Here is a 56944-nt window from a genome sequence, read left to right as displayed (position 1 = left end):
ATATAAGAGCTTAACTACACATTTCAAATCTGTGTGGCTGCTCTGTTATATGCCCTTGCTGCCTTGGAATATGATGTCCCAAATGTTTGCTGTTAATTGTAAGAAATGGCCTGACTGTGAGGCTCTAATTTGCCATGACTGTTTTTTCTCCTTTTAATAGAGTGAGACTTTCATTTTGACTTTCCCCATTATGCCAGTTGCCTTTGAGGCTTTCTGTAGCTTGCACTGAGACCCTCCACATAGCAGGGAAGACTTTTTCTGTAATCCTGCAGTGATGCTGGATTTGCAGTCTGTTGCCACTTGTCATGAGTTGGTGGCACAGCTTATGAATGTGGTGTTCATACTGTATGAATACTTGCATCCTGTTGCTGGATGTTATAACAGTACCTCAGTGAAAAAAGCCATAAAGAAATGCCTGTTGACTTTGATCTGCTGTGTGTATGTTTATATAGAAAGTATTTTTACTGCAAATAATTGTCCTTTGTAAAGCTGAATATTATTTGACTGTCAAATCTATTTTGAACCCTTAAATTCTAGAATACCCCAAGAATGGATGCAAGTCATAGAATCAATTCCACTGAGAGGGAGGACATTGAATATTTTCTCTATTCTCATACCAGTTTAGAGATTCATGCTGGAAAACTTAGCTGGTGGAGAAACCATTGCTTAAATTGGATCATCTCAGTGCAGTCGGGGATATTAAACTGTGTTACTGGTCAATGACTTCACACTGAATTGTATTAATATTTATAGCAACAACATCAGCAGACCTCTAAAAATAATTTTTGATTTGTTAACTATATTGATGGGGAAAAGGGGAGAGCTTAATGCAACTATGCCAAACTGAAGCTTCCCAACTCTTGATTGCCTTAAGTCTTAGTAGTGCGATGACAATACTTGAGTTTGTAGCGTTTTTTTAATACATTAGTACTTACGCTTTCTTCAGTGATACATATGATCTTTCAGCTAGAACTTGCTAGAATGGACTGTTCAGCACATGTCCTTCAGACTGTATTATGGTAGTTTGTGATTCATGTATGCAATAATACTTCGCATGTTGAATGAACAATGCATTTTTATGGCAAAGAAATAACGATCATTCTAAGGTCATTTGGGTTCAAGAGTGTTTTTTTTTTAAACGCTGCCATTAGAAAAAATATTAAATGGGTTTTTCTATACTTTTGATCAAACTGTTGTAATGTTTCAGTCATGGAGATTACATATTTATATTAAAGAACAGATGTTGGACATCTTATTTGTACATAAGTTATCAGAAGTTTATATAGAAGAGAAACATATATGTGGAATTGAACATGGGAACACTTCTAATGTAAATACCATTGTTACTGATTTTCTGCACTGTGGGATTGGAAATGCACTTAATATTTTTACTCCAGGCTTCTGTTTATACCTCCCAAGTTTTTACACTGAATGCAACCTAGAAGCTTTACAGTTTTGTTTTTTTTCATACTGTCATTTCTCTCTAGTGGGCTGTTTGGAGAGTATTAATAAAATATACTTTGATGTATTTGTCCTGAAATTATAATGTATGTTTAAGGTCATATTTAGCAAATGATGCTTTAAATCATAGCAAACTTGACAATCTGCAGTCACAAGGCTTTTCTTGTCATATGTTGGGTTTTTACAGACTCTTAGAGGGAGGAAGCTGTGCAGCTTTGACCTGGTTGTACTTACTTGGAGAGGTGCTGTCAGCTCAGGAAATAGGAAAGTTCAGTGCAGTAGGATGACTACAAAAAGTTACTAAGGTGGTCTAGAAAGTGTCTGCTGAATGTCAGTATTAGGGGGTTTATTAAACACTTGTGTATTTCAGTCATAGGGAAAGACAAGTATATTGCTATTTCAAGAGGGAACATTGTTCTTACAATGTTAAACTAACTGACTTCTATGAAATTGCTACAGCGGGGTATTTCTCAAACCAAATGTGTACTGAGCATGGATTGGGGGGTGGTCACAGTGAGCCGAGGAGTAAAAATTCAAAACTTAAGACTTTTTCCAGAGATTACAAATTGCTAGCTTCTGTATGTTGGCTGTTTCCTAATGAGAATGCAACAAGCCTGAGACAGACTTGTTCTTGAAGTCGCATACAGTAATAGCTTATGCAGCAGCTGTGATGTGCCGGGTCACATTGTAACACAAGGTGTGCCTCTGCCTCACCCACATCTTCTAAATATCAGTACGTGCACTTCAACCGCTTGGCTTTGATTTAAGGCTGCGTTCACTAGTGAAAATGCTCGGCTGTTGATGCACATCATACTGGAATGCAAACATGTACTTCATAAAGGTATTTAAGCCAACTTGGCCTCCTCATCTCATGCTCCAATTAAAGCTTTTTCCATTCATGCTTAAAGCATGGCAGAATAACTTCTTCAGGAGGTAGTAGAATACTTTCTGCTGTAGATGTCTTACAGTGGATTAGTTTTGTCACACCAGAGGTTACCTTCATTCTAATCTTTAGCTGGAAACTTCAGTATTTACTGCCTGGTGCACTCTCGGAGATAGATTTTGCATAAAACTTTACTTAGAAATCATGTGGGATGTACTTCGTTTTCTGGGACAGGTAGGAGATTAATGAACTCTTTCAAGTCTAAAAAGGGCATTCTACATACAGAATGACATATGCTCTTCCAGGGTTAATTCAGTGGTTGCGGGGGTTGGAGGAGCAAAAACCTTCTCATGGTCTCAGGGCCTTTATCTTGGTTTATAGTAAAGTTAGCTTGTGACAAATGCTTTTTGTCAGCCTTTGCAAGATGACAGGACTCTTACGTAGTGGGATAGTAGAGTTACCTTGGAAAGGAGTGGACACAGAAGGTAAGGATAGCTGGTACTTGAGCTGGAGAAACAATTTAGTGGAGCGGGCACCTCCACATTGAATACAGATAGAGTAGAAATGGGGTTTTTCAGTCTGTGTTAGAAGAACAGGGCAGAGACTGCAGACAGTTCTCAGGCCTGGAGAGGCCTGCTTTGGAGGTAAGTTTGACTGTCAAGAGTATCAGCTTCAAACATTGTGGGGGCTGAGAAGAGGTTAACAGAGGACTGCTAACATCTTTGACAGTGTTTCTATGGGTGAGGGATTTGCCCTGTTTTGGACTGCTGTGAAGCCTTGTCCTCATGTGGAAACCCTATGGAACAGTAAATGCCATTGCTCGATTGCAGCATGTTACTTCCAGCAAGCGTTGGGTTTCTCAGTTTTTTTATTTCAGCAATCCAGAAATGAGTACTTCCCTTAATGTTATGCCTGGATGCTTAAAGCAGGCAGGTAAGATTTGCCTGGGAAGTGCATTTGTTGATTTATTTTGTGAATGGCAGAACTATGAAGACCAATTTCCTGTGACGTTGTCTGGCCATACTACCAGTTCCTTCAACTTTGTCCTTCTGGCATTTCCTACCCTTGCTCATACCATAGCACCTTCGGTCATCCCTCCATCCATCTCCTCTTCTTATGTCACATGCTGTGTCAGCAGTTAATAGGTTTGTCATAGCTACTAACTTGCTAGGCAAGCCAAATGCAGTATGTTTATGCATGAATGTGATAACAAGGAAATTTTATGCAGAGGGCGGAAGTGCTCATTGCATCATGTTTTGGTGATGATGCAAGAAGATACTTCAACTTTCACTATGACGTCCATTCATAAATCAAAACAGGATGCTCCTTACCAAGCTGCTTAAGTTCCCTGCACGGATTAACCTAGTTCGTTTCGTACAAGCCACTTTGCATTTACCAGTTTCTTATCCCATACTCTCTACTATAGGTTCACTCCTTAAAAAAACCTTTCTTCACATGCTTTTCTGATGGCTGTTTGTTGAAGTTTGGAAAAGATTAGTTTTATACCTGCCATCTATACTTAGTTTGTCCTGTTGCATTCTCCTGAGGTGGTGGGAATACCTGAAAGCCAGACATGAAGTACTATGGCTGACTTCACCAGTCTTTTCAAATTGCAATGTCCCGCATTTCCCTGCCAATACAGAGCATGGCAGCTCTGGAAGTTGTCCTGTACTAATAATACATAATTATTTAGAATAATAAATAATTATTATTAAATTATAATTTAATAATTTATTATATATATTTATATATAATTTTTATATATAATTTAAATTCTGCTCCTGCAGAGCATTTTTCACAAACAAAAACTGCATCAAAGAAGAAGCAGGGTGATAATGCCAAGCCAAGTGTTTTCTTAATGCAGTGTATCTCCTGTAACTTTGAGTATTTTGCTGTACTGATGCCTGCAGTGGAGAGTCACAAGCAACCAGGGAATGATGCTTCCTCTGCAGGGAACCGTGTTCTCCCAGCAGGGTTTGGGTTACACCCAATGTGGGGCAGCCGCAGATGGCTGCCAAAGGGGGTCCTGCTGTGCACTGCCCAGTGACGCACTCCAACCACCTTTGCTTTCATGTAGCTGATTTTTATTGGAAATGCATATTTTGCTTTTGTGGATTAGTTTTCTATTAGATCAGCTTGTTGATCCAAACCACCCCATGGGCATGCAAGGGGAAACAACAGGAGTGGAATGTTTGCAGATGCCCTTTTCAATAGGCAACCCCCAGTTAGAGCAAACAAGGTGAAAGGTGGAACCACAAGTGCAGTAAATCTAGCTCTTGAGCTGCCATGTTGTTGAAAAAGAGATAAATCCTGGGAACCACATCTAATGTGCGGCTAGCTGAAACGTTGTAAATAACATGCACAGCTAATTCCAGCTACTTAACACTTCTGAGAAGGGAAAAAAAAAAAGGCTAAAAAACCACAACGCAAAACAGCTTAGGCTTGAGGTTGCCTGTAGGAGCCTTACAGGGTGATTTGAAGAATAGTTGCATTGGATCTGACCCATTTGCTACAGTAAAAAGGTAAGGTAAACAAAAACAGTTAATTCAATCCCTGGCCATCAAACATACTTTGCTCTTCAGGCCTGTAGTTCCTTAGGGTGTGCTTTGGTTTGGCGCAGCAGAGGTTTTAAATAATCATTGTGCTGCCCAGGCTGTGATTAAGCAGTGATGGAGTGCAGCTGTTGAAAAGCAAAAATCATGTTCTGACTTGTAATCTGAAAACAACCATCACTTGGGAAGTGATTTTGGATTCCTGATGCATTCCTTCTTTTCTAAGTTTCAGCCATGCCTAGCTAAGCTCATTGGTTACTTCCCCCTCCCCTTTTTTCACCATGTTTTACTTATTTACTTACTGTTTTTATTTAGATTTAATGTGGGTGATGTGATTTGTCCATATGCAGCCCATTATCTGTCTCAGGTGGAGGATGGAGCTCTTGCCACTCTGAGAGACCCTAATTTTCCGAGGAAGTTTATCCACCTAGTGTAGTTTCTAGGGCAGTGGCCCTTCTTATAATTCAAATTGCTGCTGAATATCTATCTGGCAGAGATAATGATAAAAAGGGCCAGTTAATGAAATGAAAAATACAGTAATAGTAAAACCATTACTTAATGTCTTGGTATTAAGTAGAGGCTGCATGAATATGCAAAGCTTCTGGAGTTCTGCAGGTAATAACGGATGCTGGAAACAGCTGAAATACAATTACCAGAGACCCAGACTCACTTAGGCAGCAGGAAACATTGAACATAAATGTTTCTTCAAAATCTCTGGATTTTATTAAAGTAATAATAGCCCTACTGGTGCTGGCTGCTGACAAGAATATTCTGCCTAAGCTGATAGGTATCTTTTCCCTTCTTGAACATTTTCCCTCTGGTTATTAATATACAACCTGCTCCCTACCAGCTCACCCTAACGAGGCAAATGTCTCCCCAGCTGCAATGCAGACGCAGAGGGAAAAGTTGACTTGCTATCTTTGCGTTTGTCAGATGAGCACTGTACGTGGCTGTTCCCCCGCCAAGGAATTTCTTTTGAAAAGTTACATTTAGTTAGTTAAATAACATTTGAGTGTACCTAGCTGGAGTTGAAAAGGTAAATTTAATTACAGGACTGAAAAGGAATTCTTTAATACACCTGAACTCTTTTAAGTGAGGAAAAGAGGATCAACTTCCCATGGATATGTGGAGGGAAAGAAACGCTGTATTGGGTCAGGCAGATTGTCTGCCTGCAGCCATGGAGCTCCACAGGGGAGCAGATCTCCACCCGCACCCGGGGAGGACCCCACCTCAGAGCAGGGGGATGCCCGAAGGAGGCCGTGACCCCGTGGGCAGCCCGTGCTGGGGCCGGCTCCGTGGGGAGAGAGAGGAGCCTTGGCTGGAGCAGGTTTGCTGGCAGGACCTGGGACCCCGCGGGGACCCAGGATGGAGCAGTTTCTGAAGAACTGCAGCCTGTGGGAAAAACTCACATTGGAGAAGTTTGTGGGGGACTGTCTCCCATGGGAGGGACCCCACACTGGAGCAGGGGAAGAGTGTGAGGAGTCCTCCCCCTGAGGAGGAAGGGGCGACAGAGACAATGTGTGATCAACTGACCACGGCCTCCATTCCCTGTCCCCCTGCACTGGTCAGGGTGAGGAGGCAGAGAAAATTGGGAGTGAAGTTGAGCCTGGGGAAGAAGGGAGGAGTGAGGGGAAGGTGTTCTAAGATTTGTTCTTTTTTCTCATTAACCTACTCTGATGTTAATTGACGAGAAATTAATTTCTCTAAGACGAGTCTGTTTTGCCTGTGATGGTAACTGGTGAGTGATCTCCCTGTCCTTATCTTGACCCACAAGCCTTTCATCATATTTTTCCCCCTGCTCTGTTGAGGAAGGGAGTGATGGAGTGGCTTGGTGGGCACCTGGCAACCAGCCAAGGTCAACCCACCACAAATATGAACAGGTGCACCCTTTAACAGCATCTGTTTGGTTGTGTGCATTTTTTGAAAAGCTTTGATGGTGGGATGTTCACTCCCTTTAGGTATGGGCTGCATCCAAAGCAGCGTGGCCAGCAGGTCAAGGCAGGGGATTCTGCCCCTCTACTCCACGTTGCTGAGCCCCCACCTGGAGTCCTGCATCCAGCTCCGGAGCCCTCAGCACAGCAAAGACATGGACCTGTTGGAGCGGGTCCAGAGGAGGCCACAGCAATTATCAGAGGGTTGGAACAGCTCTGCTGTGGGGACAGGCTGAGAGAGTTGGGGTTGTTCAGCCTGGGGAAGAGAAGGCTCCAAGGAGACCTTACTGCATCCTTAAAGGGAGCTTAGAAGAAAGATGGGGACAGACTTTTTAGCAGGTCCTCTTGCAATAGGACAAGGGGTAATGGTTTTAAACTAGAAGAGGGCAGATTTAGACTGGATATAAAGAAGCAATTTTTGATGATGAGAGTGGTGAAACCCTGGCCCAGGTTGCCCAGAGAGGTGGTAGGTGCCCCATCCCTGGAAACATTCAGGTTGGACGGGGCTCTGAGCGACCTGATCTGGTTGAAGCTGTCCCTGCTCAGTGCAGGGGTGTTGGACTAGATGACCTTTAAAGCTCCCTTCCAACCCAAACTGTTCTATGACTCTATGGCTGAGTTTTAGAGGTGTAGAAAATTTATTTCATGCATCTATATTAGCTTTTGTTCAATTCATTTAACTATTGGTTTGCCAGTAGGTACCACTCAGATAGCTACACTTGAATGAAGATCTTGGCCAGTTAAAATCACCCACTGATTCGAATTTCCTGTGTCTCCTGAACACGTCCCTGGGCCTGCTGTGAGAAGGTGTGTGTTGCATTAGTAGGCGAGTAGTCTTGGTCCAGCTATCACTACATCCTCACTGCTGAGCGATGGAAGTCTAAGCAGTCTGTCCCATGTTAGGGCAGGCAATAGCTGTGTAACCACGCATCAGTAACTTTGGTGTGTCAGATCAGATTTTTGAGATGTATTCTGTAGTGTTGAGGAGCATGAAATATATTGCCCTATGGAGAATGGGTAGGAGAAGCCTTGTAAACATCTCCTGGTGCTGCTGAGGTCAGGTGAAAGGTGGAACCAGCCAGGTGCTGGCTGAAAGAGCTATGTTTAAAGACATTGTCTCCAGCTGTTTGATATATACTGTGCTCAAAGAATCAGGGCTGTATATTTTTGTAAAAAAACCAAATTGCATCAAAGATGTTTACTTTCTAACTGGAGTAACCTATCAGACTCTGAGCTGGCCAACTGCCCAGATCAAGAAAGTTCTCTTCCTGCAGAAGGCAAACAAAAGAAAAGATGGAGCAGAATTAGGAATCTTGGTAATTTTTTTATTTTTGTGAGCTGTGCTAAAGAGACAAAGTAAAAAGTCTGCTTTGAAGTAGACTTCGAGCTATGGAATGTCATCTATCTGGAGTTCTGTAAGGCCTTTGACACGGTCTGCCACAACATCCTTCTCTCTAAATTGGGAGAGAGATGGATTCGATGGAGGGACTGTTGAGTGAATGAGGAATTGGTTGGATGGTCGCATCCAGAGGGTAGTGATCAACGACTCAATGTGCAGATGGAGATCGGTGAGGAGCAGTGTCCCTCAGGGGTCCATATTGGGACCAGTACTCTTTAGTATCTTCATCCAGGACATAGACAGTGGGATCGAGTGCAGCCTCAGCAAGTTTGCAGATGATGCCAAGCTGAATGGTGCAGTTGACATGCCTGAGGGATGGGATGCCATCCAGAGGGACCTGGGCAAGCTCGAGGAATGGGCCTGTGTGAACCTCATGAGGTTCAACAAGGGCAAGTGCAGGGTCCTGCACCCAGGTTGGGGCAACTCCCAGTATCAATCCAGGCTGGAGGATGAAGGGATGGAGAGCAGCTCTGCCAAGAAGGACTTGGGGGTACTGGTGGACGAAAAGCTGGACATGAGCTGGCAATGTGTGCTCACAGCCCAGAAGGTCAACCATATCCTGGGGAGACCTTATTGCAGCCTTCCAGTACTTAAATAGGGATTAGAAGAAAGATGGGGACAGACATTTTAGCAGGGCCTGTTGTGATAGGACAAAGGTAATGGTTTTAAGCTAAAAGAGGGTAGATTCAGACTAGCTATAAAGAAAACTTGTTGACAGTGAGGGTGGTGTAACCCTGGCCCAGGTTGCCCAGAGAGGAGGTAAGATGTCCCACCCCTGCAAACATTCCAGGTCAGGGTGGACGGGGCTCTGAGCAACCTGGTCTAGTTGAAGATGTCTCTGCTTATTGCAGGGGGTTGGACTAGATGACCTTTAAAGGTCCCTTCCAACCTAAACTATACTATGATTCTAAATAGTTTCATCTATCTATGTATTTTCAAATCTCAGACTTACTTTTGTGCAACAGTATCTTTCCAATATGATCTTGCCAATGGAAAGTGGTAAAAATGGCATCTTCTTCCTTAAACAGTTTTGGTCCTCCAATATATTCTATGCTGGATTTCCTGATGCTAATCGCAATGAAGTCCCTACTAAGTCAGCTTGGATTACATCTTCATAAATATTATGTGTTGAAGGTTTTAATTCCATTGCAATTGTATACCTAAGAGCAATGTGGCCTTGTGAAGCACCAGAAACAGCTCCTCTCATAAACCAGGATGTTAGAAACACTTAACACCTTGTATTAACCTTACATTAACAATGACTAGTGAACACATATTCAAACACGACATTCATATCTGAGGCCAGTTTTTTACAATCCTGGTGTCGTGCAGGTGTAAGTGATAGTTTGCGTTTGGCTGCAGGATGTTTATGACTGATGGTGAAGTGCCAAGTTGGTTCTCCAGTTCCAAGCTGAGTTTGCAGCTAGGAAAACAGAGCCCGTTGAATTCAAAGAAAAGGGAAAGTCCTAAATTTGTTTTTTACAGAGCTGTGTTTCAGAGCAGGACCATGATTCCAGGATAGGGAGTGCTTTCTTTGCTTTGGCATAGTGCCTGGTCTTGCTCTCCTGCTGCCAGCAGTGAGAGGTCACCTCGCTGGATTTCAGCCACAGGTGCGTTTTGACGCTTAAGGCCAGTAAAATCTTAAGTGTCTTCTGCTTGTATATTTGTTCTGCAGAAAAAAAAGAGTTGCATTTGCTGCTCCATAACTTAGGCTATAAACAATGACACTAGTTTTAGTTTTGGGTCATTTTTTAGGATTTTTTTTTTTTTTTCTCTTTGAAGGACTTAACTGTGTAGTAAATAACTGTTAAGTAAAATCGTTGTTTTATCCTTTGCAAAGAGAATTAAGCTGGTGCCTACATAAACATGAGGGAAAACATTTAGTGAGAAAAGACCATACATACCAAAGTAGGACACCTTGATACAGATGGCTGACTCATCAGTGTGACATATTCTGTGTTAAATATGGAAAGCTCAGATGTCATTTGTTGTATCTCAGCAAGAGCAGAAAGAGATTTATTTTTTCTTCCAAAGATGACTTATAAACCGACAGAGATCTTGACTTACTGTCTATGCAGGTGAAAATACTGATACGCTGTGCAGCCTCTCTCATTCCCCGCTGCAGCCAAGGGCCTCCCTTGCAGATGCATCCTTGTGGTTTGGAAGTTCCTGGACCATGCCAGGGCCACCTTCTTGGGCTGCCTGGTGCATTTCTATTACCAGTCACCAGCTGGGTTCCTCCACTAAGTCTTTTTTCTAACTTCCATCTTATTTTGTGACTGCTGATAATTTAGCTGCTAACCCTTTTTTTTCTTTCCCCCCTGGGAAAGTCATTGGAGTCCTAAAGGTCTAACCCTGGCTTCAGTGACATAGCTTGCTGCTGTGAGCATCAGACCACCTCTGGTATCTGTGGAAGGCAGATTTTTGGGAGGTGCAAAAGGTAGGCTATGTATTGTAGCAGGTCCTGCAACTGCCTGGCATCAGCGCGGGAAAGTGATCCAATGGTCACGTGCCACAAGTTGCTGTTAGTCTAAGTGTGAGGTTTTGAGGCAGGCAGGTATCAATGTCCTAGCTTGAAGTTATAATTTAACACTAAATGGATTCAAGAGAAAAGGAAAGCTTCTGCCCTGTTGAAAGATAACTTTTGCAACAACTTAGTGACTTTAAAAAAAAAAAGAAAAAAGATGATAATGCAAAAGTAAGAGACCACTAGCAAGACGAGGGTTCATGTAACTGAACAAGAGATACAAGCACTTTTTTTACACTTTAATTCCTTTTCCTCCCAGGTATAGAAAAGTATTTTGGGGAACTCTTCTCATGCCAAGTTTTTTGATGCTATTTTCGTCAGGCGCACTGGCTCTCTTCTAGTGCTGTTGCATGTCTAGGCATGCAGAGAAATGTACTCCGCTGGTGGTTCCCTCTGGAGTCAGTGAGGCATTTGTCTAGTGAGTCCCCCTTCCCCATTCCAGGATCCCTGGGAAAAAAGTCATATAAGCTTTGCAGCTAAACTGTGTATTTCTGGTGCTGTTTTAGCTCTTTTTGACTTCAACAGTGAAGCCCCAAATCCCCTGTCTTCTTCCTCAATCTAGTCTTCAGGGAGAAAAAAATCCACTAAAAGGCAGAAACATGAGCATGCTATAGATGTACAAGGCTGATTGTAAACTTACTGCTTTATCATGAGTTTTCTGATAGTTCCTGACTACTAGTTCTTTCTCTGCTCTGTTTGAATCCACTGTGATTGCTACAAATCCTAGGATCAAAAAACCTGAAAACATTCAAGAATCACACTGCTCTGTGTCTCATGGTTAGGTACTGTACATGTACATGACCTTAGTCATGCGCAGGTAGTCGTGTTTGGTGCTACATGACTACCTAGCAGGAGCTCTTACATACTTACAGATCATTAGTGAAATCCTAAATGCAATCAGTACTTATGAAAATGTACTTATTAACTGGACAGTAACAAGTTTTTAAATAACTGGCTAACCACAGAGACAATGTTGTGTTAAATGCTTGTCGATTATACTATAGAGGTAATGTCCTACATGGCTTTTGCCCCAACCATTCAAATTATTATTTTAATTTGAACTAAGAATGATTTTAATTTGAACTAAGAATGTGGTCTGCAGTGTAGAATTAAATAAAAAATTCCTTGTGTATCCCCTATGAAGAGATTTCAAAGATAGATGTTGTTACACAGATAAAATACAGTGCAGAATTAACCTCCAAAAAATCAGTCCATATTTGGCTTGTTTTAACCCTATGGGAAAATATTCACAGGATGATATTCTCAAGCTTTCTGCCTTGCAGTCAATGGAGGTGCCTGGAATACAGGTCAAAACAGATAAATGGAAGTGTCGGTAGTGTGCTCTGCTGCTGAGTGAGCAGTCTCATTTTTGAACTCTCCCAGTTAAGAGCAAGTGCATCGCTTCCAAAAAACATCTTCTGGAATTTTCTCCCCATCATAATCAAATCCATGTTTGGCGTCTAGCAGGTTGTGACGGCAAAAACTGTGTAAAGAAGTTCACAGCAAGTCAGGGAGACATAGTGCTCTCTAAGACTTGACTTGCAGAAGAATTTATTTTTCTGTGTTTTCAAAGCCAACTTTAAATATAACAAACTAATTAGATATGCTTCCATCCTGGCTTGACTCTTGAATGAATCGGGGAGAAGTGTAACCCAGAGATGTCTGCATATTTAATCTACAAAGTTTATCAATGTTTTTTGCTCACTGGGTATTATGGTACTATATGGCCAAACTTAAAAACCTTCTGGCGTTGACTTTGATCACAGCCTCCTGGCTGCCATCAGAAGACAAACCATCCAGCACAAGCAGGGTATGCAACCTCTGCCAGGAGCAGAAGAGGCATTGCAATGCATTTGGCTTATTTCTCAGGAACAAGGTAACTTGAAAATGCAGCTTTATCTCCTTTACAACAGTCTTTATAGAGGCTCAGAGATGTCTGCTGCCAAATATTTCTAGATTTTTCTTCCATTTCCCCTGTCCCAGCTGCTCACACACCTTTGCTGAGTCGATACGACCACTAGTTCCTCAAATCCTTGTTCTTCTCCCTGACTGACCCTATGGCTCTGTTTGCCTCATGTTTACTGTTCTAAAATCACCACTCGTTATTTGATTCTCTTTGCATGGGTCTTCAGTCATAACGAGAGGGTGTAAACCTACCACAAGTAATCCACATTTATACTACACATACTTCTGAATGAATACAAGTACTCTTTAATTAGACAACAAGAATACTGTTCTAATCACTATTTATCTTGTAAATTACAACTCCATGGGAACACTGTCTTTGCACCATCTGGCTTTACTTAAGTTTTTAATGAGTTGATGAGTATTTATACACTTTACAAGAAACAGCTAGTAAAGCATTTGTTACATTAGGAAATGAAATAACGATTTTTCAAAACTTAATTTGTATAAAATTCACTTTTTAAATTAAATTTTTTAAATTTTGCCAAAATACCAATGACAGTTTTGGTGGAGGCTTCATGGGATTCATTTTACTCCGTGAACATATAAAGAAAGCTGCACATTTCTCCTAGTGATGCTGGTTGAACTCACCCTGCGTAGAAATGAAAGCACATCTTCATTACAAACAGCACCTTGACATACTTTCGACCTTATGATTCCAGTACTGTAATTGTAATATTAAAATAACCAGTACAGATTCTTGCTACTGAACAATATCACTCACACACAAAGAGCAAGATGCTATTACAATACAAAGGTTTCAGGAACTAGCAATCAGTTGAACCCTGCGGGAGACGAGAAAATGAGAGGATCTGAAAGTACTTGAAATAAAGAAAACCTTTTTGAAATGAGCAAATGTGAATAACACGTTGCATGCCTGCCTTTGGTCTTCTTAAAATGCCTATCACTCTATCTCTAAAAGAACACAATTTATTGTTTCTCTACATACAAAAATTAAAAGCAGCACTAAATTTTTAACTCAAAGCCCCTTGAAGTTAAATCTTATTACTAACTCACTGGCTGCATCTGACTTTATATCATCTAGGTGTTAACAGCTGGACCTATGCCACTGAAAGTAGGAATTCTTCATATTTTTGGGAAGCGTAAAACATCATCCTTAAATCATCCCAAGGGAGAACCTTAAAAAGAGGCTTGCTGGAAAAGATATATTGGCAACTTTTGATTTTGTCAACTGATAGTTTAAGCAATGTCTAACTATTGGGCATTAAAAACTGTCAAAGCAAGGGTTTCTTTGTATGGACAGAAAATGCCATATCAGTAAGTGCTTTTTACTTAGACAAATTTGCTGCTGGTGTTGGAAAGTTCATTCCTAAAACCAATGAGAAAATCCCAGCTGGTCTGCAATGGCTAATGAAGAATTTATTTAGTAAGTGGAACAACAGTATGAGTAAAACAGGTGCAGATGAAACCAGAAGAATGAATGTTGCACGACCACTGTGTACTAGACATGATTTCTATGGCCAGTTGGTCACTGACTCTAATTTCTTCCCACTTACAGTATCACACATTAGTCCACTCAGTTCTCCTACACCTGTGAGCTCCTCCTTCTCTCTTCACTCTTTACCTTTCAGCATCTGGATTCTTACTGGAAGTGAAAATCCTGTTCTTGGAGATCACATGGGTAGTATTGGATGGAACAAATCTCAAGATAGTTTGTTCCTTCCAGTTGCTTTCTGGCATTAATATCTACTCTAGCACTCAAGCAGCGTGTTTGTAATCAGCACGGTTTTAAAGATGGTTTGGCCTTAAGAAATTCTTGTTACCCTGTGGTCCTGGCCATTGGTTTTCCATATTTTCTACTCCAGCTCAGTGCCCCTTCAGTAATAATACGATGCCTATTTGTGAGACTGCCCTGTCAATAGATCCCTGAAATGATACAGGTAAACATGACCTTCTTAAGTCAGATCCTTACAGGGATTCAGGCCACAGCTCCACCTGATGCTTGTTTTCAGTGGCATAATTGGGAGTGGCAAACTTTCACTGGGAGGGAAAGGAAGACACAGGCAGGAATGTAAACAAGCTTGACTGCTGAAACCACTTCATGGTGAAACCGTACCAGACCCAGCAGCCACCTTCTAGAAAACAACTCTTGTATTCTTGCTGTCAACTCCAAAACATGCATGTGCTATTAATCTAGTGATCCTTCAAGAGAAAAATCTGCCCAGCAGCAGCTTGTTATGATGCTGAGAGAGTAGCACTAGGATTCGCTCACTACACATTAAGTTTCCGAGCCTGGCACATCTGTCAGGTTGAAACTTCAACAACTTCTTGCTTTAACCAGCTGTATGTCATGCTTGTGACGTTCAAGTTACACTTGTTAATACCATGCAACCTCCTGCTTCAGGTGTTAAATAAAGTTACTCTTTGCTTGACCTGCTGTTCCAACAGACATTTGCACTTGATTTGTCAATCACTTTTTCTGCTGCATCATGGAGGTAAGCCCTGCTCCCGTGGTGAAGTAACTCACCGCAGCTGCAACTAGAACAACACAAGAGTCTAAGATTCATGCCCTTGCTATTTCCCTTTTATTTCAACTTCCCAATGGGCTAGCAGCAGTTCAGAAAACCTAGCTACTTTTGAAGTAATCTGCATTTAGTGAGATAACTTAGACTCATCAGCAACTGTTAATAGAATATCTGCCATATACAGGCTTGAGAATAAACAAGAATGCATTACAAGGTCAATTTACTGCAAGCCAAACAAAATTAATTATAGACTACAGCCTGTGCTTTTGCATTATTACTTCTTAACAGGACGTTTCAAAGATTTAGGGCCTCAGGCTGGAGGCCACTGGCATTGGGGTGGGGGGAGGAAGGAGAGCCTGTACCCAGTGAGATGCCCAGTGACAACCCAAATGACATGAACCACATGTTGCACGAGCCAGTACCAAACACGGTGTCAGCCTTCTAGACTCCTGATAAAGCTACATATGACTCAGAAGTATTTTTCAAATGCAGTTTGGTACTATAAAATAAATTGCAGGTAAGAAGGTCATGACGTGGTACATTAGGATCTCCTAGGTGGAAATCCAATAAGCCGAGCAACCTCCCCTAACAGCTCTCAGTCATGTAAAAGGGATCAACACCAACGAACGCACATGCTGGAATGTGTCTTGTTTGCTATCCTCTTCATGCAAATTTTGGCTTTGTCTATCAGCATTGCATGAGTATAAAAAAAAGAATTGGCTCAAAATTCAATTATATGCATTCACACTGAGCTTATTAGTTTATGTTCATTAGATAAAGTATCAGAACTGAATTTAGTAATGAAAAAATATATTTGTTTGAAATTACACCATTCAATTTGTGCAAATACCTGAGTTTCTAAGTCAGAAAAGTGACTGTCAGATATAAGGAACTTCACAGTATACCTCATCCTAATAAAAATGAAATCGATCAACAAAATTAAAAATTCATATTAACCTACAAGTGATCCTAATCTGATCACTTCTGTAATAAAAAACAGAAAAGTGGGCAAATCAATAATATAATTAGCCACTACTTTTAAAAAGTGATTTTCACAAAACTGAATATAACGATGTGTCCTTTGAGATCCTTGAGGAAAGGAAGCAAACAAAAAAAAATTTGAACATTTAATCAGTTAATTCAATCATTTTAATCAACCCTTAAAATGCAATCAGGGCAAGCCCCAAATGTAGTTAAAATGCCTCACTAATGTAATGGGAAAGTGAAAATAATAGTAACAGGCCAACCAGTGCATTCCTTTGATAAGAAAGGAGAAGATAGCATTGCTTTGTTAACTAAATCCCAGAATTAAAGAAAACGTAAGTGATGTTGAGAAAAGTTTTACCAACAGAAAGAAAGAGGGAACTGAATGTAAGTACAAGGCAAATTCTAACAATGATATTGGTAAAGAGAAAAATAAGAATTGTTAACAGTGCTTTAAAAAATGTGTACAATAAATAGCTTTGTTTTCTGGGGAAATAGGTAAATGTTACCATACAGGACAAAGATGAAATACTTTCCACTAACAGTATACTTCAAGAAAAATTTAAACAGAAATAGCAAAGCTAGGTAATTTGTATCAGTAAGCCAGGATAATTTGCATACAGGTTTTTAAAAGAGCTTTTTGGAACGTCTTTTTGATGTCTAATTATGATTCTCAATAAATCTTGGGAGTTCAAAAGAACAGGAAGAAAGCGTATATAGTAACTATGTTAAAAGAAGGTAAAAGGGATGACACAGGTTAATTACATGCCTGTCATCTTGATTGTAATCCTCAGCAAAATATCCAAGTGGCTCACATAGGACTAAATTAATAAATATTTGAGTATAATTACTACGCAGGAAAGACATTGCCAGAATGCAGATCTTGTAATCCTATTGTGGTATCTCTTCTTTATGCAAATGTTTATTTGATAAAAGTAACAGTGATGTTTTATCCTTAAGCTTTGGTTTGATCTGGTACAGCAAAACATTTTAATTAAAAAAACCAGGAAGATAAAAAAATTAGAATGTCATGGAGTAGGTGGACCGTGAATAATTAGCAGGCCTCAAAACACAGAAAAGGAAAGACCAGCAAACAGTTGTGTGAGCGATTCAGGTCCTCTGGGGATCAGTTTTGTCCGTCTGCTATTCTTTTATATCAGTGGTCTTTAAAAAGCTATACTGAATTATTACCAAGTCACAATTGCAGGTGATTGGAGAATTGGAAACAAAGGAGGCTAAAATCACTTACAAAGTGACTCGGGGCTCTTGGTAAACGGGGTGCACCTAAAAAATAACTGTAAAAAATAATTGTGTATTTGCATACATATTTTATTTCTATTTAAGCTATAAATTTCATGTATGTTTGTATCTATGTATCTCAGTATGGCCAAATGCAATATCCTAATTGTGGACTAAAAAGTATGGGCCATTCTTGCATCATAAGCACCTTTATTCTGCAATAAAATTTGCTACCTGGAAACACATATGGGATTTATCCTTGATAAGTGCTTTTTTGAGTTTTCGGTGTGGCATGTTTAGAAGGGGTAAAGGTTTGAAAAAGGCGCTCATTGACAGCATAGCTGAGGGACTCAATCTCCTCAGTTTGAAGTGACTGGTCACAGCTCACCTGAGCTCAGTTATGAGTATATATATGTGTGCATATGTATCTATTATCTAGTTATATATATACACATATGTATATATATACACGGAGACATAGTCCTGAGAGGCTGCACTAGCAATTGGACATGATCTTGTGGCTAAATATGAAATCAAGTAGACTTAAGGTTGTAAATAAGGCACTTTTTAAAGAAAAAAAAAAACACATTAAGTTAAGACAGTGCAATACCCCGCCTCTGGATTATGGCATGGCGGGCACCGGCCACCTCCTCTCCCGGAGCGTTGGGATAACCGTTCTCCACAGCCCCGGGTAACGGCCACCAACGGCCGGTGCCTCCCGCGCTCCCCGTGTCGGAGGGGCGGTGCCCTCAGGCACCTCGTCTCCGCCCTCCGCCCCGCGGGGGCCCCTCCCGCCCGCGGCCATTTCCGGTGCCCCCACTCCCGGCGCTGCCACATCCTCCGCTGACATCAGTCCGCGCCGCCATATTGGAGGAGAAGCTGCATCCGCCAGCTCGGCTGCCGCAGGGGGGAGGGGGGGACGCCGGCCCCCACTGCCTCCGCCTACCCCGCCGTGGCCAAGCCCCGCTCCTCATGACTCCCCCCGGACGGCCGCTGCCCCGGTGCGGATAGGGCGCTTGGCTGAGAGGCTCCCGTCCCTTCTCCTCCCCCCTTCCCGAGCTGTCGCCGAGCCCCTCTCACCGCGGCGGGCCTCTGCCCTCCCGCCTCCTCCAGCCATGACTTCCCTAACCCAGCGCAGCTCCGGCCTGGTGCAGCGCCGGACCGAGGCCTCCCGCAGCGCCGCCGCCGATAAGGAGCGGGGGGCGGGGGGCGGCCCGGAAGATGAAGGCCGCCGGGACGAGTCCGGCGACGACGAGAAGGGCGACTCCAAGGAAACGCGGCTCACTCTCATGGAGGAGGTGCTGCTCCTGGGCCTTAAGGACCGTGAGGTGCGGCCGGGGCCGTGGCGGCGGGGCTGGGGCGGGACGAGGTGAGGGGCGCTGGGCAGGGGCTGGCTGAGGAGGCCTAGTGGCGCTGGGGGTGGGGGGCGCTGGGGAAGGGATGCCTGAGGGAACAGCGGTTATTCGGGGGCTTATGGAGGCTGTTGATGGGAAAGGGGAGCCTAAGTGGTGCTAAGGTGTGGGTGGGATGGGGGCAAGGACGCTGCTGGGTGAGTGTTGCTGCGGGTTTGGGGCGTTGGTGGGGTCGAGGACAGTGATGTTTCTGGGGGTAGGGGTGTGCCTACTGGAACAGGCCTGGTGTTTTGGAGGAGGTGGGGAAGGTGCTTGGATGTTGGGTGAGAGGGAGCCTGGCAGAGTTTGGATTGCTCTTTGCATGCGGGGTTCACAGAGGGCCTTTAATATTTATAGCGTCTCAAGGAAGGAACTGTAGGGATTGAGGCAGGATGAGGCCTGGAGATAAGGGCCAGGTGGTTGACTTGGAGGCCTGGGGAGACCTGTGATACTCATACTCCTTCTACAACTTACTTGTAGCTCTAATGTGGAAGACTTGTCTACTCCTGTGTATTTTGTCAGACACAATTCTGTGGTACTTAACAGGCTTCTCCAGTGCTTTAGGATGCTTAGCAGCCCTTTCTACTAAGACTTTCTAGACTAATGCATATCAAAAATGTCTTAAAATTGTGACAGAATGGGCCTTGAGTAATGAGAAGTGTGTCAAAATGAGGAAATTGCATTATTATATAAGTCTGTGTTTTTACTAAATTTATAGCTTAATTGTTTGTCATGATACTGTGAATAATAGTCATTGAGGAAGGTATACTTCTATCAACGTGTCAGATTTTTGTTTCATTTGAAAGAGGTAATCAATATAAAAAGCATGCATGCTGCAGAAAGTCAGTGTGAAACCGGGGAAACAGTTTAGTTTGATGTGGTGTATGGTGAAGTGCAGTACACCTTTATTTTAGATATGAGTTATAATATGAATTTAATTAGGCAACCTGCTTGGGTTTTTTTAGTAGTAAGTAAATTGATTAAGACAGCTCATTGATTTGGGTGGAAGTCTCTTAAAACTGTGCGTGTTCATGAGGACAGACTAATAGGGGAGGGAAGCTGATAAATTTATGTTCGTTGGCAGTGTGTTGCATCTAAAATAAATTAGCCGGTTGATAATGAGTAGGTTAAAGAGTAGTTTTCCTGGTTAACACTCTTTTAATGCTTGTGGGTATATCTGTATATATGCCTGATACAATAACATTTTATTTTTCTTAGACTGTGTATTTTAGGCCATATTCTTGTAATCCCATTTTTTCAGGTGGACCTTGCCACAGTGTCCTGATAAACTCAGTAGATATTCACAGTGATGTGTGCTTTCACCTGTTGAATTGAAGACTTGTACATATGCGCATTTCTCTTTCCACACACCGGAATAGTTGCAGGAAAGTCAGTTAGGTGTGACAAGACAGATAATCTGGCAGGATTGCCTAGGAGGTGGGATAAACTGGGTGATCTTTCAGCTCTTTTTTTTCCCGCCCCTCCCCCAGGGTCGTGTGCTAAATCTACTGAATTTGTGGGCCTTAGGCTGTAAAGATTTCAAGGTAGTGAGCCTTGAAAGTCTGCCTAGAAAGAATATATGTTCCAAGTCTTTCTAATATATCAAAAGTTAATAGTTAACATTGGGCCTAAAAATCCAGTTTTGCACCAGTGTGTATCAGAACTATAAATCTAACTTTGCTAACTGCCACAGTGGCACACACTGCAGATAATCTAATATTCCTTGGTATGGAAAAAGGAAGTGAGTGATTACAGTGGCATGGATATCCATAACTCCCTTGTGATTTTGCAGTTGAGACGTCAGACAAAAAGAATGGTAATGTCATTGCTAGGGTAGGGGGCTTATGTGCAGAAACTGTAGCATACACAGTTTCTGAGCTTTGTTAGACATGAATCACTAGGGTTCGTATTTTGGTTTTGGGTCTGCTTATATCCTTGTGTACAAGCTACACTATGTAAACCACTTCGTCACTTTTTTCTCTTTTAAAACTGGAAATAAAACTACAGACTAATTTTCAAATTTTTTTTTGTTCTTTATTGTTCTAATAAGTAAGCAAAATTTATTTTATGCATCTGGAAGTGCTTTTTGTAAAGGTTTTTATGTCTAATAGAATTGATTTCCCATGACATTTGTGTGAGACTTTCATGACAGCAAGCAGAGAAAAGCAATATAGGGTCTGTAAAGTATAGTTGTGAAACTACACAAAGTATAAGGGAAAGGCAGAGGCAGACGTGTGAGCTATAAGCTTAGTTGAAAGCCTGTAAATTTCAAGCTGAGAACATCCTTCCTGGTTATTCCAACAGGATAAAATAACTTAATGTTGAGTTTAAAATGAGTTTTAAAAAAGGAGTTTGAATTGGCCAAGCAACATGTTTCCCTAAAAATAGCTTCTATCTCAGAAAAGTCACTGATAACTGCATTGATAAATTTGCTTTCAGTTTTTTTTGGTTTTTTTTTTCCCTAATGTTAAACACTGGCAAATATGGCTTAACACCATGTGAATTATATACAAAATGCCTTGCATGTATGGACCTACCATTTATAATTTGTAGGTGTAGGTGCCACAGTCTTTACTTTTAGGAGAGAGTTTTTCAGGAGGACCCAGGCAGTGATGGATCGATGAGTTCAATGTTTCTAGGAGATTGTTAGATATTTATGTGAATCCTGCCTCCAGTACAGTGTGATAGTAACAACCACAGCAAAACTTCTGTGTTGCTGCCTGGTTGTTGCTGCAGTATGGATTTAGTGATGGGAATGTCTGGCTGCTCTAAAACAAACATAGGATGCCTAGATACCATTCTTAATGCTTGAACACAATTAACTGCATTCAGACATGCTTCCTGGACATGGCCTTTGAATTTTTTTCCCCATTTGGCCTAATTGAATTGTACTCAATGTATGTGTACTGGTTGCTTTTTTCCAGCAATGGTTCCTCTTCTGTTTGTATATTCTGTGTATACATAACTATTTCTGTATTCCAAGGTCAACATAGATTATAAGGGATGTGTGCTGAATATGTGCATGCTTGCATACCATGACAGATGTGGTGTTCTTGGGGGAGCAGGTAATATACTGGGATAAAATACATTACTAGAAGTCTTTGGGGAGCATCACAAGAACACTTATATTTGTTTGGAAACCTTTCAGAAACATGACTGGGAAAGGGAGTTGTGTTCATCCATTTAGAGTAGAGCAATAGCCTGTTGCTATAGGAATGAAAAATACTCACTGAGATAAAATACTTTGCTGTATTAGGTTAAAAATAGTATTGTGGTAGGATAGGTCAAAGCCACAGAAAACGGGAGGATATTGTGTAGAACTGCTGAAATATCTGAGGTCATCTCTCCCAAAAGAAGGGAGCGATAAACGTGAAAAGTTAGCTTATGTAAAAATGACAGCTGAGATATGAGTACAGGCCAGTTTGTTCATTATGGCTGTTCTAGACATCTTGCAACTCAGTCTCATAGAAAACTGAGAGGTTTCTAGGTGGCTGTGCTCTAGTGTTGCTCCATTTGAGCTCATTTAAGTTTTTTTGAACATGTAGGGGAGTTTTTTCATTTTTTTTCTTTTCCTTTTTGGAGTTATGTCTCAGTACTTGTTGGGAATCTATTCAAACACACCAATGCACACAGCTGCTCCTATCCTCTATACGATGTGCTACAATGAACCAAATCGCAACAGCTATAGACACATGGCACTGACTAAGATAAAATATTTATTTGATATGTAACTAATTCCTTATTTGCTGAAAGAATACTTCTGTAAAGTATGCTGCAATAATTGTAATGTATGTGCAAGAATAATTATTTGTGGGTTTGTTTACCCTTTCTTTGGTCAAGACTAAAATGTCATTTGTGAGAGTGAAATAATGTTAAATCACTTTGTTAGGAACAGAAATTAGCTCATGTTTAGCCTTCAGAAACTTCATTGCTGAAGATTTAGTTTTGTGGCATAGCTTTTTGTCCAGATAGTTCATGTGAAGGCTTCCAGCTTATATTTTTTGTTGTATTGAAATGAGTTATTAGGGAGCTAGTTTGCCTGCTTCAGATGAGCTGTTTTGTGTCATTTCCCTACCCCCACCCTCCAGTTAAAAAAGTTTCAGCAACAGCCTCAATGTCAGCTCAAAAGCTCACAAGTTTTGCTGTAAAATTTGTGAGACAAATGAGTGAAACATGAAGAGGTGTCTACTGGGAATTCGCATTTCAGTTGAAGAATGATGGTATTGAAACCTTGACAAAGATGTGCTTTTTATCAAATGGTCATGGCCTAATAACAACAAAGGTTGTAATGTCTGTGATGAAAAATTCTTTCTTTCATAGTTGCCTACCTTTTTAGTCCTTTTTTAATGTCATGTCCATACATAAATTACAGGCTAGGAATAGATAGGAGGTGTGGGAGGAGTATCCAAACTCTGTGTGCTACAAGATGCAGTGAAGTGCCTCCTTACTGCACTGCTGAGTAAATCCTGCTTTGGGGCTCTTTGGAGGATATGCTAATTTGGTAGCAGCATTTTGGCTACAAATTGACTTTATGGGTTGAAACGGTGTTTATATTTTGCAGCTAGTGTGGTTATCCCTACTCTTATAGCAGAGCTAATCTGTGATCTATATTATAGATTATGTAGGGATAACTTTGTAGTGTAGTCCTTTCATGTCAAGCTGTCTAGAGTTAGGACAAAGAAAAAAAACATTGTCAAAGCCTTTCTAATGATGCTTCTCAGTTTTTTTAAGTGCTCTTAAAAAAACAAAGCTGCACGTCTTCTTCCTCTCCCTGTAGCAAGCTGTTTTTATTAAAAAATTTGCATGAAGTATGTATGAGAAAGTGTTGCTGTTAATTGCTATAACGGAAGTGATTATGGAACTGGAAAATAACATTTTATGTTAAAGTGATATTATTTCAGGTGTTCTTTGATCCTAAAGTAGTTCAAGTACTGCAGCGTTTATCTCAATTAGTTAAGCTACATGTAACGGGCCTTCTTTGCAAGGCTAAATTGACCAGTCTCAGTGTTGCAGACAGTATATTAAAGAATGACTTTCTTACTCACAGAGCAAATAATTAGTACAGCACATACTTCTGTGTTGCATTACTGGGAGAAAGGGACGCTAGTCTGGAGTAAATGCGTGGCTCTGTTTTCCATGTGTAGACAACATTCTCAATCCGTTTTCTCATAACTTTTATTAAAGAAAGAAAAAATAATATCAACTTAATCATGTGCCACTTTTAACTGGTTTTTCCTCAGCTTGCAAACAGGTCTTAAATAAATGTCAGTGATTTATTTTCTTTCGGAAGTATTCATAAAAGGTTACTTCAAAATGATTTCACGTCCACTTCTCAGACTTCAAAATTACAAGGTTACACATAAAGTAGTACACAACTGTTCTCTTCCTCTAAGTGCACTGTGTGTAAGCCTGGATGAGTAGGAGCGCATAGGTGTATGGTACAATGACTAAGCTGTTAGTCTGAGTGCAAACCAGTCTTAAGTACGCCAAGCCTTTCCCACCTTCCCTTACTGCATTTCAACCCCCTTTTTTTTCCCTGTTTGTGATGGACTATTAAGATTATAAAAATAGTATGCCTTGTAAGCTAGATCTTTGTAATTGGAGAGATGTTACATGTATAGTTCTCTTACTTTTTGTGGATTTATTCATCACTGTGTGAAATTAGTCTGTCAAGCTTTTTGCATAGCTTTCTGTAGCTGATACTCTTTTAAGCACTTGTAAGCTGCTCATTGCTATACACTCTATAGTTATCTGCCTTTATGGTCTTACTAGACAGCATCATGTGATTGTATTATTTACAGAGTCCTTAACTGCCAAACTAGGTGTCTTTTGTATATGGGCTGTACCATGAGGTTTCTATTTAGCCAATCATTATTGTACAGCACAGCACATTGCACTTCCATTTTTTTTCTTCAGTAGTCACTTGATTTTACTTTGGCACTTCCACATTCAACAGTCTCTACCAGAAGAGAAGCATTCCATGCGTATTATGTTGCCATTTTAGTATGTCTTCTGCATCGCACAGTGGAGGAGGCAGGTATAACATGTATTGGTCAGGTTGAGGTAAATGCCAGACGGATGTTCAGTCTATACTGATCACTTAGGAAGCACTAATTACAACTACGTTGCCTGTGCTGGGTATTTAAATGGGACTTCTGCTTTAGCAGCATCTGCAGTCTGTGGCTGAGACAGTCGGTTTACAGTTAGTACATGTTAAGTATTGAATGGAAGAACTTGTTCCTTTTAATGCAAGAGCAGTGTGATGAGTGGAATTTTTTTAACCCATAATGAAAATGTTGACATAGCAGCATTATGAGAGAGTCTGTTGCTTGAAAATTGTTTGCATCTGGATAAGTGAAACAAGTAAGAGTCCTGTTCTGAAGAGAGCGAACTGAAAGGAAACTAGGGGAAGTTTAGACAAAGAAGAGAGGAATCCATATACTTTATGTAGACTTTTTTTTTTTAAACACCGAAAACATGACTCTAGAAATTCATCCACATTAATAACCGGGTGCAAATCCCTCAAAATGAAACATTGTACAGCTCCTGAGTTTGAAATAACACAGTGCTTTACATAGTATTTCAAATTGTGACCACTGTAGCTGTTGTATTTGGTGACAGATACAGTATATTTATAAGCCTCAAGGAGAGAATTGTAGTTTTAGTGTGGCCTAGTTAGTCAAAGTTAGTGAAACTTCCACCTATTATTTAGTTAGCCAGTATTAGACCTGCTTTGTCTGTGTTAGAAAGACATACCAGATTTAGGTTTTTCCTGCTCTTTTTAAGTGAAGCATACTCCACCTGGCTGGGATAGAGTTAATTTTCTTCATTGCAGCCAATATGGTGGTATGTTTTCGCTTTTTGATCAAAACAGTGTTGGTAACACACCCACGTTTTATCTCTTGCAGAACAGTAATTCGCACAGCATCAAGGCTGCCTTTGTTTCTCACTCTGCCCACTTCTCAGTGAGTAGGTTGGGGTGGCTGGGAGGGGCAACAGCCAGGACAGCTGACCCCAGCTGACCAGAGGGTTATCTCATGCTGTATAGTGTCATGGTCAGGAATAAAAAGGGGGGGGAGGTAGGTGGCCATTGCTCGGGGACTGGCTGGGCATCAGTCTGCTTGTGGGAGGTGGTGAGTGAGTGTTTTGCATCACTTTGTTTTGGTTTGATTTTTTTTTAACTTTTGTCCTTCTTTATTCTCTCCCACATCCTGCTGTAGGGGATTGGGAGAGTGGTTATGTGGGACTTAGCTGCCAGCTGGGGTCAACCCACCCCTAGGAGACACTAAATGAGCACGTTTTGTGTTCTAAGCTTTTGGTTGTTATATCTAGGCAGCACGCAAGCTATTTTTCTGATCCTGCTATATTTGCTTGCTGCCGTGAGAAGACTCTTTTTTTTCAAGTGAAATATCTGATGTGGAGGATTTAAGCTCCAGTTCTAATTAAACATTTATTTCAAATGAATGTCAGATTTTATGCTCATTGACAATAGCTGGTAGTGTAGAAATCAGTTTGTAGGTTATGGAACAAATTAATTACGTTTTTATTTTGCACAAAGTATGGAAAATAGAGATTGGACCCTGATGGAAGGTGGCTTTGCGAGAGCCATGCAAATATTTGAAGTCATTATCTGCATGTGTATACACTTAATCATGATGAAAGTTAGACTTCTAAGTTTGCCCTTTCATTCCTAAAGGAATAGTCAGACTCTTTAAGTGTTGCTTTATTCAGGGGCTCTTAAAAGGTTCAGTAGTGTGCATGTGTTAGTTGCCTCCTCTTTGGCAAAGTTATGTTTTCTGTATTATTTTCATCTTAGTGAAGAGGTGTGTTTATGTAATGTATTCATGTCTAAGTGCTTGAAAAGCTGGGCAATAGCATTTGGCTTTACTGCTTTCAATAGTCAACAGCAGTTGCTGTTTGTTGTTTATTCCTAAATGCAGTGGCAGGTTAATCAAATACCTGACAAGTTTCTTGTCAACAATACTGTGCTTTGTAGAATGTGTATGCTTGCTTTCCTAAAGTATTTCTAGTGTTTGGCTTTCAGAACATTTCAGAGATTCTCCTCACTACCTTACCTTCTGTTTACAACTAGGGTACAACTTACGTTCCAGTAAAATGGCTAATTTAATTTTCATCAAAAGAGGAAATCAAGAGGTAACACAGTGAGACATCAAAGTCCCCACATTGTAGTATTCCAATAATAAACACTTCTGCACTTTGGCTTGCTTTCATTTCTTAAACAGAAACTATTTTCAAAAGTTCTGTAGGTCAGGATGTATCATTAGATCTTCTTGCAACCTTCTAGATTAATCTTACCTTCTAGGTAATATTTGCAGCAAAGAGCTAGCTAGGTATAGGTTGGCATAGACCCTTAATCTAGTGTGAAGAGGATGAAGAGGAATCCAGCTCATTGTAATAGCAAGTGGCTTGAAGTTTGACTAGTTTACCTTTCACACATGAGAAAATCCAGAGTATTCCTCTAGCAGGTGTCTTAATTGAATATTTTGAATATTCACAAGTTCTGAGGATGTTATTTTTATCTTGTTATTTTTGAGGTATGACTGGCAAGAGGGGTGAATGTCTCCTAAAATTTATTGTTCTGTCTTCAGAAATGCATTTTTATTTTTTCCAGCTGTGTAGATAGATACAACTGTATTTCTTTTATTGGATATGAAATTCCTTTATACCCATTTAAGAGCTACCTGAAGAATGAATCTCTCAGTTTTTGTTATTACATACATTATTTGTCTATATAATGTGTACAAAGTAGCTTTCTCTGAATGCATTCCTGTCAGGTGAAGCTGGGTCATGTCTTTAACCACACATGTTTTAAAACAAATTGGTGTAGAGAAGCAGTGCAAATCAAAATCTGTCAGACAGTAGATGTGAAAACAATTCTGTAAGAGAACTGGAGGGTTTGTCTTTTTTCTAATTTTCTAGATAATCATAAATTTTATTGAATCTTACTGCTGTCAAAAGCAAAAATCAATTTTGCATTTCAGGGTTGCTTGTCTTGGAACCTGAACATAAGAAAAAAATTTTGAGCATGTTCTCAGCTTACCGTCATTCTTGTATTCCAGAATTGTGAGGGCTTTTCTTCTCTCTTGTCTTACAGGTCCATAGAGGAGGGAAGAGATTGAAACTATTAATAAGAGTTATTTAAGCAAGTTCCTAACCCTGTACATTGTATTTTCAACTGAGTATCAGTAGGCTGGGGTAGAACCACACAATTCCTTGCCAGAGGAGATTGATTTGGGTCTTGCCAGAGAATGCTGCCACAGAAGCTGAATTTGGTTTTGTGTGTTAATCTGTCTGGCATTGCACAGTACTGTAGTGTCGTGGAATATAAGATTTTCTTAGAGGTAACAAGTCAATAGCTATTAGACTTAATAGATTAGTATATGCGTATTGAGTAAATATTAGAAAGTAACAGAGCACATGCATAATTTGACCATGTCAGCTTTTCTTGTTTGAGATTTACTCACTGTCAGCTGCAGCTCCTGTGCTGCTCATCTTCAAGTAGATGACATTACAAATAACCTGTACTGGAAAGAAAATAATAGATCTTTTTGATCCTCTGAAGGATGAATCCTGAAAATGGATCAATTCACGTAATAAGATGCCTGTGGTGAGAGCAGCCTGATTACACCTTGAGGGTTCAAATAATCTTGGACATTCCAACCTGTGTTCGATGAATGTTGCCCTGAAGCTTTTCCTTTTTCTCTTCTTCCATCATTATTTTCTATTGCTTGCTTTCTCCCCCAGCTTCTTACATGTATGTTTAGTTATGCTGGTGAAAAGACTTAATTGGTTCTCACTGTGCTTTATATGTTTACAGACTGCCTAAGTAAGGTTACTTGAATAACTGAATCAGAGCTTTATAGAAATCTGTATATACAAAGGACCTAGCTGAAGAGAAACAAATGCTGGTTGGCTACGCACGAAGATGTAAGGGCTTCAAATCATCAGAATAAATATACAGTTAGCTCCCCTACTATTGACCAGCTTTCTGTTTGTCATTGAGAACTCAGAAAAGTTTGTGTTCATTTTTACAAGACCTATTTGCTTATTTTTATGTTGAGAAGTGTCTTGCAGCAGTGTGCTGGAAGAAAAAAACTTAGATAAACTGTTTTTAAAGTGTGCCTTGTATCTAATATAAGAATTTCCTTTTCTGAAAAAGGATGTGGTTGAAGTTTTTAGGTTTGACTGAAAAGGTCAGGTATCAGATTTGTTGGACAAATACTTTTATAAAATAGGCTGAATTTAGTATTAAGCATAATGCATCAATCTTGCTGACTTCCTCCTCCTTCAGGAGACTCAGAAATTGTATTAGTTCTTCGTTATAGAATGATGATGTTCCTAAATAGAATACTTTAAAGAGTTTTTTATATCTAAAGAATCCGTAAACTTGTAACAGTAACTTGGTTATTGTCTCAGGTATTGACTTTGATCTTCCTAAGATTTCTGCTTAGTTACGTTATCACAAAGAAGAGTTTTACTTCCCTGCAACAATAACAGGCATTTTTTCTTTCTTTCTAATCAGCAATTTTACTTTCAGCTAAAAGGATAGGAATGACAGAATCATGTAAGGGTGACTTACATGATTTGATGTTCACTTATTCTTCTTTGCCCTCTCCTATTGCTGTCTCTCGTTATCTCCATTTAATTGTATAACTTTACATGAGTGTCCAAGAGGGCGTAGTGTTTCTGTTGTAGAAAAATATTGATGATAGATGCATTTGGAATTCATTAAATGAAGCTTTTGGGTCAACAGAAAGGATTGAAATTCTATGCTAAACCATAATTTATAATAAACCAGGTACTCTCATTATCCTTTCTAGATAATGATTGGAAGTCAATACGTTCTGCAGAAGTGTACTTTTAATACTTCTGCAACAGCTCTTATTCTGTAATACTTAGTACCGAGTGCTTCAACAAAATATCTAAATAGCCATCAAATTTAGAATACTATGGTGTTTTCAAAGCTAGTATGTACATGTTTTCTCTGTGTGTATAGTTGGCCCATTTAGCTATGGCTTTGTTACAGCATAAACAGATGATCCTGTTAGGTTTTTCACAGCTGAGCTTATAACGTTTGAACTGCAGAACAATATTTTTTCTTTGTCTATGGAGGAGTTCTTATAATTCCTAGCAATCCTTATAAATGCTTTCTTGCATTTAGGACCCTGTTCCACTTCAAGTATAGCTTTGTGAAGCTTCAGAGTCAGAGATCTTGTCAGCAAACTGGGAAAAGATGATGTTAGGGAATGATGTACGTTAAAATTTTAAGGGACACTGGTAGGATATTTCTACTCAGGGTCTCTTCTCTGTCTCTTCCTTCTCTGTGGGATATGCATATGAACCCTGCCTTCTGTTGCGCTTTGCATGCCAGGATCGGTAGACACTGGGTCCTAGTATATGTTTACGCTGTTTCGCATGCAGATCTGAGCTGGGGTATTCCTTCATTAAGTAGGAAGAAGCTGCAAGAGCTATTGATACAGTTTACTTGTTTGTACATCTGCTAATATAATCATGTGGCTTCGTGCCCCTCTCAGAACAGAGACGGGAATAAGATGGCTGCTCAGCATATATAGTGTAAATACTTTGCTATCTTTTCTGCAACATCTCTGTGAACATATCTAAGGAAATCCATGAGTGTCACAGAAATTCAGATCTTTATAAACCTGCAAGTGATCTGTTAGTGTATTACATGTCACAGTAAGATGAGGTGGCGAAGAGGGCCACTGTAGAAGAGAGGGTGTCAAGACTTCAGTGATGGGGAAGTGCAGCTAAACAGGCAAGGTAAAAGCAGGGAGTTGAAGATAAGGTAGGTTGGGTAGCACAAGACCGTCACTAGGAGATGGACTATTTAATAAACGAGAGTTTCCGATGATGACTAAACAGGAAGACCTGTGTGTGAGCTGGAAATTGGGCAAGGGGCATGGGAAGAGGAGAAAGCGAACAAATGCTGCAGGATGAATAAATGCTGCAGGAGGTGGTTGGAAAGAAATGTTGTAATGAACATGGATTTTGCATAACTTACTCTTTAATCAGAAAGTGGATCTTAGTCTTAGCTCTGTGCTTTACCATACCTGGGTGGAAAGTGTGAACTTCCAGAGTTCATATGGTATGAAGTTTCTGTTATAAACTACTTTCAATTCCCTTTATGCTTGTCTAGCAAAACTAGTTTGAACCTGAAAATTTGTATGTCAGCTGTGAAGAAAAATGCTTTTGTGCTGTGTTTATATAAATAAACATGACAGTTGTAAACATTCTTTTGATCTTTGAATCAGTGTAGATTTAAAATTTTGTCTTGAGCTATTCATAGCTTGAAGTGCTATTCTAGTGTGATTGCTGTCAGAAAAAAGAATTCCCTACTTTGTAAGACCTTTTTTCACTCTGCTTAGCAACTTTAATGAAATAAATATTTCATTGAGTTGTGTTGTTTATAAAATTATAAAAGACTTGTAGGAAGACAGATAAAGTAAAAATATTTGGCGTTGTATTTGAGAAAACTAGCGCTGTTCAAGAGCATTGGAATGACTTGTGCCTGTAAATAGTAGTCTTTGGTCTTCCATCTAAAGTGTTTTGAGACTGTTAGGTATTTGGAATAACAGTGAGAACAGTGTTAAAAGGTCAGATCAAATCCCTTTCTTGTTTCATAGCCTGTAACAAGCAATGGCCAGGCCATGTTGAGGGAATGAGTATGTGCACAATCATGATAACTCCTCCAGTATACACTGACTTAAACTGGGTGGGAGCTTCCCAGGCCATGTGTGGTTTACAGATCCATTGCTGTCTGTCAAACTTAATGATTCTATGATTCTATTCTAAGGTTGCAAAAGACCTCTAAGATCATGAAGTCCAGCCGTCAATCCAACACCATCATGCCTACTAAATCACATCCCAAAGAACTTTGTTATCAATCTTCTTTGAATTTAACTGATTTTTTAAAAAACTTTTGCCTTCCTGTAAAAGCAGTTGAATTGAAATACAGAAAAGTATTTGACTTTCTAACCTGTGAGCTAGCTTCATTTACCACCTTTTAGTCCTTGTCTGTGGAAAAAAAAAAGTTTTCTGTGCAAATAGTACATTATTCTATATTGCTATTCTTCCTCTCTGTATATTATTGTCTACCCTTTCACTCCCTTTTCTTCACTGTCCATCTATAGCCTTTTGAACAGGCAGTAGTTCTGTAATGCTGAGCATTATTGTTTCTTTTTTTGCACCTTTTCTAGATATGGCTATGCCATTTAAAGTGGCTGTTAAGAAGTTTTTTGCAGTGTAGAAGATAAATGTCTGCTTCTACTCATTTTCAGTTACACTGGGAGGTTTGAGTTAATTTAAAGGATGATTTAGTAAGACACTTGTGTGCTAAACTGGCCTTCTGTGAAGGTTCCTTCAATTGTCTGAGGTCTTTGCAGTAAGTGCCAAAAACAATCAGTCCATCTGCCTGAACTATCTGGAAAGATCAGTTTAATGGATTGAAAAATGTGCTGGATGACACTGACTGTTCTAAAATATCTCTTTCCTCACTGTGTTAATAGCATTATAACCTCTGTATATCGAAATACGATGTTCCGTCTCTAGTGGATCACTTGCAAACTCTGAGCCTGGCAGGGAGTGAAGAAAGAGAGAAAAGGTGGTGGTGCTGTATATGTTCTAATGACTAATGTCCTCAAACCCACTAGAGCAAGCAGTTCCATTTATGAAGAATATAATCTTTTTGAGCTGCCTTTCAGGATCACTTGATTAAAAACTGCCGGATCACAGGTTCATAGAATAGTTTGGTTTGGAAGGGACCTTTAAAGGTCATCTAGTCCAACTCCCCTGCAATGAGCAGGGACAGCTTCAATTAGATCAGGTTGCTCAGAGCCTCATCCAGCCTCACCTTGAACACTTCAAGAGATGGGGCATCTACCTCTGGGCAACCTGGGCCAGAGTTTCACCACCCTCAGTGTGAAACATTTCTTCCTTACATCTAGTCTAAATCTACTGTCTTCTAGTTTAAAACCATTACCCCTGGTCCTGTCGCAACAGGCCTTGCTAAAAAGTCTGTCCCCATCTTTCTTATAGGCCCCCTTTCAGTACTGGAAGGCTGCTATAAGGTTTCCTCATAGCCTTCTCGAGGCTGAACAACACCAACTGTCTCAGCCCGTCTGCATAGCAGAGGTGTTTCATCCCTCTGATCATTGTTGTGGCCTTCGTCTGGACCCGCTCCAAGAGGTCCATGTTTCTCCTGTGCTGAGGGCTCCAGGGCTGGATGCAGGACACCAGGTGGGGTCTCCAGGTGGGGTCTCAGCAGAGCAGAGGGGCAGAATCCCTCCCTCGAGCTGCTGGCCACGCTGCTTTGAATGCAGCCCAGAACACGCTTGCAAGCACCCATTGCTGGCTGATGTCCAGCTTTTTGTCCACCAGTACCCCCAAGTCCTTCTCGGCAGGACTGCTCTCCATCCCTTCATCCCCCAGCATGTACTGGTGGCAGGGGTTGCCCCAGCCCGGGGCAGGACCCTGCACTTGACCTTGTTGAGCCTCATGGGCCCATTCCTCAACCTTGTCCAGGTCCCTCTGGATGGCACCACTCACGTGTGTCAACCGCACCACTCAGCTTGGCATCCTCTGCAAACTTGCTGAGGGTGCACTTGATCCCACTGTCTACCTCACTGATGAAGATATTAAACAGTAGTGGTCCCAGTACGAACCTCTGAGGGACGCTGCTCCTCACTGATCTCCATCTGGACATTGAGCTGTTGACCACTACCCTCTGGATGTGACCATCCAACCAATTCCTCATCCACTCAACAGTCCCCCCACCAAATCCATATCTCTCCAATTTAGAGAGAAGGATGTTGTGGGGGACTGTGTCCAGGACCTTAGAGAGGTCCAAGTAGATGACACTGATAGCTTTTCCCTCCCCACTGATGTAGTTACTTCATCATAGAAGGCCACTAGGTTGGTCAGGCAGGACTTGCCCTTGGTGAAGCCGTGCTGGCTGTGCAGTCTCCATTCTTGGAGGTTTTCAAGACTTGCCTGTATAGAAGGCTGAGCAACTTGATCTGGCTTCATAGGTGAACCTGTTTTCAGCAGGAAGTTGGACTAGAAACTTCCTGTGGTTTCTTCCAACCTGAGTTATCTTATGATCCTGTATTTCTACACTGCCCACAGCCTATGGCCATATATGTTGAATAACTGCTAGAGCAGAGGAGTTAACAGCTGTTTATGGCTGCAAGGAGTGGTGTATTAGTGTCAGCTCATTGAAGAATACTCACTTTAAAACTAATTTCATTTTTCATTACTAAACAAAGGGAAGAAGAATTTAGCACTTTAAGCATTTGCATAATAATATAACCATTTTTGTGAATAGGAAGAATTTATTGTGCCACAGCTATAAGTTTGTGCAATAGATTTTTAGCTTGTGTATGTGTTGTCTGATTTAAAGAGTTATGATGTAAAGAGGCTATTTGATTGGGAATAGTAGAATGTAGGAATTATCTCTCTTCTCCCCTGCAGTCAAGCAAATACTGCGCCTTATCTGGCATGTTTTTGGCAAATAAATGTCCGGTGCCAACCAAAATCTTAATTCACAGAATGGCTGGCTTATGAGAGTAGCTGATAACTCACAATTGTGTCAGCTCTGAGTAGGAGGCTGATTAGGTAACTTCTTAAATGCCTTTCCAACCTTAATTTATGACCTTTTAAATAAATATATGTGACATATTTCAGTAATTACTTTATAGAAATTCAGGGCTTTTGTAGACTTTTTTGGAAGTACGGGTCATCTTCATAATACAGCTCTTGAAAATAGCTAAGTGCTGAATGGAAACAATTATAATGTTCCTGGAAGTCTATGTTTAATGGCATGCATTAGTTAGGGACTGGTTTGTAAGTTTAGTGGACTTCAGATGTATGCATCTTGTATCTCTCCACATTGGCAGCTTTTATTTGCAAATAGAATAAAATTGAATTGCTCTTGATTTAAGCTATTCTTATTGATTAAGATGAATTTTATAAAATGGAGTGCTCTTTTTTTTTAATGTCTCTCGTTTCCAGCACTTTTCTATAAAGCATCCCAAAGTGGTTATTTTCAGAGATGCACTAAAGGAGTTTTGGAAGGTCTTTCTAGATCATACCAAGTGGGTTTTGCAATGTTGTTGAGACATGGGCTGAGGCTTGAAAGGAATGGTTAACTGAGAGCCTGCCAGATGTATCCTGCAAGCCACAAGTCATTTCGTAAAAGACAAAGCATTTCTCAAAATGATTTTGTTTTGTATACTTAAAAATATGCAAAAACTGTGTTGGTTTGTCTGTAGGTAAAATAAAACCTTTTTTAGAAGATTTTTTTGGGTCATAATTGTTGAGCAGTGGAGTACAAAAGTCAGTATGTGTATTTCTAGATATTGAGTAAATGTATTGGGTCAAATACTCCGTTCTGACATTTAAGCAGACAGCTATCAATGCAGAAATCGAGATGAAAAAGTGTGGTAGATGTGATGTAGTTCATAGACCAAATGTGGTTTGCAGTTTTTCAGTCCTTATAAGAATATGCATCAAGCTTTAAAAATACATGTTTTGAAAGGACTTAAATGACAGAATGATACCTGTTCCAAATATTTGCTTGAAAACTTTTGTCCTGTGCTTTATTATATTCAAGCTGAAAAAAAAATCTGTTCTGTGATTTGTGCTGATTGCCATATTTGTGTTTCCAGTATACTCCATATTTTACTTAATATTGATTTTCAGGTGGTTATTACTTCATCAGTGTCACATTGTTTATGGATGTAAAATCATGTTAATACTTGTCAGGAAACTCAGGTAAGTTTGTATGATGTTGGTAATGTCAAATATTTCATCTCTTAAAGATTTAGTGAGTTTATTTTGACTACATGTAAACTAAACTTCAGCTCTCACAGTTCTTGATCTTGCTGTTTCATTTTGTATCACCTTCTTGAGGTTTCCCTGTACAAAGAGCAGAGACTAAGTGTGAAAACTAATAGGGGATGAGTCTTTCATATTTTCAGTACAAGAATGGTAGTTGACTAGTGAAGGCAGGAGAACTGTGTAGAGAGTACAGTAAGACTCTTCTTCTATTTGCTGTCAGGTAGAGATGGAGATATCTTACTGTCTTTCATTCTTCACAGGGTTACACATCGTTCTGGAATGATTGCATCTCTTCAGGTTTGCGTGGCTGTATGTTAATCGAATTGGCATTGCGAGGGCGTCTTCAGCTAGAGGCTTGTGGGATGAGGCGCAAAAGTCTGTTAGCAAGAAAGGTAAGTGGAGGAAAATGGTCACATTTACTTTTGTGTAATGCTCCACGTAATACAGTAGCTATAAATTACAACTGGTCATAAGAAAGACTCTTTTTAAATTTTTTTCTTTACATGGGGATAGGGATTCTGAGTAGTGACCTAAGTTAGATGCACAAAGTTAAAAGTGTTTAAATGACAAGCTGATAAATCTTCCGTACTAGTTCTTTGCTCCTGTTTTTTCACTTGTGTTCCTGCTGCTGTTGGGAACCTTGCACAAATAGTTGGCCATGGCAGCAGTTACTGCTGAGAGCCAGTAGCAGCAGTTGTAATCTGCTGAAGGAACTGGGTTTTGCAATGTTGTTGAGACATGGGCTGAGGCTTGAAAGGAATGGTTAACTGAGAGCCTGCCAGATGTATCCTGCAAGCCACAAGTTTAATTCTGGAGTACGCAGCATTGCAGTTTGTGTTTGCAGTGCATGGAAGGGAAAGGATCCTTATAGCTTGGGCCACTGAGAACACAAAACTCTACCTAGTTTAAGCCTGTGACTGGTGTGTTAAATTTGTTGTACTCACTGACCATAAAGATGGGCAAATTTTTAAGGTCCTTTATTGACTTAGACTGAAAATTTGAGGCCTTTGTTACTTTTGTTGCTGGAGTTTTTCCTTAGTACAAAATGTGCAAAGGCATACTGTTGGAAGAATTTTTACTTCATCAGCATTAGAGGATACTTGTAAAATCTTGAAAACATGGTCCAATGTTGTCTATCCACCACAAATGAATTCTCTTTTATGGCACATTTCCCTGTCAATATTATCTTTTGCTAAATTTTTTGAAGGAAGAATTCCCCAACCTTCTCCCAGCTTTTTCCTCTTCTGAAGAATCGAACCTATGTTCAGGCAAACAGCTTCTGTTTTTTAGCTTCATTTAAGCATATTCAGCATTGATTAATTTGCAGCATTTTTTTTTTCTCCAAAGTTTTTGGCTCCTTAGGCATTCAGGAATGTTCTTTAGCAGTTATTTTAATTCTGTGCAAACCTTGTCAGCTCCATCTACCTGAAATTTTAACTATGGGGGGTGGTCTTTTCCTTTTTTTTTTTTAAAGGAAAAATAACTTTTGCATATCTTCAGTAAAGAATACAAGCAAAATTAGTGTTATCTTTTGTGGTGGTTTGTTTTGTGACTTGGGGGTTTTTTTGGTTGGTTGGTTAGGGGGGGTGTTTTTGTTAAATTTTATCATATGGTTTTGGGGGTGGGCAGGTGTGATTTGTTTCTTCCTCCTCTCCCACCCGCCCTTTGTTTAAGGAGATCTAAAAGCCTACCCAGTATTAACAGTTTTGTTCTTTCTGCAATTGTAAGGCAATAGAGAGATTTCGTTTTGGAGGCAGGAGGGTTCTATGAGAAATGCTTTAACTTAAAATTCACATAAAGATTGGTTTCTACTTAAGTGATTTCTTGCAAATGGAATCCCTAACTGTTGATGTGTATGAGGTTTTTTCCTCTCTCCCTGTGTCCACCTCTCTCAATTTAGAAATCTTTCTCATGAATGATTTGTGTTGGTTTGTACCTTATTTGAAGTTTTGCATTAATGCCGAATTTCAGTCTTGTTTCTGTGTTGGCTAGATTTAAGTGTCTCAACTCTACCAAGGGTCTTCCTTGTCCCCCTTTTGTGAGCTTTGCTCCCCTTGCCCTCAGCTTTCACTGTGAATCAAATACTGTGTTTAGTGGGTGGGATGAGCTGTCTAGTTGCATCCAAGGCTGTGATTCAGTGGCAATACCATTTTCTGTAGCTTCTGCCTCTCAAGCTAGTTCTTCCTCCTTGCCCTAGGTCCATCATTGGGTTTTGTGAGAAGGTAAAACCTCCCTAAAGCTTTGATTTGTGAATCAAACCATGTATCTTCAAGCCATGGTTTAAAGACAGGAGTTAAGGCTTCAGTCACTTCAGCCTGTCTTGCCCCTGAAAATGGTAGTCCTGTCTTTGAGAAGAGGTTTATTGGAGTCTCTCCTGGGTTGTTAACTAGTGTCTGTACAGCCTTGTCAAGTAACTGAAACTGAAAACTGTCTGAAAACTAATTTACGACTTTGATCAGTTTAATTTTTACTTGAATCTTTACTAGTTCTACTTTCTAGATCTTGTCATCAGGTGGTACACAAGTGAGACTGCTGGCACAAGCAATAACGTGAGAATAAGAAGGTGGCAGAACTAGTTCTTTGGGCAGTGGTATGGATTTATAACCAGCTAACTGTGGCCTTGGTCATACAGCTGACTTAAAAGATTGCTCGCTACAATGGTCTTCAAGACTTAAATCAGGTGGATCTTTGCTGATAATTTTTTGCAGTTTCTAAGACAGAACTTGGAATGGATCAAGATGCTTTATGCTTGAATGCCACAGACAAGTAAGACTGAGAAACTGGCAGGCAGGACTTGATGGACGTTAGTGAAACTTTGAAAGTCGATATGACGTATTTTATGTTGCAACATCCTCGTGGATTTGGCTTAAGAGTATGTAATCGTTGCATCATTGTGGACTTCTATCTGCTGGTATCCAATTTTAGGTTTGGGTTGTTGCTGAGCAGTCAAGGACAGTCCAGCTTCTTGTGCTGGCCTACCAGCGAGCAGGCTGGGGGGGTGCACGGGAAGCTGCGAGGGGACACAGCCAGGACAGCTGACCCAGACTGGCCAAAGAGATATTCCCTACCATCCAACATCATGCCCAGTACATAAACTGGAGTTGGCCGGGGGGTGGAAATCGCTGCTCGGGGACGGGCTGTCGATCACTGGGTGGTGAGCAATTTCTGTATTGGGCATCACTTGTTCTTGTACATTCCTTTGTTGGTATTATCATTATTGTTCCCTTCTTTCTTTCTGTCCTATTAAACCGTGTTTATCTCAACCCACGAGGTTTTTCCTAATTCTCTCCCCCATCCCACTGTGGGAGGGAGAGTGAGCGAGTGGCTGCGTGGTGCTTAGTCGCCAGCTGGGGCTAAACCACGACAAGAAACAATTTAGTATTGAGGTTTATATATAAATAATTTCTAAGACTAGTGGTTATTGAATATAGAAAATGGTACTGTATGCTGCTTTACAGCCTCAGAAGGCAAATCAAATCATTAGAGTTCTTAGAATCAAAAGAAGTTCCAACAAATCATTGGTGGATTAGCTTCAGTATTTTATAGCTGGTAATTCTGAGTGATTCATGCACAAGTGAATTTTTGTATTAAAAGTAAATAATGACGTTTACTTAAAAATCAGTGCAAGAAGTGCTTAATCTTTAGCACTGCATAATTGCAAAGCTGCATTGTGGAAAATGCAAATTAAATATTCTGTATAATTGGAACTTCCTCAGAAGTTGGATACAAGGCCAATCTAGTACCTGATAAATCACTGAAAAATTGGAATAAAGAAAGATTTTATGCAGTAAGGCTAAGGACCATCATCTCTGAAGAACCAGGATCTTAGCTTCTTTCTCTACCTTAGCTCCTCTATTAAAGAGAAGAAAAAAATTCCCACTTGTGGGTGCTTAATCTTCTGTGATAATTCAGTTCACAAGATCCCCAATCCGCTCAACTTCTCACTTGTCTTTTGCTGTTACGACTCTGAAGAGAGTTAGCCAAGAAGCCTTCATGAATAAATCCTTCAAGAAAGAGCAGATTTATGAAGATAGAGGGGTGGCTGGGTTTCTGCTGTTGCCTGTTTCCATATGCTGGGAAGGGGAGGGGAAGAGAAATATCATGGAAGTGTGAAACAAAATACTTTTGAGGGCAGGATAATCAGAAGAATCTGTGTAGTCAATATTCAGTGTAGCAGAGAAGTGAGAAGAAACAGTGCTGTATGCCTGGCTGCAGAGAATGGTGAACCTGGAAACAGAATTGCTGTCCATTGTGGCTTCACAAGAGAAGAAATTATGGAGTCCTGACTGAGTTGAATGGAGAAGTCTATGCTCCTTACAGCTCTTTTCTCTGAATACCTGTTATGTTTAGGCTCGTACTGTCATGGTGCATCATATTCAGGCTAACTTCTTAAACTTCTTTGCAATGGTAGAAAAAAGTAGCTTAACCACTAATAAGCAAGGAAAGCTGTTTTCTAAACTTAAAAAAACCCTACCTTATGTATATCCTAGACTTAAAAGCATTTTTTTTCATCTCTTCAGTGAGGTTTATTTGGTTCTGGGTTTTTTTGTAATAAAGCAGGTCAAAAAGATGACTTCACATCTTACCTGTTAAAATGAGATGGTGAGTAGCAGGCTACCAGCTGCAACAGGCTGGAGTGAACCAGGGAAGCTAATCATATGGAACACTTCAAAGAAACTAAAATACTGCTGGAATGTCAGTTTTAAAAAGAAGTAAAGATAAATAAGTTGGGTGTTTTTAGGCTAATTATTAAAGGAATTTCTGAAAGGTGGCTATTAATAGCTGCAACCTAGCAGCTTAAAAGCCCAGCTTGAAGTATGCTGCTGTATAATTAAAGAACAGAAACTTCCAAAAATTCAGAATGTTGATACAAAACTGGAATATATGCAATATAATTATGTGTGGTTAATAAAGGTTTTGAGTGATGCTGTGGTACAAGTTTGTAAATCAGAAAGAAATACGCATTGTTCTCTGTTTAGTTTCAAATAGCAATTGTCTGGATTAAAATGTAGTTTTAATGTCCAAGTTTAATGGTTGGCGTGATCTCCAGCTCCCAAAAATGGAAACCTGGATAGTATCTCAAGAGACCATTTAATCTTGATGCAGTAACAGATAATGGTTTCTCTGGTCCCTCCCTGGCAGATGTTTAGTCTTAAAATTCTCCACTGAATGTAATTGAGCAGCTCCCTGGGTGTTCAATTTGTCAGTTGAAGTTTTTGACAATAAATCCTGCATCTTTTATATTTTCAGAATAAACTGGTGTATTTTTATTTTTCCCAAAGTAGGCACCCTAAACTACTGTTTCATAACCCTCTTTGTGAAAATATCTTATGTGCTTTCTTTTCAGATCTAAACAAAGTTTGTTCTTTTTAGCCTTGCATTGCGGACTGGTACATTCTTGCTAATTTCATTAAAAATCTTGATTTCTGTGCTTTATATATACCATCTAAATACAAAATAGTATTCCAGCTATGACCTGTTAGGTATTCACAAAGATCTCTCCAGTAATTTTCCTTTTCATCTCATTGACTTTGTACACACCTCTAGTTTGGGATCATCTTGCCAGTATTGAAGTTCTCTTACCATTGCAGCTCATTTCAGTGTCATCTACAGGCCCTGTGAAAGTGTATGGTATTCCTCTATTGTTATAAGGTTTATGAGAACTATGGAACAGACCTAAACTTGAGGTGTATTTCAATAGGACACTTAAAGCTTTTCCAGGACACTTTCTGATTGTTGTGAAGCTTTATGAGAAATAAAAGCTTTGACTTGCTGCTTTTCTTGTATATGTGTTAATTGTGTTGGTGTTACTTTTTCTGTCAATTGCCTCTTACCTTTTTACCTGATGTGTTTGAAGTGCTGACTTGTAAAACTATTAAAATTGACAGTTTTAATTGTTATTTTCATAAACCTAGCTGTGAAACTGTAGTTACTCCTTTCCTAAAGGAAGATAGATTTTTATTGCTATTTTGTTTTTGTTCAAGCATATTGACTTGGGTTGGTTTAATCTGTATGTTTTTGTTTGATGCTCTTGTTTTTCTAACTAGAAAAAATAGAATTTGTTCATGGTTTATATAACTGCTGGTACTATTAAATTCTTAAATTTTTTAATGTTACTATGAATGATTTTGTTCTTGTTCTGCTGCCCTCTCTTGAGGGAAGAACTCATAATTTTAAAAGTTACTCAATAACAAACTTTAATGATACTGCATTTATTATTACATATTAAGGGATTTGTTATTACACATATATTGCCTAAGATGTGTGTTAACTGTTAGTGAATGGAACATAGATGGTCAACATGTTCTTCAAAGCTGTAAAACTTGTCTTGAACCTATTTTTATCCTTCAATATATGGAAGAAGAAAACCAATTTTCCTGCTCTTTCAGTTTGTAATTGATTTCCCACTTTCACGTGGTCTAATTGTTTAACTGCAGTATTTTGAATAAATTGCCTTGAAGCAGTAAAATTGGCTTCCATCAGAGTAATTTAACTCTGGAATATACTTTGTTTTGGGGAGGAAGCAAAGGACCTGGGTGGGTTAGTGGACTGACCTCCTTAAAAAACGAGGTATTAAGCATGTTACTAATACTATCATTTTAGTCAATTAAGATTAGTTTAAGTTATAGATAACCTAAGACTTAACACAGCTTTGTAATTAAAATCCTAGATAGATTTTTTTTTTTTAACAACAAGGTATTTTTTTTAAACTTGCATATTCTTAAAGATGGTTCCTTATTTTTGTAGAATTTCCTTGGTTTAGATAACAGGTAGATTTTTCCAGTTTTTATTGGTGGATGTTTATGGTATATGAATTCAACCAAAATACTGACTGCGTTTTATTCTGTCCTAGGTGATTTGCAAGTCAGATGCTCCTACAGGGGATGTTCTGCTTGATGAAGCTCTGAAACACATAAAAGAGACCCAACCTCCTGAAACAGTACAAAATTGGATTGAGCTGCTTAGTGGTAAGCCTTGGACATAATGTATTTGCTTTTTCCCCCCCAATAAAGCTAATTATCTGGCATCACTAGAGATTATATTGTAAGTTTTTTGGGGAGAAAGTATGCAAAAAAGTTAATTAGTCAGTCCTCTGGGGTAGTCTCTTGTTGATTGTAGCCTTTAATCAAGTGTAAGTAACTTGCTTTTGACTTAACTTTGTACAGAAGGGATATAGTTGAAAGTGTCAGAGGACATCTCAACTCTGGCAGAAGCTCTTTCTGCTGACTCTAAAGTAAATCAGGACTGCACTCTGGAGATATAACTGCCTTTCTCTGTAATGGGAAATGAGGGTTGGTGGAAGTCTGGAGTGTAGGTGTATGGATTCAGTATTCATTTGATAAAGAGAGTTCAGGATCTCACTGCTCAAGATGTAAAAATTGACGATAATTTGACCATTAATCATAAAGAAACAATAAACAGTCAGGAGTGCTATTTTTCCTTTAACTGGGGAAATGTAATAAATATTTTCAAATGTTAGATACTTCTTGTTCAAAGCAAAGTCTTCAAGATGAGTACTTTGCACACAGCTCTTCCTGTGAAGCTAGTAAGTTATTGCCCAAAAAAAAAGAAATAACAATTAGATTTCATCTTTACAATTGCAGTTAATGTTTTTCATATACCTTGCCAACAGTTTTATCCTCAAGATGCATAAATCAAGCTGAAATTAACAATGACCATCGTTTAACATGTAGTGTTTTTATTGTTTTGGTATTTTTTTTTCCCTGTAGCCAGAATTTATCACCAGGGTTTGTTTTTACAAAACACATAAAATGCAGCTTCTCTGGGGTAGATCACAGCTGTACTTCAATTGCGCAAACAGTGCAGGAAAAATCCTCACCATTTTGTCAACATGACTCTGGGAGATAGGAGGCAATGAGACTTGAAGCTATCTAAATCTATTTGTTACTTGTAACAACCATGAGTAGGAGTTTCAACAATGAGCAAAATCTCTCTAGCTTTCTCTGCTGCCTTGTTTTCATTATATTCTTCCCATTCGTCCTGTACCACCTGCAACAGCCTTCCTTGCATATCAGTTCATATTCCTGTCCTTGCCATCCCTCCCCTCTTGCTCCTAAACTGTTGGGCAGAGGTGGGAGAGAGGAGAGCAAACCAGCCCTGGTCAGTAGGGGACGTGGCTGCTGTATAACCTTGCAGTTCAGTTCTTGCTCAGCTCTCCTTCACTTTTACAGCCTGCAAAAAGAATTCATTTTTCTTGTCCTAAATATATAATTTGTGCTGTCATTTCACCTTCTCTTCCAGTGCAGAGCACATCAAGTTCGTACTGATTCAGAAAAGGTCAACTAATGAATGAACAATGTTATTGTGGAGCTTTGGCTCTGGGAAGATAGTTATCAGTGCTGTGGCTAAGACCTGGATCGATCATTTTTTACTTGCACATATTAATGACTAGTTCTTGGACAACATTAGGGTTCTTTGCATTTCCCTTGGCTTAGAGGAATGCCCTTCGAAGAAAAATATTTTGTGGGTTTTTTTTGTTATGGGTGGTTTTTTTAATAAATTCTTTTAGAATTTTGCTTTTGGGCCTGATCCTGGAAAATAGCTACTCTATCCATAATATCAGCAATGCGAAGAATGGTGCTTGATGTTACAGTACATATGAGTTCTAAGCCATCATGGAAACATCTATATTGACGTGTAAGGTGATGTTTGCCAGGCTGATGTTGTTTATAAGATAGCCTCTAAGGGAAGCAAGTGTAGGGAGTACAGAAAGTGTCAGGTCCTCCTGTAGATGTGAGCAAGTGCCTGTGTAATTGAGGAGACTGGTCACAAGGTGTCACCACACTACTGATTTTTGTTACAGTATAGCCACATCCACCTAATAAATGCAGAGAAATCTAGGAAATAGCCTTTTCCCTGTGAAATGCTGTAAGGAGACTATTCTTTTGTGTGTGATAGCTTCATTCATGGTCAAGCTGGGGAATTGCATTCAGCAATGTGTGGGACCTGTAGGGATTTGTGTAGTTCAGGCCTGGGTGGGTTTTCAGCCTTTCACTATGCAGCTGGTGTCACCCCATGTTTCAGTTGTTGTTTACTTAACTTGGCTACTAGTTGGATACAGTTTATGTATCTCCATCACAGTGGGAGAAACCTTAAAGTCATTTGTAGTTTGTGTTATTATTGCTATTGTATGTTAACCAGTGAATTTTTAAAAAGCTTTCTGTTACAGAAACAAATTGATACAGAAGTTCTGTGTCACTTACAGGAAACCCCTATCTATGTAAGAAATACTTAATGCTGTTTCTTCTCTCACCTCCTAAAACACATAGACTCTCTTATATTGGGAGGGGATTTTAATACTTATGATAAATACTTAGGTAGTTTTAGCTTATTAAATAAACTCTTTAGCAAAGGTGCATTTCTCAGTGCTTAACAATTTTAGCTTTATCAGTAGCTGTTGGTGCTGATGCTGATTTTTGTGCTTTTTAAATTCAGTCCTCTATGCACACACAGTCATAGACACAAGGGCACACTTCTGCCTCAATAAAAAACGTTGGAAGTAATTTTTATAGAAACATTAAAGCCCAGTATGTGCTCTTGTGTACACACACACATGCAGACAGTGCATGGTCACTGCTTCACCTGGTGGGGTTAGGAAGGGAGAGAAGAATGAAAATGTGAAGAAATAGAGAAATGCGCAGGGTACATGTGCATTAGTTTATCTCTGTGGCAGAAGGAAAGGCAATGATGCTTCTTCTAGTCTCTGAAATTGTAAAAGGCTGGAAACAGGCAAATGGACAAGATTGGAGGAGGTGCCTATTTTTATTATTAAAAATAGTAATATTCACTCTTCATGATTTTTTTTTTCTTCAGTACAAGACTACTTATTTACTGTGTCTTTAATCAAGACATGGCTTAGCTAGCATTTCATCCAAACTTCAAATGTACACAGAAGCTCCTCCAAGGAGGCTTTCATGGTCTCTGTCTGTATGCCTATATCTGGGTAGGTCAGAGATCAGGGGAATGCTGATGTTAGCACAACAGCTTAGTGTAATAGTCAACTATACAAATTTGACAGCTCATTCTGCACCACAGAGTGGGGAAATTGCTGTAATAGTACAGCCTAAACTTTGCCTGACTGTTGGGTTTTTTCCTTGCTTTTTTAGGTGAAACATGGAACCCATTGAAGTTGCACTACCAGCTACGAAACGTTCGTGAACGGTTAGCTAAAAATCTAGTGGAAAAAGGTGTACTGACAACAGAGAAACAGAACTTCCTTCTTTTTGACATGACTACTCACCCTCTCACCAACAACAATATCAAACAGCGTCTCATCAAGAAGGTTCAAGAAGCAGTTCTTGACAAATGGGTGAATGACCCTCACCGCATGGACAAGCGCTTGCTGGCACTTGTTTATTTAGCTCACGCTTCAGATGTTCTGGAGAACGCTTTTGCCCCCCTTCTGGATGAGCAGTATGATTTAGCCACAAAGAGAGTGCGGCAGCTTCTGGATTTAGACCCTGAGGTTGAATGTATGAAAGCCAACACAAATGAGGTTCTGTGGGCTGTTGTAGCAGCTTTCACAAAATAACTGCATTCAGACTGAAGTGTTCTCTCTTCTTTCATGTAAACCAGTTGTTTCTCTTCTATTGACTATTCATGTTTTCTGTAATTTGTACCTTCTCACATGATGAATCAGCTCTAGTTTAATGGGAACTATAAGTGGTGTATTCCCTCCTTCTCTGTGTATCTGTATACAGGATTCTGCTGGTACAAGAGACCTTCCTGTTTAAAAACAACAGAAAAAGGTTTTCCTGCCATATTGGCATTCCATTTCGTATTCAGTTTGAGTTACCTGAAATACTATGTTTAATCTGTTTTTCACCTTATTGTTATTGAAGTGGTTTAACATGGAAAGCACCTCAAAGAGGAAATGTGCATGCAGTTGGATCACTAGTCTCAGCTGACACAGATGTGTGCATGCATCAATACTTCTGCAGAACGATTAAAAAGGGCCTTTTTAAATCACCAAAGCTCCATTTTGATGTGTCTATCAGGACATTTTATATGCAGATGTTGTTTCAATTATATCTAACAAAATTACTTTAAAAGCAGAAATGCCATTAAGCAGCTTTGTCAATAGTTCCTGTAAAATGCCCCACAAATTTTACTTTTCATGCAAGTCTCTTGTGTACTTATATTTTCATTAGGATGATAGCTGAGTCATAAGGCTAGTATAGAAAGGTCCAATTGTTTCATAAACAGTTTGGGGATGGGATACATTCCATTATCTTGTATATATAGTTCAAATTGTATATTAACAACTGCCCCATATTAGTATTTTGCAAGTTCTACTTAGTTGTACACCTGGTGCCCCTTATTTGCTGTCATCCGTTGCCATTTGCTGGAAAGAAAGGCCCCCTGTAAAGAGCATGTATGTGAAAGCTGTTTGTTTCCAGTGTCTACAGAGTTTGCCATCCAGGTATTCTCAGTCTATGCATTGCCTTTGGTAATTAGTGTATGTAAAGAGACCACTTTCTATCATTGTACTTTTCTGGGTTTTTTTCCCCCTCCTGTATGGAAGAGACTCGTGACCAGTACAGTTCTTGAGTGCAGTTTTCAATTTCATACACAAATTAATGTTTGTCTCTTAAACCTCATAATCTATTTTACACTTTAAAAAGTCAGCCTTAGCAGGTGTTGCATGTAAATGATTAGCAAGTAATGACTGCGGTTCAGATGATAAAGATTTCTGTAATGGGACCTTCTGCTATATTTTGATTTTTTATATACAGTTATGCTGATTAGCACACTATTGTAAAAAAATATATAAAACTTTGGCTTTTTAAAATTATTGCCTCTTTGCCATTGCTTGTTATCTCCCATTGGTTTCACAGTGTAAATATTATGCATTGAAAAAATCAAGCATTGACTTACTATTTTTTCCTCATAACAATGCAGATTTATAGTGGGGCTTACAGGTGTTTAGAAACTTTTTTGGTTAATATTCAGAGCAAGAATACTAGATGGTGTATAACTATAGAGTTGAAATTTAAGGGATCCCTTAATCTGTATACTAGCTTTTTACCTACAGTAAATAAACTCTGATCTTGAAAGTGCCTGAAACAGAGCAAGCATGTCATTTTTTCTTTTTGTTGCTAATTAGAAGGGTTTTACTGCTTAACTGAAAGCTTTAGTTAATATATCCTTCTTATTAGAAAGGGAGAGTTTATATTACGTAGATCAAACTGACCTAATCAGTGGTGTCACTCATATCTGCAAGATTCATGGCTGAGACAGAGTTAGCCTGTGAGTGTGCAGCTGTGCCTGCCATGGGTAGACCTCTTCTATCTTGAGCACAACTCTACAGCCTCATTTGTTACTGGACTTCCAACTTTGCACTTCATTTTCAGTCATTTACATGCTTATGTAGTTGATTTCAAAGTACAACTTAAATTCAGCGTACCTATATAACCTTTTTTAATAAAGGTTTTTAAAATATGGTCCTTAACATTTAATGCCACACTGTTCTTTCAATTCTTAAGTGATGTTTCTTTAGAAAAATGAAATTAAAAGTATATTGTAAGATATTTCAGACTTTGGTTTACAAATAAAAAGACAGTGTTCTCTCAGTTGTAAGATGCTGTGTTTAAAACTTTGAGGAGCTTGGGCATGAACTCTGGACATTTTTGTGAAATCACATTTCAAAACATGATTGCTTTAAGTGGAGGAATAATGAAAGTTGCTGTGTTGCTCTTATATTTGACAGCTTATAGAATACTTTCTGTACTTGATAGTATATGCTAACTCACTGCTTTCATTGTCTCTTACTGCTGTGATCTGTCTTTGAGAGAAGAGAGAAGTAATTAGGTGGAAAGGTCAGAAAAATTGAGGCGTATTCAGGAGCAAGTTAAGTGCAACTTTTAAAATGGCTTTGAAAATCTAAGCTACTTGAAACATGCTTCGGTCTGAAAGTGTATTTCATAGGCTCTTTTCTGTTGTCTCGTCTTCTTTCTGTGAGTATTTTCCATGTTCCTATTGGTTTCCTGTTAGATTGTGGAGGATATTGGGGTTTTGTCACCCTTAGAGCCAATACGGTTTAAAAGAAAGCCACTCTTTAATCCCCCCTCAGAAAAAGGATTAGGTTGTTGGGTTTTTGTTTGTTTTTCACATAGAAGATAACTGCCTATAGTGTTTATCAGCTTTATTGTGATTTAAAAACCATCTTTAAGAGCTTCTTAAGATAGAACATAGAACCTTTGTACTGGCTGTATCAAAGAATTTGGATGTAAGTAATGAAGGTTTTGTGAAGAGCAACACTGTCTTTTGCTAAACCACCTGGTATAACCCTGGATGTGCTGGGGAAGTAGATGAGCTTTTGGAGTCTTGAGTCCTACATTGTAGTTTAAAAACACAAAGCCTCATGAGCTCTACCAGACCTTGTGTCTTTAACCTACTAAACTTACCTTCCTTGTTAACAGGGACTGATTTAGCTAACATCCTAGCTTTTGTTGCTATTTCAGGTTCTATTAAAATGGTTAAACGTGGGAGACTGCTTTGTTCTGCTGAGATTCAGGTACCTTTCCTCCTATTAGCTGCTATTGCAGCTCATGGAGACCTGTTTTTAAGACAGTTTTGTCTGCTCCGAGTCCTCAGCTGTCCATGGCAGTGGAGACTGCTATCTGTATCACCTGAACTTGAATGTGTGCCGCAAGGAAGAACATCTATTATTCAGGGACACATTCTCTTAAAAGAAACTTTCAAGTTAATGTCAAAACCAGGATTTTTAGAGTTAAATCCCCAACCCGGGGGAGGGGGTGGGTGGGGTGTAGATACAGTTTTACAGTCCTTGAGATTTACATCCTCCTCTCGTGCTTCTAGACATGATGTTACAGTGCTCCTGTATGGGATGCTAGTGAAGTCTGTGTGCCATACATAATGTTTTCGAGGCAAAAGTTGCATAAATTGGCTATAACAGGCTGGTGACTGAGTGCTCATGTGTTCATGCCCATTTCTCCTACAAAGTGAAGATATGTATTAACTGTGTTCTCTGTGAACTGGACTGAATCTGTACTGAAACAAAATAAAGCACCCTTTCAAGCTACGAGCCGCAAATGATTACTGTGTATTGCATGTAATACCTAAAGGATATTTTTTTTCATGTGCTAAGTAATTTCCAGTTTTTCCTGAGGCTCTCATCTTCAGCAGTTGGGGAAACAGAACTTTTAAGACTTCCATCAAAGCTTCAGTTCTGCCTCAACTGGGCTTCAGGTACTTCAGGTAATCAAAGCCTGTTATGTCCTAGTTTCCCCTATTGTCCATCTACCTTCTCACATGGAAGGGGGTTTCCAGCTTCAGAGAAGTACAAATTTCTTGAAAAGTAAGTAATTTATGCTGTGGTAATGCTTCATGCATACAACAGTTTAATTACTCGGGGAAATGAGATGCTGTCAAGTGCTTTGTAAGTGTCAAATACAAAGTGTGGTTTTTGGATGTGTGTAGGAGGTGGCCTCCTTGGGTAAGGGGAGGATCTTAGGATGGGGCAGAAGCATGGTCAGAGCTGCTGCCCATGTTAATCTGAATAAGCTCTGGAGGTTCCTGCCACTGGGTCTTGTTTTCCCCTACCTGCAGAGCAGGAGCACAAAACCTTGTGAAAAGCTGATGATAAGAAAGGCCTTCTGACTCAGGAGGAGAAAAAGTTTGTGTAGAAACAGTGATAAGAAAAGCTGGTTCCTAAGACAGCAGAAAAGAATAGGGAAAGAAATACTGATGAGTAGTAGCCTTTGTCTTCCCCTCAGACCTTAGTGTACTTCCAAGCAATTTGCTTTTTTGGCTTTTTACTCTCTTTGGCCCCGATCTTCTCCTTCTTCTCTTTTTCCTTGTTGCTTGGTGACTTCCTCTTCCATACTTGTGAATGTATTGTACTGATTTCCAACCTTGGGTGTTTCCACTCTTGCTTTTTTGCTATTAACCCTTTTTTCCCCTCTCAGTTTTACTGTCAACTTGAGCTTGATGCTGCATTACCCAGACCTTGGAGCCACTTCCTGCCCACTTTGATTCCGTGCTGATGCCTCAAGGAACCTCCCCTTCATGTCTCAACCAGCTTTTAAAATTTTGCTCTGACTCCTTGAGCTTCTGAGGACTTCAGTCACTTCTGAAAATAAGATTTAGCTAAGTCATGTATAAGTTTTGCAATGCTAAACACCTACACACTATTAAAAGTCTTGGACCCTGTATTCAGAGGACTTGCAGAAGGAATTTAGCAAAAACATTGTTTCTCCAAACAGCAATCTTATGGTAACCCACCTCAGCTGTGACAGTAAGCAGAGCCATTGGTGGAGAAGTCATGCTGGTGCCTGAACAAAAATTGGTCTGAGGGAGCCTCCTCACCTGGAACGTCTGAGGTGGTCGTTAATCTTATGCAATGTTCCTAATGACATTTTGAAAAGATCTTGTATGGATACATGCTTCATTACTCTCCTCCCCCACCCCCCTTCCTGATCCAGTGAAAGTGGAGTTGGCTGTGGGCCAGAGGCTTGGAAGATGTCCTGCCTCTTGGGTGATGTGGGAGCTGCTCTCCACCCAGGCAGGCCATGAACTGCCAAGGCCATGATCTTCCCCTGGAGGTTGCTCTCCCAGTGGTCCCACCCCATATGTGCCAAGGAGACTTTTGGGGTTGAAGAGTTTCTTTGAGCATGGCAGAGGGGACTGGAGAGCTGTGTGTTGAGGGGTCTGGCTCATGCCCACATACTGCAGATGTGTTTGGGGCTATGCTTGTGCCTGTGTGGGAGAGGAACTACAACTCTTGTTCACAAAGGTTTCGGTCATCTAGGAAAACACCATGTCATGTGGGTGAGCGGTTGTACTTGAAACAAGGGAGTGCGTGTGACCTTCCTTAAACTGGAATACGTACAAATAAAACAGGCCTGCAATCAGATGCAATTATAAACACATTTGGAAAAACAACCGAGGTCTGTTTGTTGGATATGTGGCAAGCAGGAAATGGAGCTAAATTCACTGCATTAATAAATGCCTTGGTGCAAATATGTTGCCTGATGTTAGGCCCTAGCTATTGAGAGCTTCCCTCTGAGATCTAGCTGAAGATTCACATGCATTTTAATATACCTAAATCTGAGATACTCAGCCAAAGACATGCAGAATCCCTTCTGTATGAGTAGAACTGACATGAAGGAGGATTGGTACACAGCAGTAATGGGCACTTAAACTTCCTATGTTTTCCTTCAAATGGAGCTCAAGTTGTCTTTTGATCGTACTAAAGTATTCTTTTTTTTTCCCCTTCTTTCCTCTACAGAGGATGGACAGGACCTGCTGCCAAGATCACATATGGCTGACAGTCAGCACAAGGGTTAAGGATTTGTGAGCCATGAACAGCAGAAATGTCTGGCACGTTTTCATTTACTCTGCAGAGCGATGGAGAGAAGTGACCATTACTGCAGCTTTAATTAAGTGTATCTTCAGAAGTTAATTGCTTAGAGGATAACTAGAGGTATGAGCAGGTTGTTGACTATCCTGCTCTTAGCATGTCTTGCAGGTTATGTTCATCAGAAAGGAGTTCAGAAAGCTGAGAGTTCACCCTGTGGAATTACAGTAATGAACAGGTTTCAAGCCTGCTTGGTCCTCAGCTTTTCAGTTGTGCAGTCAAATGAGTCCCAGATCTCCCACATCGGTGTCTCTGAGCTGCTCAGGGCTTTGCAGATTTGCCACTTGCCTGTTTCAAATGTGCAGCCAACTATCAAGGCTCCCCTGCAAGCTATTCTCCTCCCAGACTCGTCTCCTCTGCAAAGGGCAGGAGCACTGTGCCCATAGGCTTCCCACACTTGACACTGGAGATCTAGAGGGTTTGCAAGGCAGCTGCATGTATGCTGTTTACAAATAAGGCAGAGCCCATAGTGAACGCCATGGGTCCATCAACAAATGAGGGAGACAGCTAAGTGACATGTAACATGGGATAACGCTGATGCACTCTTCTTTGCCTGCACCAGAGCTTGATGTGTGCCCTGACAGCTTGGGGTGGAGGCCAGCAGCAGGGACTGTTCAGAGTGGTTGGATGTACAGAGATCCATAGGACTGAAAGGGATTCAGCACAAGGGGCCGAGAGTGATAGTGAGCTTCACCTAGGAAAAATCGTGGTGTCAGCATCAGGAAGTCCTTGGGGACTGGGCCTGTGTTACGCCTGTCTTTGAGATGGAGAATGTGGTAGTCAGCCTTGTCTCAAGTCCCGGACAAGTGCAGGAAGCACAACCTCTTGAGTCCACGCCAAACACATAACAGGGCAGAAAGATACTAGGGCATGGTCAAAGATTTATGAAGCGCAAATTGGGCCTGACCAACAAAACTGCCTTCTGTGATGAAATGCCTGGCTATGGGGTGGGCAGTGGATATAAGACTACTTGGCTTCAGGAAGGCTTTCAACACCATCTCTACAGCACTTTTGGAAAGAAGCTGTGGAAGTATGGGCTGGAAGACTGGACTGTTAGGTGAGATGAAAATTGGCTGGACCATTGGGCTCCAGTAGTAGACTGGAGCAAATATTGTTCAATAGCATTATCAGCCACCTGCATGAAGAGAAAAGGTGCACCCTCATTATGGATGATAATAAGTTAGGGGAGAGTGGTTGACATGCCAAATGGAGAAGTTTTAATTCAGAGGGACACAGAGAAGCTTGATACGGGGACGAGAGACACTTTAGGAAATTCAGCAAGAATTGCAGAGTCCTGTGCCTGGGAAAGGAAAAAAGCCAATGTACTGGTGCAGGCTGGGAGCCAAGTGGGAGTGGTACTGCTGGAATGGACATGGACCATGTTGAATATGAGCCACCAGGACACTCTCATCACAATATGAAGACGGTGGGCAGCAGTTTGAGGGAAGATGTTAGCCCCCTCTTCTGCCCACTGGTGATCTCATCAACATCAGCAATACAATGTCCAGCTTCAAGTCCCCTGGTTCAAAAGGGATGTTGAGGAAATAGGGTCCAGCAAAGGGCTATCAGGATGGTCATGGGCTTGGGGGACATGGCCTACAAGAAGAGGTAGAGGGAGCTGGGATTGTTTAATCTAGGGAAAAGGAGGCCTGGGGGTCCACTGCTACTTGAGGGGGAGTTAAAAGAATAACAGGGGCCACATGATCTCAGTAGCAGCAGATAATATACCAGTGGGTGATAGCATCAAACTGCACCTTTGGAGTTTCAAACTGGACTTCTAGGAAAATTTCTTCACTAGGAGGGAGGTGCAGCCCTGGGACAGACTAACAAGAGGCATTGTGGTATCTCCATCCTTGGAGGTCTTACACACTTGTCTAGACAAAGCCACAGCTGACCGGATCCAGTGTTGGCAAAAACCCTGCTCCAAGTGGGAGGTTGAGCTGGATGACCTCCAAAGGTCCTTCTCAGATAACAGTTCTGTAATCCTGTGATCAGATTCATCAATTTGTGATTGCTAAGCTGGATACTCCAACAAGCTTCCTGCTCAACAGGCTGGTCAAATACAAGAGGGAGAGACTGGGAAATAGAGGGTGGTCTGCTCTTTTTATTTGAGCAGGAGAAGAACAGTCCTCACAATATTATTCAGCTTTCTCCTGAATGCCCCAAAATTTTACACATGCTAGAAACATTATTCAGTTCTTTCATGGGACTAGATTTAGATGCAGATTTTTAATGGCTAATTTGACTGACAGACTGGAGATACTGCCGGACAAACTGCCAGAACCAACATTTCTTCTGCAAGATGATGTCGACATCAGGCAGATAATGCACCAAGGTGGTCTCACCCAGGCAGCAAACCCCAAGCAAGGCACCAGACCTGCTTCTGAGCGGGAGAAACTCTGCACCTCAGTCCACTGCTGTCAAAATAACGTGGGCTGAGAAGTTTTTTGAGCTTTTGCAAAGCTGTGCAAATCCATGGGTGTTATTTACAAAGTTGTTTCACTACTTCAAGCATTAAGGAAAAGATCCTTATTACGGATACTTCTGTTTAAACAAAAGGAGGTGAGAAACTATTTTGCAAAAGCATGAATTTCTGGGATATTTTCAGCAAATACATACAGCTGTCACTTTCTTCAAAGACAGGATTACTATCTGCACCGATGAAATACTTGTCTTTCCTAATTAATACCCATCCATATTTATGAATGGATATCAAGGAACTTAGTGGTGCAGCGTGAACATGTATTCCCTGCAGGGATGTCTCCTACTATACCAGTCTGTACAGTAAGAAACTCTCATTTACAAGTGGTGCTCAGCATAGGTTCTTGTCATCTCTTATTTTTCAATTCAACCTCATTTAAGTCCAATAAACAAATTGCCACCACCATCCAACCTCCCTCAGGAAGAGAAAAAGACTAATGTCACTCCTGAAATGAAGAGCCAAAGCACCTACCAAAAGCTGCCTTTTGTTATTCCACCATAGAGAGAAACATCAGCCAGGATAGTTTACAGAAAATCAACAAAAAAAGGAGTCAAAGAACAAACCCAGCTGCAATCCCAGTTTGCTAAAGACTTGGATTCATATCATAAATTGTGGTAATTGTTTTTTAATTTAATTAAGTGTGCACATAGCTATGTAATTAAAAAGCACGTGGGCGTTCTAGACTTCTTTAGAAACTACCCACCACTTTCAGTCTTGCTATCTGTCTGCTTTGAGCCACAGGGGATGTGAAGCAACCTTTGTGAAGAGCATTAAAATCTTTGGAAAAAGAAAGGGGAAATTTTAAAACAGGTGTCCCATGTTAACGTAAAGAATGATTTACGGCTGCTACTAGAAACTGGGTCTCTGGGCACACGCTGGGATGCACCAGAGAGAGGACGGAGCAGAAAGGAAGGGATGGAGCTGTGAGCTGAAAGCACAGACCAACCCCAGTGCCCAGGGAAATCAACGGCTCTGCAAGCGCTTGTTGCCGTTGGAAGTCAGTTTGTTCTTTTACTGCTTTTGTTGATGTGGATGTGAGGTCTCATAACTGGCTAGCTTTCGTCACAGGACTGACCACGTGTGTGTTTCAGTAAGCACCTAACATTTAAGTTGCTGACTTCTCTAATGCATGACCTGGACTTCTTAAGTTTTTACATAAAATATACATCACTTTGGTGCTTCTTACTTCTAGGACTGAAGGGACAATTCTTGGTGTCCTGCCTGTGTTTCCTCTAAATAAGCATCTTTGCTTTCTTGTTAGCTTTCCTTCATGACGTGTTATATTGCACAGTTCTAAAAAAGCACTAAAATGCATAGAATACCATGCAAGTCAAATATTCCAATTTGTGGAGAGTCATTGGGATATTCCTGCATATCTACATCTTCACTTGCCTTGCTCTGAAATGGCTACGTTTCTCCTTGACCTTGCAGGACCCTGTGAAGTGGCTGTTAATGCAGGTGACATTGAAGGTCAGGAGAGACTGCTAGTAAGTCTGGTCCAGTCTCCTGACCAAAAGCTGTATCATGCTTCCCACTGTGCATCATGGGTTTTAACTAAATCAAGTTTTCTGGTAAGACATCCTGCCTTGATGTGAGGATAACAAGAGACTGGAAGCCTTATGCTTCTTTTTCATGCTTCACTATCTTTGTTTGCATAAGGTTAACCTGGTGCTGATACTGTGCAAGTATCCTACATTTCTAAGGCTAGTATCCTGACTGTAACTCCCAGCCATTATATTGTGATATTTTCCCTCTGAAGATGCATTTACATTGTAATAAGTCACCTCACAACATCTTCAAAGACAGACTGAACAGCTTGAACTCCTTAAGGGCACACACGTTCTCCTGGCACAATTATACCAGTAAAATAAAGTGCCAGGTACCAACAGAGCTCCCCACAAGGACACTGTTGTTTTGGGATAGATGTAGGTTTTCTTTTCCTTTTCTTTTCAACTCCTTCCAAAGGGATCTTGGAAGGTGTCCCAGTGGCCTCTCCTGCCCTGGGGGCTGGTTTGGAGGTGGGCGAGGAGCACCTGAGCCTTTGCAGCAGCTTCACCCCAACTGCCAGGTGTAAATCAGGAGGTATCCTGGGCCCACGACCCTCTTGGATGTGGGATACAGGCTTTCACGAGGGCTGACAAAAGCTCACAACAGTCCCTGGCACTTCTTATCCTTCTAGGCAAGCCCAGCACCCCAAGCCCTGCTGAGACCCCACTTGGCCGTCATATCCCACGAGACTTATGAATTGAACTGATACAACATTTTTACAACCACTTATACAGAACAGCTGTTTCCTATTTAAAACTGAAGTATAGATTGCCTTAGAGGTTTTTATTTCTTTGTAAGTTAAGAGCAACCTGAATA

General features: G+C 40.3%; 1 protein-coding gene across 1 annotated transcript; it reads left to right on the top strand.

Moving 5' to 3' along the window:
• Positions 1 to 17849: 17849 nt before the first annotated feature.
• GOLPH3 (golgi phosphoprotein 3) lies at positions 17850 to 46248 on the top strand (the record flags this gene model as incomplete). The annotated part of the gene is made up of 4 exons (XM_082012927.1): positions 17850 to 18755; positions 35957 to 36088; positions 42550 to 42664; positions 45824 to 46248. The coding sequence occupies exons 1-4, from the start codon at positions 18543 to 18545 to the stop codon at positions 46246 to 46248; spliced, it is 885 nt and encodes a 294-aa protein (XP_081869053.1). The 5' UTR covers positions 17850 to 18542.
• Between the last annotated feature and the right edge of the window lie 10696 nt (positions 46249 to 56944).

The sequence above is a fragment of the Phaethon aethereus genome (assembly GCF_964289735.1).
Source record: "Phaethon aethereus genome assembly, chromosome: Z".
NCBI classification, from domain to species: Eukaryota; Metazoa; Chordata; class Aves; order Phaethontiformes; family Phaethontidae; genus Phaethon; species Phaethon aethereus.
The sequence above is the reverse complement of the archived record's forward strand: the minus strand, read 5'-3'. Positions and strand labels throughout refer to the sequence as shown.